A 72,089-nucleotide genomic window follows, 5' to 3' on the forward strand; every position below is an offset into this window, starting at 1 on the left:
CCAAGCATTTAGTACAGTGCTTTACACACAGGAAGTGCCCAATAAATAAATATGAATGAATGAATGAATGGTCAAGCTGCGTAGTTATACCATCAACCCCTCACAGGACCAGACCCAAGGCTCTGAGCCAAAATCACTGAAGTTACACCCGGCTTGGGGAGCTCCCCTTTGGCCAGGAAACACAGGTGAAGGGAAAGGGGATGAAGCAGGTAACTACATATTGAAATTTCCTTTTGTTTTCATCTATGGACATGAAGGGAAATCGTCAAGTTTCAGTGCTTGAAGGTCTTGGCCCATCCCTAACTCTCTGGCCCTGGCATTATGTTTGTGGGATCTAATAATAATAATAATCAATCAATCATATTTATTGAGTGCTTACTGTGTGCAGAGCACTGTACTAAGCGCTTGGGAAGTACAAGTTGGCAACATATAGAGACAGTCCCTACCCAACAGTGGGCTCACAGTCTAAAAGATAATTGTAACAAAAATAATTTTAAAATGCTATTTGTAATTTATATTAATGTCTGCCTCCCCCTCTTGATTGTCAGGTCATTGTGGGCAGGGATTATGTCTGTTATGTTCTTGTGTTCTCCCAAACGCTTAGTACAGTGCTCTGCAAAGAGTAAGCGCTCAAGAAATAGACTGTAAGCTCTTTGTGGGCAGGAAACATGTCTATCAACTGTTATATTGTACTGTCCCAAGTGCGTAGTACAGTACTCTGCACACAGTAACTGCACAATTAATACGATCGATTGTGTGATTAAGAGCTTACTGTGTGCCAAACCCTGGGTCTAGGATCAATAAAAGCGGGCCATTTTGCAAGAGATGAATCCCAGTGGACAACTTGGATATTTGTGTGACTGGAGCAAGGGCGGCCCCCCCGCCAAATTTGGGGCACCTGTGGCGTTTACTAAATTATTTTTGCATGAAAATATAAGAACATCTGTAAAATGAGTAGTTCATTCCCTCCTACTTCGACTGCAAGGAACATTCATTCATTCAATCGTATTTATTGAGCGCTGTGTGCAGAGCACTGTACTAAGCGCTTGGGAAGTACAAGTTGGCAACATATAGAGACGGTCCCTACCCAACAACGGACTCACAGTCTAGCATGGCATAGCGCGGGCCTGGTAATCTGCAGGTCCTGGGTTCTAATCCTGGCTCCGCCACTTGTCTGCTATGTGACCTTGGGCCAGTCACTTCACTCCTCTGTGCCTCAGTTACCTCAACTGTAAAATGGGGATGAAGACTGTGAGCCCCCTGTGGGACAGGGACTGTGTCCAACCTGATTAGCTTATTCAGGCCTGGGAGTCAGAAGGTCATGAGTTCTAATTCTGCCTCCACCACTTATCTGCTGTGTGACCTTGGGAAGTCACTTCACTTTTCTGTGCCTCAGTTATCTCATCTGTAAAATGGGGATTGAGACTGTGAGCCCCACATGAGACAGGGACTGTGACCAAAACGATTTGCTTGTATTCCCACACCCCCAGTGCCTAGCACATAGTAAGCACTTAACAACTACCACAATTATTATTATTCAGTGCTGAGAACAGTGCTTGGTAAGCGCTTAACAAATAAAAATCATTATTATCTACCCAAGTGCTTAGAATAGTGTCTGGCACATACTAAGTGCTTAACAAATACTATTAAAAACATAACACAAAAACTGCAAGCCCCTTTTGGGACGGGGATTGTTTCTGGTCTGATTATTTTGTTATCTACCCCAGTCCTTAGTGCCTTGCTTGACACAAAGTAAGCACTTAACAAAAAACCACTTTTAGTAGTAGTAGTCGCCACAGCGCCGTTAACATTGGCATTCTGAAGCCTCGAGAAACCAAGACATCAATCCATTCGATTGCTGCAGCCGTGTCTTGGTCATGAAGAGACATGTCAGTGCTCGGCAGGCAGTGCCAGGCTGAAATGCCTTTTTGTTTGTGGTGAGTGTGCTGAAACTGGAGAAAGGTAGAGACTGACTTGGTCCATGTAGCGGGATAAAGCAGGGCCTGGCCCCTTTAGCATTCCTGGGTGACAAGACTGCCTCACCCAGACCATATCTGATCAACGAAGGTGAAGGAACCAGTAGACTGTTGCTCTAATTATAATTTTCGGTATTTGTTAACCGCACATACATACATACATAAATACAAGAAAATCAGGTTGGACAGTCCCTGACCCATACGGGGCTCAGAGTCTAAGGAGGAGGGAGAAAAGGTACTGAATTTCCATCGCACGGAGGAGGAAACCGAGGCACAAAGAAGTTAAGACACTGGCCCAAGATCACACAGCAGGCAAGCAGCGGAAGCAGGATTAGAACCCGTGACCTTTTGATTCCCAGGCCCAAGTTCTTTCAACATAAACCATCTCGCCTGCTTTTCTCGCTCTCTCTCTCGCTGAAGAGGAGTGGAGGGCAGGGAGAGGGAGAAGGAGGGAGAGAGAGACCCACCCTGCTCAAAAAAAGAAACCAAGGCCCTGATTTTGCTGTACAACTTCCCAGTCTCATCATCATCATCAATCGTATTTATTGAGCGCTTACTGTGTGCAGAGCACTGTACTAAGCGCTTGGGAAGTACAAGTTAGCAACCCACAGAGACAGTCCCTACCCATTCTCCTTTTCTACATGTGACAAGTGGAATGTGGTCACCAGATAATCAAAGCCTGGGGTCTGTTCCTTGCTTGGCCATGCACTCAGGGTTTACACACAAAAAATGATCCAGATAACTTGTTCCAAAAATCTCTCAACTCAATTTTTCAAGTGTTTCTGGCAGGATGTAGGTTTCTAGCCTAAATCACTGAGCCTCGGTTTTGTGGTTTGTAGGTTTTTTTTAAATTTTTACGGTATTTGTTAAGCACCTACTATGTGCCAGATGCTATTCTCAATGCTGGGCTAGATACAGGCTAATCAGGACAGAGTCCCTGTCCCATATATAGCTCACAGTCTTAAACCCCATTTTAGAGATGAGATAAGAGGCACAGAAATGAAGTGACTTGCCCAAGGTGTCACAGCAGACAAGTGGCAGAGCTAGGATTAGAATCCAGGTCTGTGCTCTAACCACTAAGCCGTACCGCTTCCCAATAACTGCTTCTCCAGTTACATACTAGAGTACGTGAGGATAAAGATGCCACCTGAATTCATTCATTCAATCGTATTTAGCACTTACTGTGTGCACAGCACTGTGCTAAGTGCTTGGGCAGTACAAGTCGGCAACATACAGAGACGGTCCCGAATGCACAGTAGTAAATGATGTCTCTTCCAATTTCCAGAATGGTAATCCATTGTCTACACTGTCACTTCACTTCTCGGTTACACTGAAAAAATCAGGGACTGGAAAACAGATTTCTGCTGCAGTCAGGCAAAAATCACGCATCCCAAACGACATTCTCAGATTCTTGGAACGGCTCGGAGGAAAGGCGCTATCTACTGCAAAGCCGTGGTGTGACTTAACACTCTGTTCGTCGTAGCTGTTTAGAACCTAGATGTCCCTGTTTTAACCCTCCATCTTCCTCTACACCTCTCTCCCCCCTTCCCCCCACTTTATTTCAGGACAAACGGGAGCGGGAAATAACTGGGCCAAGGGACATTACACCGAAGGCGCCGAGCTGGTCGATTCGGTGCTCGATGTCGTCAGAAAGGAGTGCGAACACTGTGACTGCCTGCAAGGCTTTCAGCTCACCCACTCCCTGGGAGGAGGAACGGGGTCCGGGATGGGAACGTTGCTCATCAGCAAAATCCGAGAAGAGTATCCCGACAGAATCATGAACACCTTTAGCGTCATGCCTTCGCCCAAGGTCTCGGACACCGTGGTGGAGCCTTACAACGCCACCCTGTCCGTCCACCAGCTGGTGGAAAACACAGACGAGACTTACTGCATCGATAACGAGGCTCTGTATGACATCTGCTTCCGCACCCTGAAGCTTACCACCCCCACCTACGGCGACCTGAACCACCTGGTGTCGGCCACGATGAGCGGAGTGACGACTTCGCTGAGGTTCCCAGGCCAGCTCAACGCCGACCTGCGCAAGCTGGCCGTCAACATGGTCCCCTTCCCCCGCCTCCACTTCTTCATGCCGGGCTTCGCCCCTTTGACGGCCAGAGGCAGCCAGCAGTACCGGGCCCTCACGGTGCCCGAGCTCACCCAGCAGATGTTCGACGCCAAGAACATGATGGCGGCCTGCGACCCTCGGCACGGACGTTACCTGACCGTGGCCACTGTCTTCCGGGGCCCGATGTCCATGAAGGAGGTGGACGAGCAGATGCTGGCCATCCAGAACAAGAACAGCAGCTACTTCGTCGAGTGGATCCCCAACAACGTCAAGGTGGCCGTCTGCGACATCCCACCCCGGGGCCTTAAGATGGCGTCCACCTTCATCGGCAACAGCACGGCCATCCAAGAGCTTTTCAAGCGCATCTCTGAGCAGTTCTCGGCCATGTTCAGGCGGAAGGCCTTTCTCCACTGGTTCACGGGAGAGGGGATGGACGAGATGGAATTCACAGAGGCAGAGAGCAACATGAATGACCTGGTTTCAGAGTATCAGCAGTACCAAGAAGCTACCGCCAATGACGGAGAGGAAACGTTTGAAGACGACGAGGAAGAGCTCGATGAGTAGAGAAATCCCCTCGGTCCTCCGATTAGATTGAATTAGAGAAATGGCTTACAGTATACAACCCCTCTCTTCCTGGGGCAGTTTGTAAGTACTTTTCTAACCCTGTAGAAGAGTAGCTCACAAGGAAGATAGTTGGAAAGGATTTGCTCTTTTCACCCTATTGTGACTAAGGAAAAAAAAAACACCCTTTGTGGTTGCACAGTGCTGAACACCTAATACCGAACTTTGGAACTAAATCTGTTCGTAATAAAAAGGGAAAATGGTTACTCTTCAGTTGTCTTTGTTATCAAATACTTATTTTAACAGAAGCCGTGGTTACAGAAGAGGAAACGGAACCCTAATGTCTGGGTAAAAACAATCACTGTACCTTAAATCGGTGGGGCATGGATATAATAACGATGGTATTTAAGCGCTTACTACGTGCGCTGTTCTAAGCGCTGGAGGTGATCAGGTTGTCCCACGTGGGGCTCAGTCAATCTCCATTCTATAGATGAGGGAACCGAGGCACAGAGAAGTTAAGTGACTCGCCCAAGGTCACACAGCTGACAAGTGGCAGAGCTGGGATTTGAACCCATGACCTCTGACTCCCAAGCCCGGGCTCTTTCCACTGAGCCAGTAAATGCTTCTAGTAGCTGGAACATCCCAAAACAAGTTGAAAAGGGAGATGAACTTGCCCTACAGCTATTCACTACATTTGGGGGTGATAGCTGATGGTTATTTTACTTAATGTTTTTGCATAATATATACCAGAACGATGGCCAAGGACATTCATGTTGTAGAAAATCTAGTGTAGAGAGCCCTGAAGGTTCCTCCAGCCCCTATGCTTCCTCCTTAATTCCTGTGGGAAATCAAGCACCCATTATTGATTGAATACGACTGAATGAATTATCAACCACTTAGAGCTGTATGTTGGGAAATGAGTAAAGCTGTGTAGGAGTTACTCTTTACCTGACTATAGACAATCTCAGCACTCAATCAGTCTGTGCCAGGCACTGTACTAAGCAGTTGCAAGAAATCTATAATAGAGTTAGACATGATCCCTGCCCTTAAGGAGCTTACAATCTAGTGGAACTTGAGAGTTCCCCAGGTGACCAGAAATTCCCGAGCTAGCTACTGGCCCTGGGCCAGAACACTAAGTGGGGTAATTGCCACTTGTTAATTCTGACAGCAACTCACCAGCCTCACTTTATTAATGGGCAGAGCATCTTTGCATTTTATTCCCAAATGGACAGACTGAAGTACAGGGAGGGAACTAAAATATCAAGGGCCCACCCAACTATATAAGTAAACCAAACAGAAACCAACAAGATAAAATAAGGATGCTCTCTCTAAGTATCTCCATTTTAGGGCAAATTTACTTAATTTGGACCCAATTTACTTAATGGTATTACACGGTTACTGTGTACGGAGCAGTATTTCAAGTTAGTGGGAGAGAATGCACACGCAGGTAGGAACTAGACATGGTTCCGGTGCCTCGGGGAGCATGAGCTAAGAGTGTAAGTGAGGAGAAGGGACTGGGGCCAGGCATCAAGAACGACAAAATGTTAAAACACAACAGGCAAAAACACAAGATAAAAACAAAATTAGGATGCTATGGCTAAGGGAGTGAAGTTGTAGGCTCTGAGTTCAGGGTACAACCACAGCCACCAGCCTTTCTGGAGTCCGTGGAGGCCTCATGCCATGGGTGCATATGGAAACAGTTTTTATCCTTGTCCTGGTGGGCGTAGAACAAGCTGGGAGTGGTGGGAAGGAAGGCAGCAACTACCCCAGTTGCTTTTCTCAGTGGCTCAGCCTTAACTAAAACAGAGGCATTGATGCACCTAACATCACATGTGTGTTAACTTTCAGGATCATGGGACCACTCAGCACGGATAGTCTTAAACATGAGTCAGAAACCCCAAGCCAAAGCTGGAAAGGATATTATTAATTCTGATTCATATCGATGCTCTTTTGTGGAGTTTACTTTGTAGCAAGTAGAAAAATGAGGGCTACTTTCTGACCAACACTCTCCAGGGTCTTGCTCTTAGTGCTTTGCACATAGTAAGCACTTAATAAATGCTATTATTATCATTATTATTTTATTAAAGCTTAATCACCTTTCTCACTAAAATGGCCAATCTCTTACACTGAACATATAACAATGAAAATAATAATAATGATGGTATTTGTTAAGCACTTACTATGTGCCAAGCACTGTTCTAAGCACTAGGGTAGATACAAGGTAATCAAATTATGTTGCCAACTGGCAATTATGTTGCCAGCTTCTACTTCCCAAGCGCTTAGTACAGTGCTCTGCACACAGTAAGCGCTCAATAAATACGACTGAATGAGTGAAAAGTTGTCCCACGTGGGGCTCACAGTCTTAATCCCCTTTTTACAGATGAGGTAACTGAGGCACAGAGAAGTTAAGTGCCTTGCCCAAAGTCACATAGCTGACAAGTAGCAGGGCTGGGATTAGAACCCATGACCTCTGACTCCCAAGCCTGTGCTCTTTCCACTAAGGCACACTGCTTCTCACCTTATTCTAGAGAATTCTTATTCTTATTCTATTCTAGACTCTTATTCTAGACTGTGAGCCCGCTGTTGGGTACGGACTGTCTCTATGTGTTGCCGACTTGTACTTCCCAAGCGCTTAGTACAGTGCTCTGCACACAGTAAGCGCTCAATAAATACGATTGATTGATTATTCCTCAGAGACAGCCCTCACCGACAGACTGCCACATTTTACCATCCCGTCCCTTTTCCTTGAAGAGCATCCTGGGAGACAACAAATAACAACCATGCTAAAAATCTCAGGTGAAGGGAATGCCAGTTAGAAAGCTGGGAAATACAGCACAGCCCTGGGACTCAGAAGATCCTGGGTTCCAATCCTGGTTCTGTCACTTATCTGTTGTGTGACCTTGGGCAAGTCACTTGACTTCTCCATGCCTCAGTTCCCTCATCTGTAAAATGGGAAGTAAGACTGTGAGCCTCATGTGGGACATGGACTGTGTCCAACCTGCTTAGCTTTTATCATCATCATCATCATCATCAATCGTATTTATTGAGCGCTTACTGTGTGCAGAGCACTGTACTAAGCGCTTGGGAAGAACAAGTTGGCAACATATAGAGACAGTCCCTACCAAACAGTGGGCTTTTATCTACCCCACTGCTTAGTACAGTGCCTGGCACACAGTAGGCACATAACAGCATGGCTCAGTGGAAAGAGCGTGGGCTTGGGAGTCAGAGGTCATGGATTCAAATCCCAGCTCTACCACTTTGTCAGCTGTGTGACTTTGGGCAAGGCACTTAACTTCTCTGAGCCTCAGTTCCCTCATCTGTAAAAGGAGGATTAAGACTGTGAGCCCCACGTGGGACAATCTGATCGCCTTTGTATCCTCCCCAGTGCTTAGAACAGTGCTTCGCACATACTAGGCACTTAGTATGATAACAAATGCCATCATTATTATTAAATACCGTTTTAAAAATAATCCCAGAGGTTTGATTTACTACGTTGCCTAGACTGTGCTCCTCCTTATGGTGAAAATGCATACTGCTACACTGTTAATGTCAAGCCAAGGAACGTCAACCAATTCACTTCTAAAAGAACGAACATTTCTAAAATGTTCTATCCATGTCATTAAAAATACCCAGGGTTTGGGATGGTATAATAATAATAATAATAATAATAATAATCATATTTGTTAAGCACTTCCTATGTGCCAAGCACTGTTTTAAGCACGAGGGGGGTGGGGGGGGTGTGTGTACAAGGTAATCAGGTTGTCCCATGGGGGGCTCACAGTCTTAATCCCCATTTTATAGATGAGGTAACAAGCACAGAGAAGTGAAGTGACTTGCCCAAAGTCACATTGCTGACAAATGGCAGAGCTGGGATTAGAACCCATGACCTCTGACTCCCAAGCCCGGGCTCTTTCCACTGAGCCGCGCTGCTTTTCATTTGTTTCAGGTCACTTTTCTTCCTTATTTCTAGGCATGCTGACTGCCCTTTCTGAAAATGACGACAAGGCATAATTTCATTGAAAACTATTAATGATACAATAGACTAAGATCTCTGATGAAGACTGATTAAACAACTGTGAAAGAAATTCAGGGCAAAAAGATCCCAGCAGCTCAGCTCTCTCTCCCTCCTTCTTTTACAGGCCAGCTAATGAATTTGGGACAAACAGGTTTAGACCTGATCAGGCCAAAACTTTGGAATATAACAATAGGAATAAGAGTTTGTTGTTTTCAAGTTGTTTGCCTTCTTTGGGCAGAGCAGATGCTTACAAGAGCTTAGCCTGAAGCTGCTCATGCTGTTTGAACTACTCTAAATCGAAAATGATCCCTGGTCTGAAGAAATGAAAAGACGCCTCTCTGCTACTTAGGTTCTCATGAGTTATTTCAGGTTCTTAGTGGTAAGATCCAAGATTGAAAATCACTTCCAACAAGGGACTAAAGAAACTCCATGTACAGATGTAACCAAAGGTCGCCTAGGAATTGGGCCAGGAGCAACTATATGTTTTATATCATCTCAGTACTGTAAAGCGCACTCAGCAAAAATAATTCCATTTTTTACATTCATCTGAAAGATCATCAGCGAGACAAAATATGCTTTCCACATTTAAATTTTCTAGGGAGCAACTTGTCCTAAAACAAGGAGCAAATCTCTGGGTTCGGAAAAGCAGAGTTTTGGATTTTACTGGTTTTGTCTCAAATAAGCCTTTATTTACATAGTACATTCACATTTTCCGTATCTTACAGCTCCCTGTAGAAAACCATTTGATTAAAACTTAAACAAATGATCTTGGTTTTATTTTTAAAACTAAGGTGATGATCGTTTTCCCCACATCGGGTTTCAAATTCACTTTGTGGCCAACTTGCCTTTGGCAGTTGAGAAGGGAAATTGGAAAAGATCACATGGAAGGGCGGAGAGAGTGAGAAAACTATCCCTGCCAAGCATTGGGAGTTTGTAAATTAATGATACCCTTGCGACACGCTCGGACCTGGGCTCCCCAAATGGAAAGAGAATTGGAGCTTGGCACGGTTCTAGGATGCGGGCTGGACTTCCCATGCAATTCTACCGAGAGCTCTGCCTGATCCCTCTGCAGTCAGTGCAAGTATTCCTCTGGGATCTGCGGATATCATCCTCAGGGTCAGTGACTTCTGAGGCTCTCTCTCAGGTTAGAAATGGCATCTTGCTTCCTCACAATTTCAAGTCCCTTTGGAGAAACAGTGGGTTCAGTCCAATATACGTGCTCCATTTGTATGAAAAAGCAACACTGAAATTCTGTGCAAATTCATTCAACACAAACCCCAAGCTAAAATGGCATCCCTCCTCCGATCTGCCTGGCGATCTTCTCGTCCGTGGGCTCCTCCTTCTCTTTTTCCCGATCTTTGTTCCAGTCTTTAAGGCCTTCTGGGAGAGATGTATCCTCATCCAAACTGCCCGTGCCTTCCACAAACTCCTCGTAGGTCGACTTTTCTGCAAAAGGCCTGGGACCCAGCAGCTCAATCATGTCACTCTTATCCAGAACTTCCTTCTCTAGTAATCGCAGGGCAACCTGAAATCGCAGGGAACACTGGGCATTAAACATAAGTACTCTGGAGCCTTTCCAAAGATCCCACCAAGATACAAGGTAAGCAGCAACAGATGCTTACTTATAGCACAGCACTAGACAGTGCCAATGGGAACCAAAGGACACGTTCAAATCAAAGGACAACTCTATATTCGGTAATATCCATTTATCCTAGGCTTCGCCATCATAAGACTGGACTGAAACTGAGCCCCTACCTAGAATTTCCAAACTTTCAACGTCTGATTTGGGAATTCTTTGGCTTTCCTCCAAAAAGTGCCTTTGCAGAGCACAGTGACCCCAGAAAGAGAGGGCCAGGTGCTTTCTCTACTAACTCAAATTTCCGTTCGCCCTCTGACACACCCATCTTAGTATCTGCTTCAGGTCTGTTGAATTCCCTTTTTCCTTTAAAAGATTAAAGCTATGGGTGGTGTCTATTAAAGCTTTGGGCAAGAGAAAATAAAAATACAAAAATAATTATTATGGTACTTAAGCGCTTACTATGTGCCAAACAGGGTTCTAAGTGCTGGGATAGATACATGCTAACCAGGTTGGACACAGTCTCTGTCCCACGTGGGGCTCGCGGTCTTAATCCCCAGTTTACAGATGAGGGAACTGAGGCCAAGAGAAGTGAAGTGACTTCCCAAGGTCAGGCAGCAGACAAGTGGCGGAACTGGAACCCAGGTCCTTCTGACTCCCATGCCTGTGCTCTATTCATTCAGGCATGCTGCAATATGTACATCCGTAGAGAGGAACACCTAAAGAAGAAGCATTCCAGCATGGAGCCGTACAACACTCATTCCCAACACATCCAGGACTCTGCCTCATAAGTCTCTGCAGACTTATGTGGACAGACAGCCTCCTAGATATGCTCATCAGTTTGTACATATCTGTAATTTTATTTCTTTGTATCGTTCATTCATTCAATCATATTTACTGAGCGCTTACTGTGTGCAGAGCACTGTACCAAGTGCTTGGAGGGTAGAATTTGGCAACAAATTGAAACAATCCCTACCCAACAACGGGCTCACAGTCTAGAAGGGAGAAGACAGACAACAGAACAAAGCAAAACAAGTAGACAGGCATCAACAGCATCAAGGTAAATAAACAGAATTATAGACACATACACATCATTAATAAAATGACTAGAATCATAAATATGTACATACATACACAAGTGCTGTGGGACGGGGAGGGGGGTAGAGCAGAGGGAGGGAGTCGGGGTGATGGGGAGGGGAAGAGGAGCAGAGAAAAGGGGGGGCTCAGTATGGAGAGGCCTCCTGGAGGAGGTGAGCTTTTAATAGGGCTTTGAAGGGGGGAAGTGTGCTTGTTTGGCGGATGTGAGGAGGGAGGGCATTCCAAGCCAGAGGTAGGACGTGGGTCAGGGGTCGACGGTGGGACTGGCAAGAACGAGGCACAGTGAGGAGGTTAGCAGCAGAGGAGCAGAGTGGGCGGGCCGGGCTGTAGAAGGAGAGAAAGGAGGTGAGGTAGGAGGGGGCGAGGTGAAGGAGAGCTTTGAACCTGAGAGTGAGGAGTTTTTGCTTGAGTTTTTGTATCCACGTCTGCCTTCCCCACTCTAGACTGTGAGCTCATTGTGGGGAGGGGGAATGTCACTGTTTACTGTTGTATTGTACTTTCCCAAGCAGTTAGTGCTCTGCACACAGTAAACACTCAAATACGAATGGATGAATGAGTGAATGAATACTGTCTCCCCCATTAAAATGTATGCCCAAGGGTAGAGATCTTTTATCCTTTTTGTAAGTTCTTCAGGCCTCCAGAGCTCAGCACAAGCAGACATTCAAATACTGTTGACTACTATTCTGATCTATTATCACTCAATCGACTGTATTTACTGAGCACTTACTATGTGCAGAGCACTGTACTAAGCCCTTGAGGGAGTGCAATGTAACAGAGCTGGTAGACATGCTTCCTGGCTTACAGTCTAGCAGGATGTTATCCAGATGTAACAGAACAAGACACTTTCCAAGAGACGAAACTAATTTTCCATCTTTGCTTGCAGAACTTTTCATACAAAGAAGCCATGGTTCTCTGTGCATCTCCACTCACCTTTTCCACGTCGGCTTTCTTCTCGGTAAGCAGAGTCATGGTTCTTTCATGAGCCTCGTTAATAAGTAGTCTCACTTCATCATCTATCAGCCTGGCTGTGGCTTCGCTGTATGGTTTCTCCAACACCATTTCCCCTTGCCGAGGGAGATCAAAGGAAATCTGTCCGACTTTTTCATTCATGCCAAACTGAACAATCTGGAAGAGAAGAAACAGGAGGTCAGTGATCTGTCTGCCTGCCGGTTCCAGCTTTTCACTGAATAGCAGCCGGATGCTATTTCACAAACTGCTGCTGGCCAACAGAATTTCCAATCCAGCCCAAGGTCTTTAGTAGCTCACCACACCAAATTAAACACAGGCACGTCACCATTCTTGAAAGACAGAAATCTTTTTAAAGCTACCCAAAGCACTTCGGATGCCAATGATTTCCAACTTCCCATTGGCTTTGCCACCTTTGAACTGACCGAGGCTCATAGGAGCCATGAATCAGCATAGTGACAAATTCAGGAAGGAAGAAACAATGCAGTTGCTAAGACAAACACCCCATATACTTGAGCTACCCGAGTGGGGAAAGGGACTGTGTCTGACCTGATTATCTTGTCTCTCTCCCAGAGCTTCCTTAGTACAGCGCTTATCATTATTATTATTGCTACTGTTGTATTTGTTAAGTGCTTACTATAAGTCAAGAACTGCTCTAAGCACTGGGATAGATACTAGTTAATATCAAGTTGGACTCAGTCCTTGTCCCACAAAGGGCTCACAGTCTAAGTATGAGGGAGAGCAGGGATTGAATCCCCGTTGTGCAGGCGGAGAAGCTGGGGCACAGAGAAGTTAGGTGGCTTGGCCAATGCCACACAGCAGAAACAAGTAGCAGACCTGGGATTAGAAGCCAGGTCCTCTGATTCCCAGGTCTGTGCTCTTTCCACTAGGCCACTCTGCTTGCACACAGTAAACAGTTAAATATAATTATTATTATTAGTATTATTAGCTTTCGACTCCACCTAATGGATGAGAAGATCAAGGAAAAAATCAAGACTAGTACTCCCTTCTTTGGGGCAAAAGTGTGTGCTAATTCTCAAAGTCTACAACTGGATCGCCCTAGTTCTCCATTGTAACACTCAGCTTCTAGGGCAGCTCACAGATCGCAAAGTTCACATACAATAAATACGACCGAATGAATGAAATGTGAGAGGAGGAGAAGCAGAACTTGTATAATACCTACCTGTGCATATGCACTTTGAGTTACCTTCCTCAAGTCATCTTGGGCCCCAGTTGTAATTCTTCCAAAGAAGATTTCTTCTGACACTCGGCCTCCCAAAGTCATACACATCCTATCCAGGAGTTGCTCTTTGGTATAAAGGTATTGTTCTTTGGGCAAATATTGGGCATAGCCTAGGCCTTTGCCACGCGGGATGATGGAAACCTGAAATGTCAGAAACAAAAGGCACACTGGGGAGTTCACTATTTAATCCAAGAATCAGTGCTGGAAGTAAATTGGAGTGGGCTGGAATCCAGCTTTGGTAAAAGAAAACTTCCAGAATGACCATTCCGGAATGAAAACCGTTTCACTGAGGGGGCGGCTCCACCTGCTACTTGGCCCGGGGAGGGGCTACAGGGGTCGGTCCTGCCTCCAAATTCCTACTGTCTCTCATCACCAGCAGTTGGAACTGGGAGCCTGAAGAGATGGAGTCAAGGTGGAGGTGCCCTCCCCTTCCCTCTCCCTTGCCTGTCAAGTGCTACGTGCCAGGCACGGTACTAAACCCTGGGGAAAATACGAGATAATCGGGTTGGACATGCTCCTTGTCCCACACAGGGCTCATAGTCTTAATCCCCATTTTACTGATAGGGTAACTGAGGGAAAGAGAATTGAAGTGACTTTTCCATGGTCACACAAGATAGGTGGCAGAGCCGGGATTAGAACCCAGGTCCACGCGCTTTCTACTAGGTCATGCTGCTTCTCTTCTGGCAAAATGTGGTCCCAGCCTAGGGACCCGTGGGGACGATTTTGTCCCTTCCCAGTGCGTGGGTGTGGGGGGAGAGACATGGGCAGACCCCATGCCTGACTGCCTCCCATTCTCCATGTAACACATTCTTGCCATTGTTGCTCGCTGCCATCCCAGTTAGAAAATGTTTTTACTTTTAGAACTGCTTCGAATGTATTATGATGGCAAACAGCTTTCTAAGTTTTCTCTGTAAATGTGGGAACACAATTTATTTCTTGGTCCTCTGATGCTGTAACAAGCCCCACGGCTGCAGCCAGCATGTTTTTTCGGTCGGCATGGTTCCTTTCCTATTTGCTAATGAGGCCAGGTTCTTCTTTAAGCTTATTCATTTGAACCTACAGTTATCAATGCAGAACAGGTGATTGTGTGAAAATGTTTTAACATCTCTGGGTCCACAGTGAAGAGGCCACATTATTGTGTGGTCTTTTCAAGGTGACGACACCCCAAATCCCCTCCCACTCTTGAGGCTGGCAGATTGGAAACCCCAGAGCCCATGTGAGATTAACTAATGAGAAAACTTCAGCATCTAAGATAGAACCTGACTACATCAATCAATCGTATTTATTGAGCGCTTACTATGTGCAGAGTATTGTACTAAGCGCTTGGGAAGTACAAGTTGGCAACATATAGAGGCAGTCAGTGGGCTCACAGTCTAGAAGGGGGAGACAGAGAACAAAACCAAACATATTAACAAAATAAAATAAATAGAATAGATATGTACAAGTAAAATAAATAAATATATAGAGTAACAAATATGTACAAACATATATACATATATACAGGTGCTGTGGGGAGGGGAAGGAGGTAAGACGGTGGGGGATGGAGAGGGGGACGAGGGGGAGAAGAAGGAGGGGGCTCAGTCTGGGAAGGCCTCCTAGTCTGCCTACATCACCATCAGATCACGTAATGGCAGGATTCAAATATACTATACCTCATTAAAAGAACCCCAATTTTTCCCATAATATCAAGACAAGCACTGACACACTGGATCATATCTATCATAACATGGTTTTGCCAACCCACGACAGACACAATCACATGCATGACTGCTGCAGCCCTTTATTTGTAACACTACAGGCAAGTTGCACAATTCTTCTACAGAGTTAGGGAAAACCTACCCATGGACTCCAAACAGCCAGGGTCCCAAATCCTCTGGGCAATGGCAGCCCAGACCTAGGAGCGTGGCTTTGGACTGAGAGAGAATATTTTACAAGCCTGGTGCTCCGAGAAAGGGCCATCTCAGGCTTCAGGTGACAAGTATCATCATTTGGACAAGGGATCTCTCTTTGAAGTTTGATCTGGTCTGGGAATGCCAAAAGGTCCTGGAGCCACTCTGGTCTGGGCCAGACCTTTTGGAATGTCTCCGATATTGGACCAGATGAGGGCAGGGCTAGGCTTGCTCAGAGGACTCCTGAGTGGCCCTCAAGACTAGGCTAGGCCAGGCTGGAAGTCTCCAGGACACATCACCTCAGTGATGGCCTCTCTGTGCAACTGGTGCCACTGTTGACTATACTGTAGAATGAATAGCCCCTTCTAGTTGCCAACCTCACTGTCCCTCTCTTCTCTGCCTCTGCATTTGGACCCCTTAAGAACTTGTCATTTATCCCACCCCCACAGCACTTAAGTATATATAGTCCTAGTCTCTTTTATTCCTCCCTCAAGGCTGTGAACTTCTCATGGGCAGGGAACGTGTCTGACAACTCTATTGTATTGTTCTTTCCCAAGTGCCTAGAACAGTGCTTAGTGTGCGCTTAATAAAAACTACTGATTGACTCACCAAAGACCATGAAGATTTGCTTTACCGACGAGCTTGGGATGCCAGTGATCTCTTTCCCTCTCTGCAGTCTTGCATAACCTCCACGTTAAGTGTGCCATCACCTCACACTTAACACATCCAAAACAGAACTCCTTATCATGCCACCCAAACCCTGTCCTTCCCAAGACTTTCCCATCACTGAAGGCGGCGCCATCATCCTTCTTGTCTCAAGTCCGTAACGTTAGCATTATCCTTTGCTCCTCTCTCATTCAACCCACATATTCAATCTATCACTAAGTCCTGTCGATCTGACCTTCACAACACTGCTAAAATCCACCCTTTCTTCTCCATCCAAACTGGTACCACGTTAATCCAAGCATTTATCCTATCCCTCCTTGATTACTGTATCAGCTTCCTTGCTGACCTCCCTACCTCCTGCCTCTCCCCACTCCAGTCCATACTTCACTCTGCTGCCTGAATCATTTTTCTACAAAAACGTTCTGTTCATCTTTCCCCACTCTTCAGGAACCTTCTGTGGTTTTCCATTCACCTCCACATCAAGCGGAAACTCCTTACCATTGGCTTTAAAGCACTACCACTTTGCCCCCTCCTACCTCACCTCGCTATTCTGCTACAACAACTCATCCCGCACATTTCATTCCTCTAATGGCAACCTACTCACTGTACCTTGATCCCTTCTACCTCATCACCCCCCCGGCATCCTACCTCTGGGCTGGAACCCCCTCCCTCTTCATATCCAACAGACAATTACACTCCCCCATCTCAAAGCCTTATTGAAGGCACATCTCCTCCAAAAGGCCTCCCCTGACTAAGCCCTCATTTCCTCTTCTCCTACACCCTTCTGCGTTGCCCTGATTTGCTCCCTTTCATCCTGCCCTTGGCCCCACAGCACTGATGCACATATCTGTAATTTATTTATTACATTAATACCTGCCTCCCACTCTAGACTGTAAGCTCATTGGGGATAGGGAATGTGTCTATTATACTGTTATATTGAACTCTCCCATGCCCTTAGTACAGTGCTCTGCACATAGTAAGTGTTCAGTAAACACGATTGATTGGTACAGGAATGGGAAAATTAGGGTTTTCCTAAAGACATTTCAAAGAGCTTCATTCTTGAGCTAGCTACAATCGCAATGCCTAATACTGTCAATTACAAATGAAGGTATTTACTGTCTCATGGTAAATCAGGAAACAACTCCCCACTCAACCTGGGGACCCAGAACTGCAGACATAAGCAAGGTACTATCCTGGTGGCTCTCCCTCTACTATGTGCCAGATATTTTATATATCTACTGTACCCAAATACAAAATGTTGTCCCTTCTTGAGCTGCTATTTTCAGTGTTTCATTTGCAATCTTCACGATGGCTCTATTCAGTTGTTGAAGAGTTCCCACGATAAAAAAGTTCCCCAAAATTGGTCCTTAACGTCCTTAAGTTTTACTGCAACTGAAGTCAGGGCACTTCCCAGTCTTTTTCAGGAAGAATTCCCAATTCTTCCCAGCTGGTCCTTATGTCTTGGATTTGTCTGCCCTACCATCTAAGCTGCTGCTCTCCCCCTCTAGACTGTAAGTTCGTTGTTTACAGTGGGTAGGAAATGTGTCTGTTTATTGTTGTATTGTACTCTCACAAGTGTTTAGTGCAATGCTCCGCACATAATAATTGCTCAATAAATACGACTGAATAAATGAGTGGTTTCCAGGTTCTCTGAATCCTCTTTCTGGGATTACATACTGCAGCAGTTCCAAAGGTTTCTCCTGCTTTCCCCAAAGCTCCAAGCCTCTTCCCTACCTTCCCAGGCCTTTATTTCAACTAGCTGTGCTAAACTTTTCAGAATGAAATTTCTTTTAATCTTCTGTCCAAGTAAGCCAGTGTAATACACGAGAGCCCTTAACATTTGAAAAGTGTTTTTACCTTTAAAAGTGGATCAGCATGTTCCAGATACCAGCCTGCAACTGCATGCCCTGCCTCGTGGTAGGCGACTGTCTTTTTCTCCTCTGGTTGCAGAACCTGAGTTTTCTTTTCCAAACCTTAAAATACAAATAAATAAAAATTAAAGAAACCCCACCAAACAAAACCTTGTTGAGCAAACCTGGCATGAAATAAAAAAAACACCCTGAGCTAAATGACTGGCTTTGTGGGACAATCATGTTATTTATCAAGAGTTGAAACGATACTGAAAAAAACAGAAACAGCAAAGCTACATCGAGGTCAAAATTTTTGAAACACATCTAATTCCTGTCCACAGCATATATAAAAATAACCTGGCACCACACAGAGGGCAATATAAGGCTAGAGTTAAGGAGGATAAGGCAGCATATCTACATTTTCATTTCATATGACATGCATATGGCAGAACTTGAGTGTATTCCCAAAGGGTTGGGGAACAGGAATTTATTTTCATAATTAAAGCGATATCAACCTTTTCCTCCTAGATTGTGGATGAATGAAGCTGAACAGTACAACTGTATGTTTCAGTGTACCTTCAGACCTCACTTTTTTGGAATCCAGGCCAAGTGGCTGCCCTTGTGGTTCCCCCGTAAAATCCCTTTCGAAAGTCTTGGACACTATTTTTTTTATACCCACACTCCTCTGTTCACTTAGGGCAGACAGCCTAGAGGGCTGTGAGTATAAAATCTGAGCCCACACTGACCAACTTTCAGAGACCAAAGTATTACCATAATCATCATGAATATCATTTACTTAGTGCCACTCTGCTGCAGGACACTTGGCCTCTCCTTGGGCAGTGCTCCTCCTTCTTTCCTTTTTTTTATGGTATTTGTTAAGCACTTACTCTGTGCTAGGCACTGTATGAAGCGCTGGGGTAAATACAAGCTAATCAGGTAGGACAGAATCCCTTGTCCCACACAGCGCTGTCTTAATCCCCACTTTACAGATGAGGTAACTGAGGCACAGATGTGAAGTGCCTTGCCCAAGGTCACACAGCAGACAATCAATCAATCATATTTATTGAGCGCTTACTGTGTGCAGAGCACTGTACTAGGCGTTTGGGAAGTACAAGTTGGCAACATATAGAGACCGTCCCTACCCAACAGTGGGCTCACAGTCTAGACAGTCTAGTCAGACAAGTGGCGGAGCCGGAATTAGAACCTGGATCCTTCTGACTCCCAGGGCTGTGGTCTTTTTTCTGCTCCCTTACCTCCGATCACTCGCTCAATTGCCTGCTCGAAGTGTGTCTGACATATGGAGTCTGAAAGGTGCCGGGCGGCAATCAAGGCAGCTTCATTACAGACGTTAGCAATATCAGCTCCTGGAAAATGAAGATGGAGGGTAGATAACGCCTCAGCTCTAAAACATCATCAAAACATTTGGAAAGGGCTAGCGTGGTGCTTGGGACACAGTGAGGACTCAAAAATCAGTGGTATCTGTGCACCTTAATGCCTGAACTTTCAGCTCAAGGATAATGCTATTCATAGGACTGATCCTCCATCCACCCAGGCTGCCCACCTAGGGTGTGTGCCACCCACCTGCTCATTTCCTTGGGACCCATGCAAGATCTTGCACTTGGCTATTTTCCTTCTTCAACTTTCCCCTTTGCTCAGATATGTGCAGGAATGAGTTGGGTTGACAACAGAGATCCATTTTAAAAAATCAGTATTCTCTGAAGGTTCAATAAAACAATCTTCCTCTGGGTGGAGAAATGCGAACACGCCAAGATTTTCCAGTTTCACTCCTTCCTGAACAAAGCCTTCTCTCAACTTCAAGAGTTCAACCTTTACTTTAAAAATGTCTTGGTCACAAAGGGAGATCCAAAGTGGGAAGATGAGTAACCTACAGCCCATGCAATTGGCCCAGTCTGAGAGATGTTTACGAATCATTCACGATTTATGTTTCTACTCACCTGAAAACCCTGGAGTTAGGGAAGCCAGTTTTCTTGCCAATTTCTCTTTATCTAGGTCGATTTCTAGTTTCAGGGGTCTGAGATGAACTTTGAAGATAGATGCTCTTCCCTTAATATCTGGGGGGCCTATACAAAGTTTAGAAAAGACATTTTAGCCTGCAAAGATTACAGACAAAACTCCGCTACACATTTGGCAGCACACGAAGAAAACAATCTTACCGATGTAGATCTGCCTGTCAAAGCGGCCGGGCCTCATCAGTGCAGGATCTAAGATATCAGGCCTATTGGTGCCTGCCAAAATGACTACATTTGTCGTGGTGTTAAAACCTGCAAAAATAGCATAGGTTTACAACCATTATTAAAAACCAGCAGGAAATGAATGCATAATAATAACAATAATAATAATGGTGGCATTTATTAAGTGCTTACTATGTGCAAAGCACTGTTCTAAGCGCTGGAGAGTTTACAAGGTGATCAGGTTGTCCTACGTGGGGCTCACAGTCTTAATCCCCATTTTCCAGATGAGGTAACTGAGGCACAGAGAAGTTAAATGACTTGCCCAAAGTCGCACAGCTGAGTGGCGGAGCTGGGATTTGAACCCATGACCTCTGACTCCAAAGCCCGTGCTCTTTCCACGGAGACACGCTGCTTCTCACATGAGTAACCATGAATGCATGAGTAACCAATCTGACCCAAGATTAGCTTTCTAACCTGCTATCTTGGGAAGTCAAAGTATTTGAGGATAATAAAAAAAGGTTTTTGTAGATGACTTATAATGGCATGAAAAGCATTTCTCCATGAGATGTTATTTTCTAATACATTCCGGATAGCCTGCGCTTCTACAAGTTTCCTTAATGATCAGTCCTTCTTCCTGAACAACAGTGTGATCTAGTGGAAAGAGCACAGGCCTGAGAGGCAGAAGGACCTGAATCTAATCCAGGCTCTGCTACTTGTCTGCTGTGTGACTTTGGACAAGTCCCTTAACTTCTCTATGCCTCAGTTATCTCTTCTGTAAAATAGGGGTTATGACTGTGAGCACCATGTAGAACACGGACTGTGTCCAACTTGATTAGCTTGTACCTACCCCAGTGCTCAGTATAGTCCCTGGCACATAGTAAGCGCTTAACAAATATTATTTTTAAAAACCCACAACACCACGGGGTTTAGCTTTCTGTTATTTCCGCAAATAGGAAGGGTTAGATTGAGGGAATCAATCAATCAATCGTATTTATTGAGCGCTTACTGTGTGCAGAGCACTGTACTAAGCACTTGGGAAGTACAAGTTGGCAACATATAGAGACAGTCCCTACCCAACAGTGGGCTCACAGTCTAAAAGGGGGAGACAGAGAACAAAACCAAACATACTAACAAAATAAAATAAATAGAATAGATATGTACAAATAAAATAAATAAATAGAGTAATAGAGAATCAGGCAAGATGCACTGGAAAGGTAAAAGGAAGAAAGCAGAAAAAATCAAAGAGAGGATCAAGCAGCAGAGGTCAGGGCAACAGATGTCAGGCTAACTACAGCAAGACAGGGGAAAAAATAGGAGTTGGGCAAAGGGGTGATTCAAGAAAAATAGTACAGTTCATCCTGACATTGAAGCAGTGTGGCCTAGTGGAAAGAGCCTAGTTCTAGGAACTGGAGACCTGGGTTCTAATCCTGGCTCTGCCACTTGCCTGCTGTGTGACTCTGGCCATGTCATGACTTTTTTTTTTCCAAATGTTATTTGTTAAACACTATATGCCATACACTGTACTAGGCACTGACGTAGATACAAGCTAATCAGGTCAGACACAGCACATATCCCAGATGGGGCTCACAGAAGTAATCCCCGTTTCACGACCTTCTGTTCTCGATCTACACGCACTCCCTTGGTGACCTCATTCGCTCTCACAGCTTCAACTATCATCTCTACGCTGATGACACCCAGATCTACATCTCTGCCCCTGTTCTCTCCCCCTCTCTCCAGGCTCGCATCTCCTCCTGCCTTCAGGACATCTCCATCTGGATGTCTGCCCATCACCTAAAACTCAACATGTCCAAGACTGAACTCCTTGTCTTCCCTCCCAAACCCTGCCCTCTCCCTGACTTTCCCATCTCTGTTGACGGCACTACTATCCTTCCCATCTCACAAGCCCGCAACCTTGGTGTCTTCCTCGACTCCGCTCTCTCATTCACCCCTCACATCCAAGCCGTCACCAAAACCTGCTGGTCTCAGCTCCACAACATAAGATCCGCCCTTTCGTCTCCATCCATACCGCTACCCTGCTCGTTCAAGCTCTCATCCTATCCTGTCTGGACTACTGCATCAGCCTTCTCTCTGATCTCCCATCCTCGTGTCTCTCCCCACTTCAATCCATACTTCATGCCGCTGCCCGGATTGTCTTTGTCCAGAAACGCTCTGGGCATGTTACTCCCCTTCTCAAAAATCTCCAGTGGCTATCAATCAATCTGCACATCAGGCAGAAACTCCTCACCCTGGGCTTCAAGGCTGTCCATCCCCTCGCCCCCTCCTACCTCACCTCCCTTCTCTCCTTCTCCAGCTCAGCCCGCACCCTCCGCTCCTCCGCTGCTGATCTCCTCACTGTACCTCGTTCTCGCCTGTCCCGCCATCGACCCCCGGCCCACGTCATCCCCCGGGCCTGGAATGCCCTCCCTCTGCCCATCCGCCAAACTAGCTCTCTTCCTCCCTTCAAGGCCCTACTGAGAGCTCACCTCCTCCAGGAGGCCTTCCCAGACTGAGCCCCTTCCTTCCTCTCCCCCTTGGTCCCCTCTCCATCCCCATCTTACCTCCTTCCCTTCCCCACAGCACCTGTATATATGTATATATGTTTGTACATATTTATTACTCTATTTATTTATTTTACTTGTACATATCTATCCTATTTATTTTATTTTGTTAGTATGTTTGGTTTTGTTCTGTCTCCCCCTTTTAGACTGTGAGCCCACTGTTGGGTAGGGACTGTCTCTATATGTTGCCAACTTGTACTTCCCAAGCGCTTAGTACAGTGCTCTGCACAAAGTAAGCGCTCAATAAATACGATTGATTGATTGATTGACCTCTGAGGTAACTGAGGCACAGAGAAGTGACTTGCCCAAGGTCACACAGCAGACAGGAGGTGGAGCCGGGATTAGAATCCACATCCTTCTGAGTCCCAGGCACATGCTCTATCCGTTAGGCCAAGCCGCTTCCCTGAGCCTCAGTTTCCTCAACTGAAAATGAGGATTCAATACCTGTTCTCCCTCCCGCAAAGACGGCAAGCCCCATGAGGGACAGGAACTGTGCGTGGTCTAAATGACCCCCACCTTCAAAGCCCACCTAAAATCACATCTCCTCCAAGAGGTCTTCCCGGACTAAGGCTTCAATTTCACCCTCCCGTGTGCATCACCTCTGCCGTTGGACCTGTATCCCCTAAATATTTGCTATTCACCCTTACCCTCAGCCCCACAGCACCAATGCACATATTCTGTCACTCACTCATTTTCTCTATTGGTAATTTATTTTCATGTCCATCTTCCCCTCTAATCTACTACACATTTTGTGGGTGGGAATGGTACCTACTAACTCAATCAATCAATCAATCAATCAATCAATCGTACTTATTGAGTGCTTACTGCATGCAGAGCACTGTACTAAGCACTTGGGAAGTACAAGTTGCCAACATATAGAGACAGTCCATTCCCAACAGTGGGCTCACAGTCTAGAAGGGGGAGACAGAGAACAAAACCAAACATATTAACAAAATAGAATAGATATGTACAAGTAAAATAAATAAATAAATAGAGTGATAAATACGCACAAATATATATACATATATACAGGTGCTGTGGGGAAGGGAAGGAGGTAAGACGGGGGGATGGAGAGGGGGATGAGGGGGAGAGGAAGGAGGGGGCTCAGTTCTGGGAACTCCACTGTATTAATCAATCAATCAATCATATTTATTGAGCGCTTACTGTGTGCAGAGCACTGTACTAAGCGCTTGGGAAGTACAAGTTGGCAACATATAGAGACAGTCCCTACCCAACAGTGGGCTCACTGTTGAGAAGGGGGAGACAGAGAACAAAACCAAACATATTAACAAAATAAAATAAATAGAATAGATATGTACAAGTAAAGTAAATAAATCAATAGAGTAATAAATATGTACAAACATATATACATATATACAGGTGTTGTGGGGAAGGGAAGGAGGTAAGACGGGGGGATGGAGAGGGGGATGAGGGGGAGAGGAAGGAGGGGGCTCAGGTATGGGAACTCCATTGTATTAATCAATCAATCAATCGTATTTATTGAGCACTTACTGTGTGCAGAGCACTTGGGAAGTACAAGTTGGCAACATATAGAGACAGTCCCTACCCAACAGTGGGCTCACAGTCTAGAAGGGGGAGACAGAGAACAAAACCAAACATATTCACAAAATAAAATAAATACAATAGATATGTACAAGTCAAATAAATAGAGTAATAAATATTTACAAAAATATACATATATACAGGTGCTGTGGGGAAGGGAAGGAGGTAAGATGGGGGGGGGGATGGAGAGGGGGGCGAGTATACTATTACACTCTTCCAAGCATTTAGTATAATGTTCTGCACTTGATAGACACTCAAACACCACTGACTGGTATTTTTCAGTGCTTCGAACAGTGCTTGGCACCTAGGAATTATTATTAGCAATGAGCCTTCAGTATGTAGTCAGTCAATCATATTTACTGAGTGCTTCCAGTGTGCAGAGCACTGTACTAAGCGCTTGGGAGAGTAGGTAGGCATCATTCTGACCTACTCTTATCCACGGCTGATGACGATTTGAAGCCAGATCAGCATACATGAAAAAATGTAATTGTCCGATGAAGCCAAGCGGATAGGCTCAATAGGTTGATCGTGTGCCTTTACCAAACAAACATGAAGAAACGGAACCCTTCTACCACACTGTATATGGAAGGGGCTGTTCCACATACTGGAGTTGGGGGAGGGCAACGGTGGCTACATCAGGTGTAGTGGGAATGAACTTCCTCCCTTCAAGGCCCTACTGAGAGCTCACCTCCTCCAGGATGCCTTCCCAGACTGAGCCCCCTCCTTCCTCTCCCCCTCGTCCCCCTCTCCATCTCTCCCGTCTTACCTCCTTCCCTTCCCCACAGCACCTGTATAGATGTATATATGTTTGTACATATTTATTACTCTATTTCTTTATTTTACTTGTACATATCTATTGTATTTTATTTTGTTAATATGTTTGGTTTTGTTCTCTGTCTCCCCCTTCTAGACTGTGATCCCACTGTTGGGTAGGGACTGTCTCTACATGTTGCCAACTTGGACTTCCCAAGCGCTTAGTACAGTGCTCTGCACACAGTAAGTGCTCAATAAATACGATTGATTGATTGATTGATTGAACAAAGACCTGAAACACCAAGCCTACCAAGATGTGGCACTGGGCAAGGAGGCCCAGATCGTGCCAATCTTCTGTTCAGAGAAGCAGCGTGGCGTAGTGGATAGAGCCCGGGCCTGCGAGTCAAGTTGTCCCATGAGGGGCTCACAGTCTTCATCCCCACTTGACAGATGAGGGAACTGAGGCCCAGAGAAGTGACTTGCCCAAGGTCACACAGCTGACAAGTGGCGGAGCCGGGATTCAAACCCACGGCCTCTGACTCCAAAGCCCGGGCTCTTTCCCCTGAGCCACGCTGCTTCCCAATACTTCCCAAGCGCTTAGTCCAGTGCTGTGCACACAGAAAGCGCTCAATAAATACGACTGAACGAATGAATGAATTTATCTATTTTGATGGTATTGATGCCTGTCTACTTGTTTTGTTTTGTTGTCTGTCTCCCCGCTTCTAGCCTGTGAGCCCGTTGTTGGGTAGGGACCGTCTCTATCTGTTGCTAATTTGTACTTCCCAAGCGCTTAGTCCAGTGCTCTGCACACAGTAAGCGCTCAATAAATACAATTGAACGAATGAATGATTTATCTATTTTGATGGTACTGACGCCTGTCTACTTGTTTTGTTTTGTCGTCCGTCTCCCCACTTCTAGACTGTGAGCCCGCTGTTGGGTAGGGACCGTCTCTATCTGCTGCCAATTTGTACTTCCCAAGCACTTAGTACAGTGCTCTGTACACAGTAAGCGCTCAATAAATACGATTGAATGAATGAATGAGTCAGAAGGTCACGGGTTCTAATCTAGGCTCAGCCACGTGTCTGCTGTGTGACCTTGGGCAAGTCACTTCACTTCTCGGGGCCTCAGTTACCTCATCCGTAAAATGGAGATTGAGACTATGGGCCCCACATGGGACAGGGACTGTGCCCCACCTGGTTTGCTTGCATCCACCCCAGAGCTTAGTCCAGTGCCTGGAACATAGTACGTGCTTAACATATACTATTACAATTATTGCTCTCGCACCCATGCTTCTCCCCATAAAATGATCAGGGTGATAAATGGCATGAACATGTCTGTGCAAAACATAAACTTGTCTCGCAAAGGCAGATTGATACCTAATGTGAATTTTGCTGATATCCAAAATCTCCAAGTGGAAGTCTTTTCCTATATACACAAAAAGGATGTACACTAAATATCTTCCAAAGAGTCACTCATAGCAAAGGATAACGTCTAGGCTCATAACAAAATAAAGGCAAAATTGGCTCTCTTTTAAAAACAGTTTAGTTGAGGATTCAGATTCTTTGCTTTGCACATAGTAAGCGCTTAACAAATACCAATATTATTATTATTTGGACACTGGCTTCAGTGGCAGACAGAACAGTCACGAGTTTTAGCAATTTTTCTGCATCAAGTTAGCAGCTGGCCTCTTTTCCAGTCTCACCCACAGCTTCTAGCTCAGCAGTAAATTATGGAAGGTTAGCAATAGCCTACTAGAAGGGAGAGCTGGATAGATTTCACGGATGGATACAAGATTGATTCAAAGTTATATTAAAAATTACTTGACTCATTTAATCTTTTTATAAGCTGCAGTTTCAAAGAAAAAAAATTATCTGAATCCTTACCATCCATTTCTACAAGCAGTTGGTTGAGTGTGTTCTCCTGTTCACTTTGCCCTCCAAAGTTGCCTCGCCCTCTTTTCCTTCCCACTGCGTCTATTTCATCAATGAAGAGAATGCAAGGGGCATTTTTACGAGCAAGAGAAAATAAGTCTCGGACCTTAACGAGAGAACAGAAAGTATGAGCGAATGAAGATAGCAGAACCATATTACCCTGTCTTGACTTTTTAAAATCAGAACATGGGCAATCAAGTCTAATGACATGCACAGAAGTTTACCGTTCCAGTTCTAAACACTAATAAATGTTTCAAGTTGTACTTTCTCCAAATGCAAAAAAAAAAAAGGAACACTATATTGCAACAACTCTGTTTTATGGCCAGAGATGCAGGAAAAGATTTGCTTTTCTCACTATGTAACCCTATCCTTTTCATTAACAGCAAAAAAGATCACAATTTCATTTTGTATTGACAAAAGAAATACCCGATTTGGGCAGTGGAATTTACTTTAAAGTCCATGGGCAATCAAGTCTAATGACATGCACAGAAGTTTACCGTTCCAGTTTAAAACACTAATAAATGTTTCAAGTTATACTTTCGCCTAATGCAAAAAAAAAAAAAAGGAAGACTATATTGCAACAACTCTGTTTTAATGGCCAGAGATGCTGGAAAAGATTTGCTTTTCTCACTGTGTAACCCTATCCTTTTCATTAACGGCAAAAAAGATCACAATTTCCTTTTGTACTGACACAAGAAATACCCGATTTGAGCACAGTGGAATTTAAAGTCCATGTCAATCAATCAATGGTATTTACTGTGCTGTACTTTATGCAGAGGGCACTGTAATGAGTGCTGGGAGAGTACAATACAAGAGAGTTTGTAGACATTCCCTACCCACAATGAGCTACAATCTAAAGGAGAAACAGACATTAACATAAATCTTAATGTGCTAAGGGGCTAAAAGTGAAGTGAATACCAAATGTCCAAAGGGTAAAGATGTAGGTGCACAGAAGGCCCCAAGAGGAGAGGGAGTCAGGGATAAGAGGGCTTAATTGCGGAAGACTACTATATTTGAATGTTAAAATAACAGAATAAGTCCAATCCTGTACTGAAAGACCTAATAAGCCACAAGTTTGATTATTCTTTAAGGTGTCTTCTTCTGTGAATGAAAAATATTTAGGCATAAGAAGTATAACTTTTTGCAATTTTTGTTCTTAATACAATGGCAAATGCGCACAACAGTCCCTGAATGCCAATTCCATACACTGTAAATGAGGGCTCATGCATTATGACTGAACTGGGCTCAGGCCTGATCTGATACATATGGGCAGGCACCAGTCCATCACCTGGGTTTGAACTTTCATTCTCCTACCAATTTACCTAATTTTGGGGAAGATTTCATAAATGAATATATATACTTCAGTTTCCCTTCTGTCACAGGACAAATACCTTCCCTTAACTGAACTGACCATATAACATAAAAACTGTTATAATTGCTTATATATATATTTGCTTAGAAAGTGGAAAGGCTTAACATTTTCTCTACTAGACATGTCAGCTTTCTATGCTGCATTAGGTCTGAGGACAAATGAAGTGCAATTTTTATAGCCGTTAATTAATCAGTCAATGATATTTCAGGGATTTCTGGGTACAGAACCCTATACTAAATGCTTGGGAGAGTACATTACAATGGAGTTGGTAAACATAATCTGTGTCCCCAAGGAGCTTACGATCATAAGGACTTGTTTCAGGTTTTTAGTTTTTTTTACGTCAAAAGGAATAAAGTCCCTAAAGAGAATAGACACAATTTTTCTTACATCCAAACACCAAACTACAGTTTACCATCATCATCATCAATCGTATTTATTGAGCGCTTACTGTGTGCAGAGCACTGTACTAAGCGCTTGGGAAGTACAAGTTGGCAACATATAGAGACAGTCCCTACCCAACAGTGGGCTCACAGTCTAAAAATCAGTTTACGTGAGGCGTTCTGTACTCTCTTGAAAATTATGATCTAAACAGAAGCATTAATGCTACAAATATGCCTGGGATGTTCCTTTTTATGCTGAATTCCAGCCAACTTTAAGATATTAGCCTAGAAGAGACCCTGTCTCAGGGCTCACAGTCTCCATCCCCATTTTCCAGATGAGGTCACTGAGGCCCAGAGAAGTGAAGCAACTTGCCCAAGGTCCCACAGCCGACAAGCGGCAGAATCAGGATTAGAACCCGAGTCCCTCTGTCTCCCAGGCCCGTGTTCGATCCACTCAGCCATGTTGCTTGTCCGGTTGAGGAAACTGAGGCACGGAGGAGTTAAATGACTTGTCCAGGGCCTCTCCGTGTGGTGTTGGTCCTGAGCTTATTTGGTTTATATGTTTTGTTTTGTTGTCTGTCGCCCCCTTCTAGACCGTGAGCTCGCTGTTGGGTAGGGACTGTCTCTATATGTTGCAAACTTGTACTTCCCAAGCGCTTAGTACAGTGCTCTGCACACAGCAAGTGCTCAATAAATACGATTGATTGAATGAATGAATGAATGAACAACCACTTATTCAACAGACCTTAGAGTTTCATGCCGGTTGGTAATGAGGGAGAAAAGCTGCAGGGGTTTGCTGTAGCATTAGATTATACACTCTTTGAGGGCAGGCACTATCTCAAGTTCACTGCCCTGCACAGTTAGTAGTGACAGTATTTATTAAGTGCTTTCTACATGCAGGGCACTGTAATAAACGTGGCATTTGTTAAACGATATGTGTCGAGCAGCGTTCTAAGCACTGGTGTAGATACATTCTAATCAGATCGGACAAAGTTTCGGTCCAACTTGGGGATCACAGTACGAGGGAGAGGAAGGATCGAATCTCCATTCTTCAGGAAACAGACACAGAGAAGGCAAGTAGCAGAGCCGTGACTAGAACCCAGGTCCTGTGACTCCAGACCTGGGCTCTTTCAGCAAGGCCAGCCGCTTCCCTCTGCTAAGCTCAATAAATGCTACTGCACTCACGCCTCACCTCCTGTTTAAAGCTAGCACCTAAAACTCATGGGACTTCGAGAACAGACTATTTTCAAGTTAAGGAAATCCTCCTGATCTTCAAAATGTCTCTAAACCCACAGACCCTTCAACATCAGAACCGAGCCAAAGACTTACCCTAGCTGGACCCACGCCGACAAACATCTCCAAGAACTCCGAGCCGTTGACTGTAATGAAAGGGACATTAGCCTCTCCCGCGGTAGCTTTAGCCAGTAGTGTTTTTCCAGTGCCCGGGGGGCCGGTCAGGATGGCACCCTTCAAGACGAAAGAGAAATCCAATAAACCTCATACAAAATGAATACCTGCTACGATTAAACGCCTTATAAGTCAAAAGCAAAACAGTTTTTCTCCATTAAACTGAGTAACATCAAAAAATCATTTCAGGCTTGTTATGGGAGAAAAAATAAATAATAAGCCTGCAGGAATGATTGTCACAGAGTGGTCAGAGAAAGAATAGGGAGGTAAACAATACAATGTTAAAGTACTTTGTAACCATCTCTCTAATAATATATTGTCCCTAGAGCATTAGAAAGTTAGTCTTATCTTCCTCATAATTTAGTCTATGAATTCCTCCTTTTCACTTATTTTAACCAAGTGCCTTTCCTTCAGCTTCAGCTTAAATGTCTTGCTTCTAAATACAAACAAAAAAACCCCTCCCAAAAAAACATTTTTTTAATAAATTATTTTAATCTTCCACTTTCTCCTTTTGAAATATTTTACAAGGTTACAATGAGGGAGAAAAAAAATCAGTCTAACTGGCCTCAAGTAGTTTACAATTTAATATCAAGAGTAGGCTTTATTTTTTCGAAATAAACACAGACAAAACTTAAAAGATTTTTAAAATATAGTACTATGGAAAGACTACTTGTGGAAAAAAATTACAGTTGTAATAAATGCTGCAGCAGTCAGTATCCAGGCTCTAAAGGTGCTTGGGCAAAACTGATGGTACAATATAAAATACACCTGTACTCTTGATCATTTTTCCAAAACATGCTATCTAAATAATTACATAATCAATGTGACAAATTTATATAAAGCGTTCTTCACAGTTGACGTCACCAGTGTAAACAATAAATCGTTCAGGGTAAATGAAGACTTAGCCAGAGTTTATGACTGGGACCCAAGTATTTCCCAAATCAGTGTTTATCGTCACAATGATTCCAGCAATGATTTTTGAATCTCCACATAGAAAACATTCTTGAACACCTTACCTTGGGAATTTTCGCTCCCAGATCCTGGTACTGCTTTGGGTTTTTCAGGAAATTAACGAATTCCATTATCTCTAATTTGGCCTCCTCACAGCCGGCTACATCTTTGAACTTCACATCAATTTCATCTCTCAGGACCTTGGCAGTAGTTTCTCCTACACTAAAGAGTCCACCCATTCCCCGGCCTGTTCGACCCATACCAGCAGGTCCTCTTCTTAGTGTGTACAATAAAAAGCCAATTATGAGAACTGTAGGGAACAGGCTCAGCAGGAATGAACTGTGGGAAAACAACATATAATAATATTAATTTTCTGAAAGATTCTCTGCTTGTCTTTGGATTTTAAAACTGCATGAGATGGGCTTTTCTGGCTTTCGGATAGCTGCTCGAGACATGATTTTTACACACTTTATAGGAGAAAAGGAGCTCTTGCATTTTTAATTTAAAGGAATCAAAATGCCATAGGAACTTTGAGTTGCACTACAGCTCCATCTCAAAAGATGGAGAAAGTAAAATCTTCTTTTAAACTGGATGGTGACTACTGCTTACACCACTCCTCAACCCCACATACTTATACACAATGAAATCTAGATTTTGAAACAGCGTTTCTATAAAGGATACTTGGGTTTCAAAAAGATATATTTCAAGATATCCATATAACTTGCATTTCCATTGTCAGTTTTAAAGGAAAAAGTAAGAAATCTGTGAGGAGGCAGGTGGGAGAACTGAAAATTGAAAATCCACAATTTCTCCAGTGCTGGTTAGAGTGCAAGAGTGAAAATTTCCTCTCCCTTACTGTGAAGTCCTAAAGAAACACCTGAATGTTTAGATGAGCCCGACAATGCTGTTCCCAACACAATCAATCAATCAATTGTATTTATTGAGTGCTTACTATGTGCAGAGCACTGTACTAAGCGCTTGGGAAGTACAAATTGGCAACACATAGAGACAGTCCCTACCCAACAGTGGGCTCACAGTCTAAAAGGGGGAGACAGAGAACAGAACCAAACATAACAACAAAATAAAATAAATAGGATAGAAATGTACAAGTAAAATAAATAAGTAGAGTAATAAATATGTACACAAATAAATAAACAATAAATATGTACACAACTACAAAATAAATAAATAAGTAAATAGAGTAATAAATATGTACACAAATAAATAAACAATAAATATGTACACAACTACATTTTGCATTCTCTATTACATCAATTACCAACACCACTTTGTAGAATATGGTTCCCTTTCACGTACGAATTCAAAATGAATACTTCCTATAAATCATTCATCAGCCTTTAGATATCAGTATTTAAGACATCAACTAGGGACTCGGAGGTGAAAGAATGTGAATGCCCACACTACTAGCCACCTCAGAGCAAATTCAGGCAAGTTCATTATATGTTTACAAATGAATGAATATAAAATCCATTGTAGGTGAGACTCTCATTCATTCAATCATATTTACTGAGCGCTGACTGTGTGCAGAGCACTGTACTAAGAGCTTGGGAGAGTACAATATAACAGTAAACAGGCACATTCCCTGCCCACAACGAGCTTACTAGTGCAGCTATACTTAAGGTGACCAGACTTCTTGGCATTTACTTATGTTGTCGAGCCGTTTCTGACCCACAGCGACGCCATGGACACATCTACATGTTTTGTTTTGTTGTCTGTCTCCCCCTTCCAGACTGTGAGCCCATTGTTGGGTAGGGACTGTCTCTATATGTTGCTGATATGTACTTCCCAAGCGCTTAGTATAGTGCTCAGCACACAGTAAGCGCTCAATAAATACGATTGAATGAATGAATGACTCTCTCCCAGAACACCCCTCCTCCACCTGCAATCGTTCTGGTTGTGTATCCAGAGAGTTTTCTTGGTAAAAATATAGAAGTTGTTTGCCACTGCCTCCTTCCACACAGTCAACCTGAGCCTCTGCCCTCGACTCTCTCCCATGCCGCTGCTGCGCAGCACGGGTGAGTTTTGACTTGTAGCAGATTGCCTTCCACTCACTAGCCACTGCCCAAGGTAGGAATGGAATGGGTGGGCCTCTGCTTGACTCTCCCTCCCGTAATCGAGCCTGGAAACTCCAGGCGTGACCCTGAGAGGCGTGGCACTTACTAGAGAAGCAGCGTGGCTCAGTGGAAAGAGCCCGGGCTTTGGAGTCAGAGGTCATGGGTTCAAATCCCGGCTCTGCCAATTGCCAGCTGTGTGACTTTGGGCAAGTAACTTAACTTCTCTGTGCCTCAGTTACCTCATCTGTAAAATGCGGATGAAGACTGTGAGCCCCCCCATGGGACAACCTGATCACCTGGTAACCTTCCCAGCGCTTAGAACAGTGCTTTGCACATAGTAAGCGCTTAATAAATGCTATCATTATCATTATTATTATTATTATCCTTGGGCAAGTCACTTAACTTCTCTGTGCCTCAGTTACCTCATCTGTAAAATGGGGTTTAAGAATGTGAGCCCCCCCATGGGACAGTCTCCCCCTTTTAGACTGTGAGCCCACTGTTGGGTAGGGACTGTCTCTATATGTTGCCAATTTGTACTTCCCAAGCGCTTAGTACAGTGCTCTGCACATAGTAAGTGCTCAATAAATACGATTGATGATGATGATGATGACAATCTGATCACCTTGTAACCTCCCCAGCGCTTAGAACAGTGCTTTGCACATAGTAAGCGCTTAATAAATGCCATTACTATTATTATTATGACCTTAACCCAAAGTCTTATGAGTTGTGAGGACATGTAAATTCCCGTTTTAAAACGGGCGCTAGCAGAGCTGGGAAATTGCAGGTGGAGCTTCTGGCAGGTGGTCTAGGGAAAAGGCAGCAGGGTACTATTTTGAAGATTAAAGGTTAAAGGGAGGTTAAGGACAAGGGAAAAGAGGGAGTTAGAAACTGATCATCCACCAACCCCTCCATCTGCCACTCATCCCAGTGCTCAAAATAAAAAAGTTGCTGTCCAGATATTCCAGCATTCCCTTTTTTTAAGTCAAATTATGGGTATATCCCAGTTAGGGTATTTCCCCACAAAAGTAGGTGGTTTATATTAATTTCAAATAACACAAAAGAGACCAAAAATGCACTATACCAACCTGTATTTGCCAAGGAATGTATTTTACCTGATCATAATCAATTAGAAAAAGAAATGCATAGACAAAAGAACTAGTCATGTGTATAAACTACTAAATCCCCAAACACACCCATTATAGAGTTACAGACTAGGGAAAGTTTCACAGATTTTTTTCCTGCCATGCTACTATCTAGAGAATAGGAAGTGTCTGCAGTGCATAGTTTCTAGCCTCTAAATGGCTAACTCAAATGATTTAAATTGCTTCTTACCCATCACTTTCAGCAATGTAGACCACAGGTAACCGATTCTCTCCTTCAATGCCTAATTCCTGCTGCAAAGTTTCCAGGTTACGTTCGAAGGTATCCACACTACCAATATTAAACCAGACGTATTGCTATAAAAGTGAAAAAAGGGATTATGAATATCACAGAAGAGGAAGGGATCTGTCTGGGTAAGAATAAAAAAATCAAATTGTTCATGAACAGGTATCCTAGTTTTTAGAATTTTTCACCACTGAGGCTTTCGTAGTCTTCAAGCTGCAGGTTGTTCAAAAACAGATAATCACTAAGTAAGAATTGGGCTATAAAATAATTTATTGAGTAGCAACGAAGTACATTAACTTAGAGTACAGCCTAAAGATTAGACAGTCTCTGCCTTCAAGAAATGTTCATAGTACTAAGGCAAATATCCAATTTTGAGAATAAGAGTCTTGGGTCAGACCCATGGCCTATCCAGCCAAGAATTTTACTTCTGAATAGCAAAAAAATGGCTGAGGAACCTTTGTCCTCCTTCCTTGCCATTCACTCTTAGAGTTAAGAGATGAACCATGTAACAGCCCTAACAAGAAGCAGCATGGCCTAGTGGAAAGAGCCCAGGCCTAGGAGTTAGAGGACCTGGGTTCTAATCCCAGATCTACCACTTCTCAGCTGTATGACCTAGACGAGTCACTTAAACTTCTGTGTGCCTCAGTTTCCTCATCTGTAAAATGAGGATTAAGTCCTACTCCCCCTTAGTTAGATTGTGAGTTCCATGTGGGACAGGCGCTGGTTCCATCCTGATAATCTTGTATCTACTTCAGTGCTTAGAATAGTGCTTGGCACATAGCAAGGGCTTAACAAGTTCCCTACAATAAAAGCTTTTCCTTCCAATAATCTACTATGGACTGCTTAAGCCTGAATTTATCCAAGCCTGCCTTGAGCCTGCTGATGTTTTCTGTACATACAACTCCTGGGATAACAAACTCCATGTGCTATACTTATAGAATTACAGCTATAATTCTATTTGTTCTGACACCTGTTTACATGTTTTGTTTTGTTGTCTGTCTCCCCCTTCTAAACTGTGAGCCCACTGTTGGGTAGGGACCATCTCTATATGTTGCCAATTTGTACTTCCCAAGCGCTTAGTACAGTGCTCTGCACACAGTAAGCATTCAATAAATATGACTGAATGAATGAATGTACTTGCCACCAACTGTCAGGGGAAGGGTTTTCCTTACACTGTTTTGAATCTGTCTCTCTCAAGCTTCAGTGGGTGAACTTTATTCATTCATTCATTCAATCGTATTTACTAAGCGCTTACTGTGTGCACAGCACTGTACTAACCGCGTGGGAAGTACAAGTTGGCAACATATAGAGATGGTCCCTATCCAACAACGGGCTCACAGTCTAGAAGGGGGACACAGACAACAAAACAAAACATGTAGACAGGTGTCAAGTCATCAGAATAAATAGAAGTAAAGCTAGATGCACATCACTGACAAAATAAATAGAATAGTAAATATGTACAAGTAAAAGAGAGTAATAAATCTGTACAAACATATATACAGGTGCTGTGGGGAGGGGAAGGAGGTAGGGCAGGGGGGTGGGGAGGGGGAGGGAAAAAGGGGGCTCAGTCTGGGAAGGCCTCCTGGAGGAGGTGAGCTCTCAGTAGGGCTTTGAAGGGAGGAAGAGAGCTGGCTTGGCCGATGTGCAGAGGGAGGGCATTCCAGGCCAGAGAGAGGACGTGGGCCGGGGGTTGATGGCAGGCCAGGCGAGAATGAGGCACAGTGAGGAGGTTAGCGGCAGAGGAATGGAGGGTGTGGGCTGGGCTGGAGAAGGAGAGAAGGGAGGTGAGGTAGGAGGGGGCGAGGGGATGGACAGCCTTGAAGCAGAGACTGAGGAGTTTCTGCTTGATGTGTAGGTTGACTGGTAGCCACTGGAGATTTTTGAGGAGGGGAGTAACATGCCCAGAGCATTTATGCACAAAGATGATCCAGGCAGCAGCGTGAAGTATAGACTGAAGTGGGGAGAGGCAGGAGGGTGGAAGATCAGAGAGGAGGCTGATGCAGTAATCCAGTTGGGATAGGATGAGAGATTGAACCAGCAAGGTAGTGGTTTGGATGGAGAGGAAAGGGCGGATCTTGGAGATGTTGCGGAGGTGAGACCGGCAAGTTTTGGTGACGGATTGGATGTGAGGGGTGAACGAGAGAGCAGAGTCGAGGATGACACCAAGGTTGCAGGCTTGTGAGATGGGAAGGATGGTAGTGCTGTCTACAGTGACAGGAAAGTCAGGGAGAGGGCAGGGTTTGGGAGGGAAGATAAGGAGTAAAGTCTTGGACATATTGAGTTTTAGATGGTGGGCAGACATCCAGATGGAGCTGTCCTGAAGGCAGGAGGAGATCCGAGCCTGAAGGGAGGGAGAGAGAGGAGGGGCAGAGATGTAGATTTGGGTGTCATCAGCGTAGAGATGATAGTTGAAGCCGTAGGAGTGAATGAGTTCACCAAGGGAGTGAGTGTAGATAGAGAACAGAAGGGGACAAAGAACTGACCCTTGAGGAACCCCTACAGTAAGGGGATGGGAGGGGGAGGAGGAGCCTGCAAAGGAGACTGAGAATGAACGGCCAGAGAGATAAGAGGAGAACCAGGAGAGGACGGAGTCTGTGAAGCCAAGGCTGGATAGCATGTTGAGGAGAAAGGGGAGGCCCACAGTGTCAAAGGCAGCTGAGAGGTCGAGGAGGATTAGGATAGAGTAGGAGCCATTGGATTTGGCAAGAAGGAGCTCATTGGTGACCTTTGAGAGGGCAGTTTCGGTGGACCTTTATCCTCTGGTGAATAACAGTTCCATTTTTGCCCTGACAACACCCTCCCTGATTCTGTAGACTTCAATCAAGGCCCCCATTTGTCCTTCAACTTTTCAAAACCTCGATCTATCCTCATTTGGAAGCTTTCTCTTCTCCCTGACCATTTTGGTTGGTGTTTTCTGTACCACCTCCAGATCTATTATGTTTTTTCAAAAGGGGGGGATTCAAATCACAAGCTTTGTTCCAAATATGGAGGTATCAGGGGTTTACATAGTGCCCAAACTACACTGTTTATTTTGTTTTTACACCCATAGATATGAACTAAGAAACTAACAATATGGTTGAATGGAGGGGATGATACAGATTAGATGGTGTCAGTTGGAAAATAGAAGAGATGAATTAGGTAAAAATGCCTGGAGGAGGTAAGGCTTGAAATGCAAATTAAAAGTAGAGACAGTACAATCGAACAACATTGCTTCAACCGTAAATAAACCAACAGTCGATGAGCTGACTGGTTAACATTTCATGAGCTATATACATGTCAAGTACATTAACTAGTCCAAAACATTCTTCATTACCAACAGCAACAGAGGTTTCTGAAAGGTATGTAGAACCTAAAAGCTCTTTAGAAGGGACCAAAAAAAATCTATCTGCGCCCAGGGGAATTACTCAGGGAGGATAACTCATAAAAAGTCAGAAAATGGAAAAACAACATATTTACCAGAACTCATATTTTCAAAATGCTGAAGCTAAACTGTGCAGAGCCAATATTTGTTAATAGACTAAGGCAGGACAAAGGTATCCTCTGATCAACTGTAGGTATAAATCAATTAAAAAAGCTAATTTACCCCATCAACAGGAGTTTTTCCTGGTGTAAAAGAGACTCGGACAAAGCGCTTGTTGACTACTTCTAACCTGTCCACCTGCAAGAAAAAAGGGAATAAGAGATAGAGAGACATATATTAATTTAGAGATTATCCTAATTTATTTTGAATTCATTCATTCATTCTAATCCAAGAATGTTTTTCATTAACTGATTCTCAACAATCACTTCGCTTCTCTGTGCCTCAGTTCCCTCATCTGTAATAGGAGGATTAAGAATGTGAGCCCCATGTGGAACAGAGACAGTGTCCAACCCGATCTGGTTGTCTTCACCCCAGCACTTAGAACAGTGCCTTGCACAGCAGCGTGGCTCAATGGAAAGAGCACACGTTGGGAGTCAGAGGTCATGGGTTCAAATCCCGGCTCCACCAATTGTCAGCTGTGTGACTTTGGGCAAGTCACTTAACCAACCATCTTACCTCCTTCCCTTCCCCACAGCACCTGTATATATGTATATATGTTTGTACATATTTCTTACTCTATTTATTTATTTTACTTGTACATATCTATTCTATTTATTTTATTTTGTTAGTATGTTTGGTTTTGTCTCCCCCTTTTAGACTGTGAGTCCACTGTTGGGTAGGGACTGTCTCTATATGTTGCCAATTTGTACTTCCCAAGCGCTTAGTACAGTGCTCTGCACATAGTAAGCGCTCAATAAATACGATTGATTGCTTGATTGATTGATTGTAACCCCCGAACCCCTACCAAGATACCCTTGTCCAGCATTTCTGGGGAACATGCCATTTAGGGTGCAGCAAAGTGGCTTAGTGGATATAGTATGGGGCTGAGAATCAGAAGGACCCAGGGCAAGTCACTTCACTTCTCCAGGCCTCAGTTACCTCATCTGTAAAATGGGTATTGAGAGTGTGAGCTCCATGTGGGACAGGGACTGTGTCCAACCTGCTTAACTTGTATCTACCCCAGCGCTTAGAACGGCGCCTGGTACACTGTAAGCGCTGAACAAGTACCATAATTATTATTATTTATTACTATTATTATTTAGGGGACTGCTGACTTCATCTGTGGCCAGCCGGCAGCCAGGTCGAAGGTACACAGTTAGAAAAACACACCACTTCCATTTCATTTCCTCCACTACTCCTGAGGGTAACCATTGGGAGAATTAGAGGATCTCAACAGGTAAGTACAACACATCAACTGGTCTTTCACTCTCCAATCCAAATAAATGTCTACCCAAGCTCTAGTAGGAAGTTACGGCAATAAGGCATCAGGAGAGGGCTACAAAATTTGAGTGACACAGATATTACGAATTATTTATTCATATTAACGTTGGTCTTCCCCTCTAGACTGTAAGCTCATTATGGGCAAGGGACACATCTGTTTATTCTGTTGTAGTGTACTCTCCCAAGTGCTTAGTACAGTGCTCTGCACATGGGAGGCCTTCCCAGACTAAGCCTCCTCCTTCCTTTGCCCCTCCTCCCCCTCCCCACCCCCCCCCACCTTACCTCCTTCCCCTCCCCACAGCACCTGTATATGTATATAGGCTTGTACGTATTTATTACTCTATTTATTATTTATTTTATTTGTACATACTTTTTCTATTTATTTTATTTTGTTAATATGTTTGGTTTTGTTCTCTGTCTCCCCCTTCTAGACTGTGACTCCTCAAAAACCTCCAGTGGCTACCAATCAATCTGCGCATCAGGCAGAAACTCCTCACCCTGAGCTTCAAGGCTGTCCATCACCTCGCCCCCTCCTACCTCACCTCCCTTCTCTCCTTCTCCAGCCCAGCCCGCACCCTCCGCCGCTAATCTCCTCACCGTACCTTGTTCTCGCCTGCCCCGCCATCGACCCCCGGCCCACGTCATCCCCGGGGCCTGGAATGCCCTCCCTCTGCCCATCCGCCAAGCTAGCTCTCTTCCTCCCTTCAAGGCCCTGCTGAGAGCTCACCTCCTCCGGGAGGCCTTCCCAGACTGAGCCCCTTCCTTCCGCTCCCCCTCGTCCCCCTCTCCATTCCCCCCATCTTACCTCCTTCCCTTCCCCACAGCACCTGTATATATGTATATATGGTTGTACATATTTATTACTCTATTTATTTATTTATTTTACTTGTACATATCTATCCTATTTATTTTATTTTGTTAGTATGCTTGGTTTTGTTCTCTGTCTCCCCCTTTTAGACTGTGAGCCCACTGTTGGGTAGGGACTGTCTCTATATGTTGCCAATTTGTACTTCCCAAGTGCTTAGTACAGTGCTCTGCACATAGTAAGCGCTCAATAAATACGATTGATGATGATTGATGATGTGAGCCCACTGTTGGGTAGGGACCGTCTCTATATGTTGCCAACTTGTACTTCCCAAGTGCTTAGTACAGTGCTCTGCACACAGTAAGAGCTCAATAAATACGATTTAATGAATGAATGAAGTGCTTAATAAATACCACTGATGGATTGACTGATCCCCAAATAGACTCCTGAAGAGCTAGCCTGTATCCCTCTTACCCTGGAAGTTGCTGTGTGCAGAGGAAGCCGTCAATCAAAGAAATCAGAAACTACCACAAAGAGAGCAACTCTAGCCTTCCTTCCACTTATCCTAGGGGTGGCCATAGCTACGTTCAAAGGAAGGGGAGGAAGGTGTTTGCTCCTTTGACGTCAGACACCCAGTGAAACTGGGGGCTGCCAGAAAGGGAGACTGGTCTGGAGGAGAATGTCAGTAAGCTGCCAAAGAACCTGTCCCATGAGATAAGCACTATGCCAACTATTTGGAGGTACCCATTTCTAGTCCTCATCTGTGCAAAAACCTTTACAAAACTATCAATTGGCTCTTTTTGCATCATGAAGAAAAAGTATTACTACCGTCCCTTTATGACACCCAGTTAATGAATGAAAATGGACCTGGGAGGGTTTCTATGAAAGGAGGCTGAATACAGTAGCACAATAATTTACCATACTTTTCTGAAGGAAAAGTACTTGCTGGATGTAGCAGTTCTTACTTCTTTGATTGATACTACCATTCCAAGGGAATCTTCCTTCACATATTTTTAGACTGTGAGCCCACTGTTGGGTAGGGACTGTCTCTATATGTTGCCAATTTGTACTTCCCAAGCGCTTAGTACAGTGCTCTGAACATAGTAAGCGCTCAATAAGTACGATTGATGATGATATTTGAACTACTGGGTCTTCCCCTTAGTACTCAGGCTACTCACCACTCCTTTGGAGAGGTAGTTATTGACGAAGTCCTTCCAAGTGATCTCTCTCCCCGAGCTCTTGAAGAAAAAGTAGAACACAACAGTAGCCCAAAATAAAGCACTCCCAACAAAGTACAGTCGGAACTCCTTGTCATCCCAAGGAAAATCACCCTGTGAAATACGAAAAAGGAAGGGGGGAAAGCAGATTACTATTAAGAACAAAGTAGCAAGCAAAAATACAAATTGTTATGAATTCTTCAAACCTTTCCTGCGACTTAACAGCCTTATAAAAAAAGAAAAGTAAGAAAAGACTCACTTCCCAGCTAGTCATAAAGGATAATAGAACAAGCTAGAAAACAAACAAAACTGCCACCAATGAAAACTGAACCAACAGAATCAAAACAAACCTTCTGGAACCTGGACCACCAGTGAGAATCTTCTTTCTTTCCACCTCTTTTTCCGCCACCACCTCCACCACTAACTCCTTCATTAGAAGGGCGCTGAGTTTGCGGTGGCTTCGATTCTGTTTATAAACAAAAGCAACCAAAATAGAAAATGGCATTTTACATCCCATTGATCTTATTTATTATTAAATACTGTTCGCAAAACATCTGCTCTGGGTCAACTAAGAACTGGGCTAAAGCAACCTGATACCCACCCCAGCTCCACAACACATATATTTATACTCTACTACTGCCCCTATCCCTAACCTACTTTAATGTCTGTCTCGTACAGACTGTAAGTCTGTTGTGGGCAAGGATAATAATAATAATGGCATTTGTTAAGCACTTACTATGTGCAAAGCACTGTTCTAAGCGCTGGGATCATGTCAATCAACTCTGTTGTAGTTTACTTTCCCATGTGCTTAGCACAGAGTTCTGCACAATAAGTGCTCAATGAATACTACTGATTGATCTCATGACAGTTTATTAGTTATTTTGAGAACTGGCTGAAAAAATATGTTGTCACTTTCGAAGGTGAAGTTTCCTTTCTAACTTTTTCACCATCCGATCCTGCTCCCTGACCAAACAGCCTTTGCCTAATCACCTTAATTCTTCACTCCACTTTAAGACTGCTTGAAAAGTGGCCCTTTGTGCTCTGTATTTTCAGTGCCTTTGAATTTAGGGGGCAAAGCACAACATTTTTTATGGTATTTAAGTGAATACTATTTTTATATCAACCTCCTTGCTGACCTCCCAGCCTCCTGTCTCTCCCCACTCCAGTCCATACTCCATTCTGCTGCCCAAATCATTTTCTTTCAAAAACACTCAGACCATGTTTCCCCAATACTCAAAAAACTCCAGTGGTTGCCCACCCACCACCACATCAGACAAAAACTCCTCACCACTGGCTTTAAAGCACTTAATCACCTTGTCCCCTCCTACCTCACCTTGCTGCTCTCCTGCTACAACCCAGCCTGCACACTTCGTTCCTCTAATGCTAACCTTCTCACTCACCTCGATCTTGTCTATCTCGCCGCCGACCCCTTGCCCACATCCTACCTCTGGCCTGGAATGCCCTCTCTCCTCATATTAGACAGATAATTGCTCTCTCGCATTTCAAAACCTTATTGAAGGCACATCTCCTTAAAGAAGGCTTCCCTGACTGTGCCCTCCTCTCCTCTTCTCCCACTCCCTTCTGCATCGTTCTTACTTGCTCCTTCATTCTTCCTCCCTCTCATTCCCACAGCACACGTGTATATATCTGTACATACAGCTGTAATTTATCTATTTATTTTTATTAATGTCTGTCTCCCCCTCTGGACTGTGAGCTCGTTGTGGGCAGGAATGTGTCTGTTTGTTGTTATATTGTACTCTCCCAAGCGTTTAGTACAGTGCTTTGCAAATAGTAAGCACTCAGTAAATATGACTGACTGACTGAATGAATACTATGTTCCAAGCACTTTTCTAAAGCACTGGAGTAGATATATGCTTATACGGTTGGACACAGTCCACATCCCATTTGGGGCTCAAAGTCTTAAATCCCATTTCACTAATGAGGAAACTGAGGCACTGAGAAGTTAAGAGACTTGCCCAAGGTCACTGAGCATACAGGTGGCAGAGCTGGGATTAGAACCCAGGTCCACAGACTCTGACTCCAACTAGGCCATGCTACTTCCTACAGTTGTTTTCTTCATTTAAATGTATTTCAATTTGTTCTTGGTTAGTCTGCCTCTACGGTTCATTTCTTCTTCAAGATGCTCCTAAAGCAGCAGTTTCATAAGGGAAAGTCTTGAGGATTTTAACAGTAGCATTGTTTTTACTGAGTACCTACTGCATGCAATGCACTATGCTAAGTGCTTGAAAATTACAAGAGAAGCAGAAGACATGTTTCCTGATCACAAGAATAATTATGGTACTTTTTAAAAACTTACTATGTGCCGAGCACTGTTCTAAGCACTAGAGTAGATACAAGTTAATCAGGTTAGGCACAGTCTATTTCACAATGGGGTTCACACCCTTAATCTCCATTTTAAAGATGAGGTATCTGAGGCCCGGAGAAGTGAAATCATCATCAATCGTATTTATTGAGCGCTTACTGTGTGCAGAGCACTGTACTAAGCGCTTGCCCAAGGTCACACAGCAGGTATGTGGTGGAGCTGGAATTAGAACCCAGGTCCTTCTGACTCCTAGGCCTGTGCTCTATCTACTAAGCCACGCTGCTTCGCTTATACTTTAATGGAGAAGACAGAAATACTCGTAAACAGTGGAATCAGAGCAAATAAAATCAAAGGTTCTCAACACAAGTGCTGAGCTCAGACAAAAATAGACCATATAAATATAAGAGCTGGCCAAAAGCTGATAAAATTCAGGGTCTTGATAATTAACTAGTTGAGGAGGGCTCATTGGAGGCTTTGGAATTTTAGGAGGGTGGTGAAGAAGGGAAAGGTTAGGGTTTGACAGCTCTGGGGGCAGGGAAAACAGCGCTCCAGGTCTTGGAGTCAACATGAGCAGGGGTCAAAGATTGGTAATACTAGAGTAGGGTACTGCCAGGAAGCTTGGGAAGAGCAAAGGTTGCAGGCAAGGATTTAACAGGATCAGGAGAGCTCTAGACTGTAAACTCGCTGTGGCCAGAGAACATCTCTACCAACTTGGTTGTGTACTCTCCCAACCACTTACTAGTGTTCTGCACACAGTGGGTACTCCATAAATACCACTGAATGATTGACTGCAGGCTGATAAGCACTAGATAAAGCTAGTAGATAGCCTTGCTTGATGTGGTGGGAAAGGGCAACCAGTGGAGGACTTGGAGAAGAGGTGATAGAGGGGCCGAGGGAGGTTTCTGGAAGACGATCTGAGCAGTAATGTGGAGTGCGGCCTGATGGGAGGAGAGGCTGAAGGTGGGACTTCAATTCAATCCTATTTATTGAGTGCTTACTGTGTGCAGAGCACTGTACTAAGCGCCTGGAAAGTACAAATCTGCAACATATAGAGATGGTCCCTACCCAACAACGGGCTCACAGACTAGAAGGGGGAGACAGACAACAAAACAAAAACAAGTAGACAGGAGTCAATACCATCAGAAGAGAGATAGAATTATAGATATATACACATCATTAATAAAATAGAGTACTAAATATGTACAAATATACACAAGGGAGGGGAAGGGGGTAGGGCAGAGGGAGGGAGTGGGGGCGATGGGGAGGGGAGGAGCTCTCAGTAGGGCTTTGAAGGGAAGAAGAGAACTCGTTTGGTGGACGTGTGGAGGGAGGGCATTCCAGGCCAGGGGAAGGATTTGGGCTGGGGGTCGATGGCAGGACAGGCAAGAACAAGGCACAGTGAGGTGTGAGGTGGTTAGCGGCAGAGGAGCGGAGTGTGCAGGCTGGGCTGTAGAAGGAGCGAAGGGAGGGGAGTAGGAGGGGATGAGGTGATGGAGAGCTCTGAAGCCAGTAGTGAGGAGCTTTTGCTTCATGAGAAGATTGATAGGTAACCACTGGAGATTTTTGAGGAGGGCAGTGACATGCCCAGAGCATTTCTCTACAAAGATAATCTGGGCAGCAGAGTGAAGTGTAGACTGAAGCGGGGAGAGAAAGGAGGATGGGAGATCAGAAAGGAGGCCGCTGCAGTAATCCAGTCGGGATAGGATGAGAGACTGAACCAACAAGGTGGCGGTTTGGATGGGGAGGAAAGGGCGCATCTTGGCGATGTTGTGGAGGTGAGACCAGCAGGTTTTGGTGACGGACTGGATGGGTGAGGTGAATGAGAGCGGAGTCAAGGATGACACCAAGGTTGTGGGCTTGTGAGACAGGAAGGATGGTAGTGCCGTCTACAGTGAGAGGAAAGTCAGGGAGAGGGCAGGGTTTGGGAGGGAAGATAAGGAGCTCAGTCTTGGACATGTTGAGCTTTAAGTGGTGGGCGGACATCCAGGTGATGATGTCCTGAAGGCAGAAGGAGATATAAGCCTGGAGAGAGGGAGAGAGAACAGGGGAGGAGATGTAGATTTGGGTGTCATCTGCGTAGAGATGATAGCTGAAGCCGTGGGAGTCAATGAGTTTGCCAAGGTAGTGAGGATGGGGGAGTGTGGGCATGTATGAAGGCAGTGGGGAAGAGTCCATTGGAGAGTGAGTGGCTGAAGATGGTAGTTAAGAAGAGAAAGGGTGAGAGTTTTTATAAGGTGCGAAGGAATGGGGTCTGATGCACATGTGGAGGGAGTGGCACAAGGTGAGGCAGGCGATCTCTGAAGATACTACTGGGAAGGATGGGTAAGTTAAAAAGGGGGCCAAGAGGAGGGGGGATGGAGGAGGGGAAGTATGTTGCCAACTTGTACTTCCCAAGCGCTTAGTACAGTGCTCTGCACACAGTAAGTGCTCAATAAATACGATTGAATGATTGAATGAATGAGGGGTGATTTTGGGGAGCTCAGACCTAATGGTATTAACTTCCTTAATGAAGTAGATGGCCAGATTGTTGGGGGAGAGGGATGGGGGACGGCAGGGGGCCTGAGGAGGGAGTTGAATGCCCGGAGCAACTGACAAGGGTGATGGGCGTGGGTGTCAATAAGGGAAGAGGAATAGTTTTGCAGGGCAGAGAAGAGGGCAGAGTTATGGCAAGAAAGGACGAACTTAAAGTGGACAAGGTCAGCCTGATGTTTAGATTTCTGCCAGGAGCTCGAGCGTAAGAGTGAAGGAGGCGGACGGTGCAGGTGATGCAGGGCTGTGGGTTAGTGGTGCGAGAGTGACAAAGGGATAGGGGAGTGAATAAGTTGAGTTGAGTAGAGAGGGTGGTGTTGAGAGCACCTACTTGGTCATCAAGAGTGGGTAGAATGGGTATGGAGGCTAGGTGGGATGTGATGCACTGAGAGAGATGGATAGGGTAGAGAGAGCAGACGTCTCTGTGGAGGAATAAACAGTACAGATTTATGGGGCAGAGGAGGCAAGATACAGCTGTTGGAGGCTAAGGAGAGCAGTGGCATTAAGGGCTTCAAGCAAAAATTAAAGGCTTGAAATAGCTGGTGAGGGTTATGGGCAGGGGATTTGATGAGGAAGGAATAGGAGAGTTGCTGAGAAGAGGTTTTGAAAAGAGGGAATAAATTTGAAGTCAGTGAATTTTCCATATACCACAGAAAGCCATATCCTTTTGCCCCAAATGTGTGTACCTTCATTCATTCATTTTTATTGCGCGCTGAGTACTGTACTAAGCGCTTAAGAGAGTGCCATACAACAATAAACAGACACATTCCCTACCCACAATGAATTTATAGTCTAGAGGAGGGGAAGACAGACATTTAATATAAATAAAAAATGACAGACATGTACATAAGTGCTGTGGGGCTGGGAGGGAGGAGGTACAAAGGAAACAAGTCAGGGAGATGCAGAAGGGAATTGGAGAAAAGGAAAAAAGGGCTTGGTCAGGGATGGCCTCTTGGAGGAGATATGCAGATTACCGATTACTGGACAAGAATCACCATTTCCCTTTTACGTGGCCTAGTGGCAAGAGCACAGGCTTGGGAGTCAGAGGACTTGGGTTCTAATCCCGGCTCTGCCACTGGTCTATTGTGTGACCTTGGGCAAGTCACTTAGCTTCTCTGTGCTTCAGTTCCCTCGCCTGTAAAATGGGGATCAAGATTGTGATCCCCACATGGGACGTGTGCCCAGCCCGATTTGCTGTATCCACTCCAGTGCTTAGTACAGTGCCTGGCACATAATAAGCACTTAACAAATACCACAGTTATTATAATTATTATGCCACGCACACCGCTAAGGCCCTTTCTCACATGTATCTAGCGCTGCATCACCTCACAAAGTCCACTGACTGTGAGGGCGGGGAGGGGAGGACTCCTCAGGATATGAGCTTCTGGTTATCAATTCCCTGACTGACAGATTAAAACTGCCTGACAGAGCATAGTTTAGTACCTTTTGTTTCTCCAACGGGTTCTTTGGATTCACTAGCTTTCTTGCCATTTTTTCCATTAGGAAAGTATTTTTCAAATCCTGTCAAGGAAAGGAGAAGAAAAAAATATTTGAAGTTTTGTAGTTTTTGGTACTCTATAAAATGTACACAAAAGAACTAAAAGGTAAAAAGAAGCATCTCCTTTAAGTGAGCTGTAAACTGGGGATGAAAAAATATCTCAAATCACATACCCACAGTTATCTGGGGAGAAAAAAAACATGAACTCAAAATGCAAGGTCATGCAAACAGTAGCACTTTAATTGCTCATCAAAATGTTTAGCTGCGGTGGATTAGTTTTTAACACTGGCAGTTTAAGCAAGGGTGGGAAGACTCACAGACCCGCTGAAGTACGCATCCATTTGACTATACTTGTGTTTACCTTTTGGAGGCCGAGAACAGAGCCTTTGGTAGGCAGCAATTACACTTGTCAAGAGAGAACTTCTATCAGGAGTCACTTGAGGACTGACATGTTGAAAGAACTGAGAAAAGTAAGAGAAATAATCACTAAAGGACCAAGAAGATGTCTCTCGACTGTAAATTCATAATGGGCAGGGAACGTGTCCACTAGTTCTGTTGTACCGTACTCTTCCAGCGCTTAGTATAATGCTGTACACATAGTAAGTGCTCGACAAATACCATTTATTGATTGACACTTGCTAAAATATTTATTCAATCGAATGACTTTTTAAAAACATTGTTCAAGCACAACTCTGGACTGTAAGCTCATTATGGGCAGGGAAAATTTCCACCAATTCTCTTGTGCTGTACTCTCCCAAGCACTTAGTATGGTGTTCTGCTGAACAGAGAGCATTCGATAAATACCACTGATTGATTAGAACCTGCTCAGCACACAGTAAAGCGCTCAATAAATACTACTGATTGATAACTGAATGACTGTTGTCTCATCCTGATTTGCTTGGAGGGTTTATGATGTGAAGTGATGAAATTATCTGTACATTATAACCATAGTCTGTAAACACGGCAGTACACCAAATTCTTAGTTCAGTGAAAGAAAGGCAGAGCTTAGCAACACTGAATCGCTGGCAGTCTTAACCAGACTGGCACCTGAAATAGCTGCAACTTTTGGATTTAATGCAACACATAAACAAGGAGATAATGACTATTCTGTCACAAATCTCACAATCAATGACATTTACTGAGTGCTTATTGCGTGCCCAGCACTGTACCAAGCACTTAGGAGACTACAATAAAATTGGTAGACAATTTCCCTGCCCACAAAGAGTTTACAGTCAAGATGGGGAGACAGACAATAAAATAAATTATGGATACGTACTTAAGTGCTGTGGAGCTGAGGATGGGGTGGATGTCTAGTGCTTAAAGGGTACAGATCTTGGTGCATAGGCCACACAGAGCGAAAAGGAGTAGAACTGAAGGCTTAGTCGAGGAAACCTCCTCACTAACTTCCCTGCCTCATATCTTCTGTGGAAGTATTAGTAATAGCATTTATTAAGAGTACACATGGGAGAATTGGACACAGTCGCTGTCCCCCAGTGGGGGAGGACAATTCCGTCCCCTTTAATATCCCCCTTCTTAAGCCTGTATAAAGGAATTGTCCCACTTGGAAGTACTAATACGGTAAATCATCGATTGTTGAGTCTCATACTCAACTACCAGGATAAAACTCCCCCAGATGGGGTAATGTTTTATTGGTCTGACTGTCAGAGTCATTGGGTTGGAAGGGAACGTCATTTCATCCAGGTCAGCCTTGTCCAACATGGTCTGGCTGGAGGGCCACACTGGATCCAAGGCCTAGAGGAAAAAGCACAGGACTGGGAGTCAGGGGGTGGCCCAGGTTCTGATATGCCACTTGCCTGCTGTGTGACCTTGGGCAAGTAATTTACCTTATCTGTGCCTCAGTTTCTTCACCTGCAAAAAGGGGATTAAATAACTATTTTCCCATCCCCTTACACTGTGAAACCCATGTGGGTCAGGGACTGTTTCTGCTCTGATTATCGATGTCAGTGGTATTTAATGAGCAGTTTGTGGAGAACTGCTTGTGGAGAGTATAATAATTGTGGTATTTGTTAAGCACTTACTGTGCGCCAGGTACTGTATTAAGCACTGGGGTAGATACAAGCAAATACAACAATATTGGTGGACGCATTCCCCGCCCATCTAGAATTTACACTCTAGAGGGATAGACAAACATTAAAATATATTTTGGATATGTCCATATGTGCTTCGGGGCTGAGGGCGGGGTGAATATCAAGTGCTTAAAGGGTATCAATCAACCAATATAATAATTTATTTTTTATGGCATTTGTTAAACATTTACTACGTGCCAGATACTGAACTGAGTCCTGGGGTACATACAAACTATGGTCCGTGTCTTACATAGGCTTCACAATCTTAATCCCCATTTTGCAGATGAGGTAACTGAGGCCCGGAGAAGTGAAGTGATTTGCTCAAGGTCACCCAGCAGACAAGTGGTGGAGTGCTTACTATATGCAGAGCACTGTACTAAGTGCTTGGGAGAATGCAATATAACAGAATTGGAAGACACACTCCCTGCCAACAATGAGTTTACAGTCTAGAGGGGAAGATATACATTTGATATAAATAAATTACTGATATGTATGTAAGTGCTGTGGGGCTGAGGGAGGGGTGAATAAAAGGTGCAAATCCAAGTTCAAGGGCAACTCAGAAGGGAGAGGGAGAAAAGGATATGAGGGCTTAGGGAAGGCCTCTTGGATGATATTAGCAGAACGAATCTGCTAATTCTGTTGTATCGACTCTCCCAAACGCTTAGTATACTGCTCTGTTCACGGTAAGCTCTCAAAAAAAGAAACCCATTGACTAATTGATTTGGGCCTTCAATGAGGTTTTGAAGGTAGGAAGAGTAACTGTCTGTCGGATATGAAGAGGGAGGGCTTTCTAGGCCAGAGGCAGGACGTGGGCAAAGGTAGGCAGAGAGACAGAAGAAATCGAGGAACAGTGAGTAAATTGGCATTAGAGGAGCAAAGCATCTGGGCTGGATTATAGTAGGAAATCAGGGAGGTGAGGTAGGAGGGGGCAAGGGGATTGAGTGCTTTAAAGTCAATGGTAAGGAGTTTCTGTGTGATGCGGAGGTGGATGGGCAACCACTGGAGGTTCTTGAGGAGTGGGGAAAACATGCTGCCTGCCTCCTGTAGACACCACACTTTTTGTGGCAGGGATCACGTCTACCAATTTAAGCAATGGTATATATTGAAGGCCTAGTCTGTGCAAAGCCCTGTACTAAGCACTTGGGAGAGTACAATACAGTAAAATTGGTGGCTATGTTCCTTGCCCACAAGAAGCTTTGAGTCTAGATGCGGAGAGAGACATTAAAATAAACTGTGGCTGCGCACCTAAGTGCTGTCAGGCTGTGGGTGGGGTGAATATCCTTAAAGTCCTTAAAGGGTACAGATCCAAGAGCAAGGGTGATATAGAAGGGAGAGGGAGTAGAGGAAAATGAGGCTTAGTTGGGGAAGGCCTCTTGGAGGAAATGGCATTTTAATCCTCCCCTCCCCATCGCCCCAACTCCCTCCCTCTGCTCTACCCCCCTCCCCACCCCACAGCACTTGTGTAAAAATGTACATATTTATTATTCTATTTATTTTATTAATGATGGGTATATATTTATAATTCTATTTATTTATATTGATGCCATTGATGCCCATCTACTTGTTATGTTTTTCCAAGAGCAAGGGTGATACAGAAGGGAGAGGGAGTAGAGGAAAATGAGGCTTAGTTGGGGAAGGCCTCTTGGAGGAAATGGCATTTTAATCCTCCCCTCCCCATCGTCCCAACTCCCCTCCCTCTGCTCTACCCCCCTTCCCCATCCCATAGCACTTGTGTATAAATGTATTTATTATTCTATTTATTTTATTAATGATGGGTATATATTTATAATTCTATTTATTTATATTGATGCCGTTGATGCCCACCTACTTGTTTTGTTGTCTGTCTCTCCCCTTCTAGACTCTGAGCCCATTGTTGGGTAGGGACTGTCTCTGTTGTGGAATTGTACTTTCCAAGCGCTTGGTACAGTGCTCTGCACACAGAAAGCGTTCAATAAATACGACTGAATGAATGAATTAGGCTTTGAATGTTGGCGGAGTGGTGGTCTGTCCTATATGAAAGCAGAGAAAGTTCCAGGCCAGAGGGAGGATGAAAGCAAGGGGTCAGAGGTGAGACAGACGGGACTGAGGTTGGCATTAGAGGAGTGAAATATGCGGTATGAGCTGAAGTAGTAAATCAGCAACGAAAGATAGGAGAGGGTGACTACAGATCCAAGTGCATGGCTGATGCAGAAGGGAGAGGGAATTGGGAAATGTGGGCTTAGTCAGGGATGGCCTCATGGAGGAGATGTCATTTTAATAAGGCTTCACAGGCATACATCGTTTATGAACTGGGAGGGAGTTCCAAGTCAGAGGGAGGATGTTGGCATGGGGTCAGCGGAAAGCTAGACAAAACTGAGGTAGGGTGAGCGAATCGTGCAGTTCGGGTTGTAGCAGGAAATCAGTGAGATTCAGTGAGTGCTTGAAAGCCAAAGGGACACTGTTTCTGTTTGATGCACAGGTGGATGGGCAACTGTTGACGGTTCAGTGGGGAAACATGGACTGAATGTTTTTGTAGAAAAATGATCTGGGCAGCAGAGTGAAGTATGGACTGAAGTGGGGAAAGACAGGAGGCAGGGAGGTCAGTGAGGAACATGGTGCAGTAATCAAGGCAGGATAGGATAAGTGCTTGGACTAATGCGGTTGCAGTCCGAACAGAGAGGAAAGGGTGGATTTTAACAGTGTTGTGAAGGTAGAACCAACCAAATTTGGTGACAGTTTGAATATGTGGGTTGAATGAGAGAGAGGAGTTGAGGACAATGACAAGGTTATGGGCTTGTGGGGATGGTAGTTCTATCTACAGTGATGGGAAAGTAAGGGGGAGGACAAGGTTTAGGGGAGAAGTTGAGGAGTTGTTTTGGACATGTTAAGTTTGAGGTATCCGCAGGATACCCAAGTAGAGATAGCCTGAAGGCAGGAGAAAATGTGAATGCAGAGAAGGGGAGAGGTCAGGGCTTGAGTGACAGATTTGGGAATCACCCCCAGAGAGGTGGTAGTTGAAACCATGGGATCGAATGAGTTCTTCACGGGAGCGGGTATAAATGGAGAATAGAAGGAGACCCAGAACTGAGCCTTGAAGGACTCCCACAGGTAAAGGGCGGGAGACTGAGAAGGAGCCTGCAAGAGAGACTGAGGTACAGCCAGAGAGATAGGAGAACCCAGAGAGGAGTGCTAGTGAAACCGAGGTTAAATAATGTTTCAAGGAGAAGGGGGAGATCCTCACTGACCTCCCTGCCTCCGGTCAAAGCATTTTTCTGGGCTTATCAATTTTTCACGAGTTCTGTTAAATGAATATTAGGTTTAGAGTAGATATAAGAGAAATTCCTGACACCCAAGAGTACGAAAAACTGGATCACATTACCGATAATAATTATAATTATGGCACTTGTTAAGCACTTACTACGTGCCAGGCTCGGTACTGCACTTGGGTAGGTACAAGATTCATTCATTCATTCAATTGTATTTATTGAGCACTTACTGTGTGCAGAGCACTGTACTAAGTGCTATCAGGTTGGACACAGTCCCTGTCCCACTTAGGACTCAGTCTTAATACTGATCACAAATCTTAAGTACAAAGCAATACCGACTTACTAAATTTTCACCAGCTTGCCCTCTTGAATATAGTGATTCTATAATCAATTGTGTAAAATAAGGCATTCTTTCTCCTTTCCCAGCATAAATGTGTATTACTTGAACAAGTGACTTGTTTCTAAGACCAATTTAGTTTGAATCTTGCCTGGAGGCCCCCAGCTCTCTCCAGCAGAGCACTTGGGCATTCAGAAAATACCAAGGCAACTGGTAGTATTTCTTGAACACTCACTGGGAGTGCTGCACTGTAATAAGCGCTTGGGAAGCACAAAATAGAGAAGTGACATGTTCACTCCCCATAAAGAGCTTAGCTAAAGATTTCGGAATAAGACATGAGAAGAAAATAAGAATCTGGGATTCAGAAAAGGGAAAGGGCACTGGACTGGTAGCCAGGGGGGCAGGTTCTAATCAATCAATGATATTTATCGAATGCTCTTTGTTTTACAGAACTAAGCACTTGGGGGAGTACAGTAGAACAGAATCAGTAGACATGTTCCCTGCCCACAACTAGCTTACAGTCTAGAGGGGAGACAGATAATATAAATAAATTGTGGATAAATACCTAAGTGCTGTGGGGCTGAGGGAGGGTGAATACCGAGTGGCTAAAGGATACAGATCCAAGTGCAGAGATGTCACACAAGGGAGAGGAGTCGGAGAAAAGACTTAATCGGGGAAGGTCTCTTGGAAGAGATGTGACTTTATTAAGGCTTTGAAAGTTAGGAAACGGTTGGGCTGGTGTATATGGATGGGGGAGGGAGGACGCTGGAAAGGGATCGGTAGCGAGATAAACAAGATTGGGCTACAACGAGTTATCCTGGCTCGACCACTGGGCAAGTTATTTATCTTCTGTGTGACTCTCTCTAAAATAGAAATTAAATACCTATTGTACATAAACTGTGAGCTCCATGTGGGGTTGGGATTGGATCTAATGTGATTATCTTGTATCTCCCCAAGTGCTTAGTTCAGTGCTTATTACATAGTATCTGCTTAACAAATATTACAATTTTTATCCAGCTCAGTTACTTTTATGGTATTTGATCATAATTGTAGCATTTGTTAAGCCCTTTCAACTTGCCAAGCACTGTGCCAAACCTGGGGAAGAAAACAGATTAAAGAAAAAAAAAGATACCTACATTGCAGACCACTCCCTTCTCCTTGAAACACTATCTAACCTCTGCGTCACTGACACTGCTCTCTGGGTTCTCCTATCTCTCTGGCTGCACCTCAGTCTCTTGCAATCAATCAATCATATTTATTGAGCGTTTACTGTGTGCAGAGCACTGTACTAAGCGCTTAGGAAGTACAAGTTGGCAACATATAGAGATGGTCCCTACCCAACAGTGGGCTCACAGTCTAGAAGCCTTGCAGGCTCCTTCTCGGTCTCCCACCCTTAACCTGTGGGATTCCTTCAAGGCTCATTTCTGGTCCCCTTCTATTCTCCATTTATACCCCCTCCCGTGTAAAACTCATTCAATCCCATGGTTTCACTCAATGAATGTGGATTTGAGCATTTACTGTAAACAAAGCACTATACTAAGTGCTTAGGGAAGTAGAAAAGTGGTGGAAGACACACTGCCTGAAAAGGAGCCCACATCCACCTCCCTGTTGATGATAATGATAATAGTGCCTTCTAAGCACTTGCTATATGCTAAGCGCTGGGGTAGATACAAGACAATCAGATCAGACAGCCCCTGGCTCACATGGGATGAACAATCTAAGGCAGGGAAAATGGGAATTTAAGAGAAGCATGTGGCCTAGGGGAAAAAGCACAAGCCTGGGAGTCAGAGGACCTGGGTTCCAATTCCAGTTCTCCCACTTGTCTGCTGTGTGACTTTGTACATGTCCCTTCAAACAATAATATATATTGAGTCCTTACTGTGTGTACAGCACTGTACTGTGCTTGGAAAAGTATGAAACAACAGGCTTCTCTGTGCCTTAGTTACCTCTTCATTCACTTAATCATATTTATTGAGCACTTACTGTGTGCAGATCACTATACTAAGCGCTTAGAAAAGTACAATACAACAATAAAACAATAAACAATGATATTCCCTGGCCACAGCAGCTCTTCTGTAAACTGGGGATTGAGACTGTGAGTCCTGGGTGGGACACAGTCTGTGTCCAACCTGATTACCTTGTATCTACCGCAGCACTTTAGTATAGTGCCTGGCACATAATAAGCATTCAACAATATCATTTTAAAAGAACAATTTGCATTTTAGAGACGATGCAAGTGGTCCCCTTCGATGGCTCCTTATTGCTTCCCCCCCTCTGATCTCCACACATTTACACCTCATGTTTTTTGATGGAAAAACACTGGTCAACACAGTCGTCTGGCAGGCTATCGACCTCTTCCCGTGCAACACGGGTTGGTCGGGACCCACATTTTCATTCTGCTAATGTCAGGGATGAATTGTGTGGTGGGGTGAGGGAGGTTAAGGGTGGGATGAGGGAATGAGTAGGGGTCAGGAATGAACTGGCAGGTTGGTGATGGGATGGGGTAATGGGTGAATAGGTATGAACCAGGGTGGGGGGCGTTTGGGGCCTCGACGGCGGTAACTGAAGGCCTGAAAACATTCACTCATTCATTCAATCATATTTATTGAGTGCTTACTGTCTGCAGAGCACTGTACTAAGCGCTTGGAAAGTACAATTCGGCAACAGATAGAAACAATCACTCGAGGGTATCTAGTGAGCGCTTACTGTGTGCAGAGCACTGTACTAGGCACTTGGTTGAGTCCAGAGTTGGTAGACACATTCCCTAGCCAGAACGGGCGGGAATGAAGTGGGAATGACGGATTGGGCAGCGGGGCTGGCGGTAATGGAGGGGTTCCAAATTAACTGGGGCGGGGGGCAGGAATAAATGGCAAAGGTAGTTTCTCTCGGGGGGGAGGGAAGGGAAGAGGGAAGCAGGAAGCCGGGAATGGGGTGGGGGAGCCCCAGGGCTGGACGGTTCATTCATTCATTCAATCATACTTATTAAGTGCTTACTGTGTGCAGGACATTGTACTATGCGCTTGGGAAGCACAAATGGGCAACATATATAGATGGTCCCTACCCAACAACGGGCTCACAGTATAGAAGAGGGAGACAGACAACAAAACACGTAGACAGGTGTCAATACCATCAAAAGAAACAGAATTATAGCTATATACACATCATTAATAAAATTAATAGGGTAATACATATGCACAAATATACACAAGTGCTGTGGGGAGGGGAAGGGGTTCTTGGTCATGGGTTCTAATCCCAGCTATGCCACTTGTCTGCTGTGTGACCCTGGGCAAGTCACGTCTCCGGGCCTCAGTTCTCTCATCTGTAAATTGGGGGTGGAGACTGTGAGCCCCAAGGAGGACAACCTGATCACCTGGTATCTACCCCAGCACCCAGAACAGTGCTTGGCACATAGTAAGCACTTAACAAATATCATCATCATTATTATTATGAAGTCACTTCTCTGGGCCTCATCCAGAAAATGGGGATGGAGACTGTGAGCCCCATGGGGGACAAACTGATTACCTGGTATCTACCCCAGTGCTTAGAACAGCGCTTGGCACATAGTAAGCGCTTAAAAAATACCATCATTATTATTAAGTCACTTCCCTGGGCCTCATCTACAAAATGGTGATAATAATAATAACGATGGCATTTGTTAAGCGCTTACTATGTGCAAGGGACTGTTCTAAGCGATGGAGTACTGTTCTAATAATAATGGCATTTGTTAAGCGCTGGGATGGAGACTGTGAACCCCACGGGGGACAACCTTATGACCTGATATCTCCCCCAGAGCTTAGAACAGTGCTTGGCACATAGTAAGTTCTTAATAAATACCATTGCTATTATTATGAAGTCACTTCTCTGGGCCTCATCTGGAAAATGGGGATGGAGATTGTAAGTCCCACAGCGGACAACCTGATGACCTTATACCTACCCCAGCGCTTAGAACAGTGCTTGGCACATAGTAAGAGCTTAACAAATACCATCACTATTATTATTATTATTAAGTCACTTCCCTGGGCCTCATCTGGAAAATGGGGATAATAATAATGATGGCATTTGTTAAGCGCTTACTATGTACGTGCCAAGCACTGTTTTAAGCGCTGGTATGGAGACTGTGAGCCCCACGGTGGACAACCTGATGACCTTATATCTGTCTCCCCCTTCTAGACTGTGAGCCTGTTGCTGGGTAGGGACCGTCTCTATATGTTGCCAACTTGTACTTCCCAAGCGCTTAATACAGTGCTCTGCACACAGTAAGTGCTCAATAAATATGATTAAATGAATGAATAAATGAATACCCCAGTGCCCAAAACAGTGCTTGGCACATAGTAAGCACTTAACAAATACCATCATTATTATTATTATGAAGTCACTTCTTTGGGCCTCATCTGGAAAATGGGGATGGAGACTATGAGTCCCACGGGGGACAACCTGATGACCTTGAATCTCCCCCAGCGCTTGGCACATAGTAAGCGCTTAACAAGTACCATCATCATTATTATAAGGATTAAGTCACTTCCCTGGGCCTCATCTGGAAAATGGGGATGGAGACTGTGAGTCCCACGGGGGACAACCTGATGACTTTGTATCTCCCCCAGCGCTTGGCACATAGCGCTTAACAAGTACCATCATCATTATTATAAGGATTAAGTCACTTCCCTGGGCCTCATTTGGAAAATGGGGATCATCATCATCATCATCAATCGTATTTATTGAGCGCTTACTGTGTGCAGAGCACTGTACTAAGCGCTTGGGAAGTACAAATTGGCAACATACAGAGACAGTCCCTACCCAACAGTGGGCTCACAGTCTAAAAGGGGGAGACAAAACCAAACATACTACAAAATAAAATAGAATAGATATGTACAAGTAAAATAAATAAATAAATAAATAAATAAATAGAGTAATAAATATGTACAAACATATATACAGGTGCTGTGGGGAAGGGAAGGAGGTAAGATGGGGGGATGGAGAGGAGGATGAGGGGGAGAAGAAGGAAGGGGCTCAGTCTGGGAAGGCCTCCTGGAGGAGGTGAGCTCTCAATAGGGTCTTGAAGGGAGGAGACTGTGAGTCCCACGGGGGACAACCTGATGACCCTGTATCTCCCCCAGTGCTTGGCACATAGTAAGTGCTTAACAAGTACCATCATCATTATTATTACGATTAAGTCACTTCCCTGGGTCTCATCTGGAAAATGGAGATGGTGATTGCGAGCCCCACGAGGGACGTGCGTCCAACCCGATCTTTTAGACTGTGAACCCACTGTTGGGTAGGGACTGTCTCTATATGTTGCCACCTTGTACTTCCCAAGCGCTTAGTACAGTGCTCTGCACACAGTAAGCGCTCAATAAATACGATTGATTGATTGATTGACCCCGGCACTTCATTCATTCATTCAATCGTATTTAGTGAGCGCTTACTGTGTGCACAGCACTGTACTAAGGGCTTGGGAAGTACAAGTTGGCAACATATAGAGACGGTCCCCACCCAACAGCGGGCTCTTAGTACAGCGCCCGGCACGTAGTAGGCGCTTAGCAGGGGGCGTATTTTTACTTTGGAGTCAGAGGTCACGGGTTCAAATCCCGGCTCTGCCAACCGTCAGCTGCGTGACTTTGGGCGAGCCACTTCATCGTCAATCGTATCTACTGCGCGCTTACCATCATCATCATCATCATCAATCGTATTTATTGAGCGCTTACTGTGTGCAGAGCACTGTACTAAGCGCTTGGGAAGTACAAATTGGCAACACACAGAGACAGTCCCAACCCAACAGTGGGCTCACAGTCTACAAGGGGGAGACAGAGCACTGTACTAAGCGCTTGGGAAGTACAAATTGGCAACATATAGAGACAGTCCCTACCCAACAGCGGGCTCACAGTCTCTGGGCCTCAGTTACCTCATCTGTCAAATGGGGGGTGAAGACTGCGAGCCTCCCGTGGGACAACCTGGTGCCCTTGTAACCGCCCCAGCGCTTAGAACAGTGCTTTGCACGTAGTAAGCGCTTAGTAAATGCCATTATTGTTGTTATTATGATTATTTTCCTCGTCAGTGACCTTGGGGCGGGCGGGGATGGGGGCGGGGCCCTGAGGGGAGAGGGGTCCGGGGGGGTTCGGGGGGGGGGTCCCCCGGGACTCACCGATCGAAGGCAGGGCCCCGGGCTGCGGCGGCGCCCGGGCAGCGTGAGGAGGAGGAGGAGCGGCGGGCGGCAGCCCCGGCCCCACGGCAACAGCCACCGGTGCGTCAGGCCCGCCATGGCCGCCATGGCCGCCCTGCCGGGGAGCCGCAAGGCGAGCCTCGCGCACGCGCAGGCGGCCTCCGGCCCTCGCGCTCTCCCTCCCGACCGAGCGCCGCCGCCTCCGGCCTATGCCCTACGTGCTACGTCATCACGTAGCGTGGATTCCCTCCGGCTCGTTGTTCCCCCCCGGCCGGATACACCCAGGACGGGGCCAGGTACGGCCTCTGTGGCCCCGCCCCTTCCCCTCTATGGGCCCTCCCCCATGTGGCTCCGCCCCCTCCCCTCAGTGGTCCCTCCCCTTTTACGGCCCCGCCCCTTCCCCCTCGATGGCCCCGCCCCTCCCCATGTGTCTCCGCCCCACTCCCCCCTCTATGGTCCCTCCCCTGTCCCCCCCTTTATGGCCCCGCCCCTTCCCCTGTGGCCCCGCCCCTTCCTCGCTTTAGGGCCCCACCCCTTCCCCCTCTATGGCACCGCCCGCTTCCCCCGTGGCCCCGCCCCTTTCTCCCTTTAGAGTCCCCGCCTCCTCTGTGGCCCCGCCCCTTCCCCTGTGGCCCCTCCCCTTCCCCTTTATAGCCCCCCTTTCCATGTGGCCCCGCCCCTTTATGGACACGCCCCGTTCGCCGTCTATGGCCCCGCCCCTTTCCCCTCTATGCCCCGCCCCGTTCCCCTTTATGGCCCCGCCCATTCCCATGTGGCTCCTCCCCTTCCCCCTCTATGTCCCCGCCCCTTTCCCTGTGGCCCCGCCCCTTCACCCTCTATGGCCCCTCCCCTTCCCCCCCGTGGCCCATCCCCTTCCCCCTTCCCTTCTTACCTCCTTCCCTTCCCCACAGCACCTGTATATATGTATATATGTTTGTACATATTTATTACTCTATTTATTTTACTTGTGCATATCTATTCTATTTATTTTATCTTGTGAACATGTTTGGTTTTGTTCTCTGTCTCCCCCTTCTAGACTGTGAGCCCACTGTTGGGTAGGGACTGTCTGTCTATGTTGCCAACTTGTACCTCCCAAGCGCTTAGTACAGGGCTCTGCACATAGTAAGCGCTCAATAAATACGATTGACTGATTGATTCCCCCCTCTGTGGCCCCGCCCATTCCCCCTCTGTAGCCCTGCCCCTTTCTCCCTCTATGGCCCCTCCCCTTTCACCTTCTGTGGCCCCACCCCTTTCCCCTCTATGGCCCCGCCCCTTCCCCTCTGCGGCCCCTCCCCCTCTATGGCCCCTCCCCCTCTATGGCCCCGCCCCTTCTTTTCTATGGCCCCTTCTATGGTCCCTCCCCCAATGTAGCCCCGCCCCTCCCCCATGTGGCTCCACCCCTTTCCCTGTAATAATAATAATAATAATAATAATAATAATGATGATGATGATGGCACTTGTTAAGCGCTTACTCTGTGCCAGGCACAGCGCTGGGGGGAGACACAAGGTAAGGAGAGACAAGGGGAAGGAGAGAAGGGAGGTGAGGCAAAAACTCCTCACTCTGGGCTTCAAGGCTGTCCATCCCCTCGCCCCCTCCTAACTCACCTCCCTTCTCTCCTAATCCAGCCCAGCCCGCACCCTCTGCTCCTCTGCCACCGCTAATCTCCTCACCAGGCCTCGTTCTGGCCTGTCCCCCCGTCGCCCCCCGGCCCACATCCTCCCCCTGGCCTGGAATACCCTCCCTCTGCCCATCCGCCAAGCTAGCTCTCATCCTCCCTTCAAAGCCCTACTGAGAGCTCACCTCCTCCAAGAGGCCTTCCCAGACTGAGCCCCTTTTCCCCTCTCCTCCACCCCACCCCCCCGCCCTACCTCCTTCCCCTCTCCACAGCATCTGTATATATGTTTCTACAGATTTATTACTCTATTTATTTTACTTGTACATATTTACTATTCTATTTATTTTGTTAATAACGTGCACCTAGCTTCATTTCTATTTATTCTGATGACTTGACACCTGTCCACGTGTTTTGTTTTGTTGTCTGTCTCCCCCTTCTAGACTGTGAGCCCGTTGTTGGGTAGGGACCGTCTCTATATGTCGCCAACCTCTACTTCCCAAGCGCTTAGTACAGTGCTCTGCACACAGTAGGCGCTCAGTAAATACAATTGAATGAATGAACGAATCAATGGATATTTTTGAGGAGGGGAGTGACATGCCCAGAGTGTTTCTGCCCAAAGATGATCTGGGCAGCATAGTGAAGTATAGACTGAAGTGGGGAGAGACAGGAGGGTGGGAAATCAGAGAGGAGGCCAATGCAGTAATCCAGTCGGGATAGGATGAGCGATTGAACCAGCAAGGTAGCAGTTTGGATGGAGAGGAAAGGGGGATCTTGGCGATGTTGTGGAGGTGAGACTGGCAGGTTTTGTTGACGGATTGGATGTGTGGGGTGAATGAGAGAGCGGAGTCTAGGATGACACCAAGGTTGTGGGCTTGTGAGACGGGAAGGATGGTAGTGCCGTCAACAGTGATGGGAAAGTCAGGGAGAGGGCAGGGTTTGGGAGGGAAGATAAGGAGTTCAGTCTTGGACATACTGAGTTTTAGATGGTGGGCAAACATCCAGATGGAGATGTCCTGAAGGCAGGATTTCATTCAATCATTCATAATAATAATAATAATGATGGTATTTGTTAAGCGCTTACTATGTGCTGAGCACCGTTCTAAGCACTGGGGTAGATAAAAGGTAATCAGGTTGTGCCACGTGGGGCTCACAGTCTTAATCATGGGTTCTAATCCCAGCTTCCCCACATGTCTGCTGTGTGACCTTGGGCAAGTCACTTAACTTCTCTGAACCTCAATTACCTCATCTGTAAAATGGGGATTAAGACTGTGAGCCCTACGTGGGACAACCTGATCACCTTGTACCCCCCCAGCACTTAGAACAGTGCTTTGCACATAGTAAGTGCTTAACAAATGCCATTATTATTATTATTATTATCAATCCCCATTTTACAGATGAGGTAACTGAGGCCCAGAGAAGTGAAGTGACTTGCCTAAGGTCACACAGCTGACAAGTGACTGACCCGGGATTAGAATCCACAACACTTCTTACTTCCCAAGCCAGTGCTCTCGCCACTCGGCCGTCAGTCAATCATTCATTCAATCATTCATTCAATCATATTTACTGAGCACTTACTGTGTGCAGAGCACTATACTAATTGCTTTGGGAGTACAATACACCAATAAAGAAAGACAATCCCTGCCCAAAACAGGCTCACAGTCTCGGGGTGAAGGGGGTAGGGGGGCACATTAATTCATTCAATCATATTTATTGAGCACCTACTGTGTGTAGAGCACTGTACCACTAAGCACTTTGAAAGTACAATACTGCAATAAAGAGAGACAATCCCTGCCCATAATGGGCTCACAGTCTAGGGGGAGGGAGTGTTATCGACAAGTAGGGTGCAAAATAAGTTAACCGGTGTAAATCGGCCACAGGGTTCGAGAACCCAAGGTGGTGACGCAGATAGGAAAAATGACTCGAAGACATGAGTTCAGATGGAGCAGTAAAATTAGTAATAATAATAATAATAATAATAATGGCATTTATTAAGCACAGTAAAGGAGGAAGGTGGCTACCTGCCCATTCACCTCCCGAGAGAGATATAAGTGACAAGCAGCCCTGATCCCATTCCCACTGTGTCTTTTATTGAGTTACAGCGATGCGGAGGTGAGCAATGGGGAACTTCAGGGAACCAATGAGGACCGACCGGATGGTTGTGAATTTTCGTTGGTCTCTGTTATCACAGCCTTGTAAAGACAAGCGTTACTTGTTATAGGCCTTACTCTGGACATATCACTCCCCTCCTCAAAAACCTCCAATGGCTACCGATCAATCTGCGCATCAGGCAGAAACTCCTCACCCTTGGCTTCAAGGCTCTCCATCACCTCGCCCCCTCCTACCTCACCTCCCTTCTCTCCTTCTACTGCCCAGCCCGCACCCTCCGCTCCTCCACCACTAATCTCCTCACTGTACCTCGCTCTCGCCTGTCCCGCCATCGACCCCCGGCCCACGTCATCCCCCGGGCCTGGAATGCCCTCCCTCTGCCCATCCGCCAAGCTAGCTCTCTTCCTCCCTTCAAGGCCCTGCTGAGAGCTCACCTCCTCCAGGAGGCCTTCCCAGATTGAGCCCCTTTTTTCCTCTCCCCCTTGTCCCCCTCTCCATCCCCCCGCCTTACCGCCTTCCCCTCCCCACAGCACCTGTATATATGTATATATGGTTGTACATATTTATTACTCTGTTTATTTATTTATTTATTTATTTATTTTACTTGTACATTTCTATCCTACTTATTTTATTTTGTTGGTATGTTTGGTTCTGTTCTCTGTCTCCCCCTTTTAGACTGTGAGCCCACTATCGGGTAGGGACTGTCTCTATGTGATGCCGATTTGTACTTCCCAAGCGCTTAGTACAGTGCTCTGCACATAGTAAGCGCTCAATAAATACGATTGATTGATTGATTGATTGATTGATTACAACCTTGCCGTACAGACGGGAGTTATTTGCTATCGGCCCTACAACCTTGCACAGACAGGTGTTACTTGTTACTGGCCTTGAAGACAATCTGTATTTCCCAAGCGCTTAGTACAGTGCTCTGCACGCAGCAAGCGCTCAATAAATACAATTGAATGAATGAATGAATTCTGTTGTTGAGCCTTGCAGAAAATACAAAAAGGAGTTGCTCTCGGCCTGCACGAAATGGAGGGTTACTGTCGGTATGCACAAGATGGAGTCAGTCATGCCAAGTCTGCTGGCGGACAACAAGAGACAGGCATCAATATAAATAAATAGAATTAGAGATATATACATATATCCATTAAGTGCTGTGGGGAGGGGGGAGGGGGGGAAGAACAAAGGGAGTAAGTCATGGTGATGAAGAAGGGAGGGGGAGCTGAGGAAAAGTGGGACTTAGTCTGGGAAGGCCTCTTGGAGAAGCTGTGCCTTCAGCAGGGCTTTGAAGGGGGGTAGGGCTTTGAAGGGGGCATAGTAATGGTATTTGTTAAGAGCTTTTATTAATAATAATAATAATAATAATAACAATAACATTGGTATTTGTTAGCTGTTATGAATTTGTAGGCTATGTGCCAAGCACTGGGTGGATACAAGCACATCAGTTTGGATCATCATCATCATCATCATCAATCGTATTTATTGAGCACTTACTATGTGCAGAGCACTGTACTAAGCACTTGGGAAGTACAAATTGGCAACATATAGAGACAGTCCCTACCCAACAGTGGGCTCACAGTCTAAAAGAGGGGAGACAGAGAACAAAACCAAACATACTAACAAAATAAAATAAATAGATATGTACAAGTAAAATAAATAAATAAATAGAGTAATAAATATGTACAAACATATATACATATATGCAGGATATACTGTATATATGCAGGGTATACAGTATACTGGATACTGTCCCTGTCCCACGTAGGGCTCATAGTCTCAATCCCCATTTTCCAATAATAATAATAATAATAATAATAATAATGATGGCATGTATTAAGTGCTTACTATGTGCAAAGCACTGTTCTAAGTGCCGGGGAGGTTACAAGGTGATGAGGTTGTCCCACGGGGGGCTCACAGTCTTTGTCCCCATTTTACCAATGAGGTAACTGAGGCACTAAGAAGTGAAGTGACTCTCCCAAGTTCACACACAGCAGCACACAGGTGGAAGAACTGGGATTAGAACTCATGACCTTCTGACTCCCGGGCTCATGATATACGGCAGAAGTGGGGCTGGCCTCGGGGTGGTGGAGAGGGGGTCGGCTTTCATTCATTCAGTCGTATTTATTGAGCGCTTACCGTATTCACGAATTGGTTTAAATGATATTATTACTGTTTATATAACTCCTCTGATTTTTTTTTTTTGTCAATTTCTAAGAGGCCAAGTGACTTAGAGGACCAAATGCCCTTTCATCTAGAGTTTCCAGGGCAATAGATTGCAGAAGGAAAGAACATATAATGACTCTCTAAAAGAGGTCAAACTTCCCTTCTTTCCCCCTTTCTCTCCCCGTTCCTCTCCCACTTTCTCCTACAAATGTATGGTTCTCCCATGCATCGTTTTAATCGCCACTGGTAAAATAAGTTTAGAAGTTCTTGATCAGCAAGGTGGATTACCTCTGGCATAAAACTGCTAAGGTAAAATGGTAAATTGGGAAGGAGTGAAGCCTAGTGGATAAAGAAGGGACCTGGGAGCCAGAACCTGGGTTCTAGTCCTGGCTCTACCACTTTTCTGCCACTTTTCTACCACTTTTGGGCAAGTCACTTAACTTCTCTGTGCCTCAGTTTCCTCAGTTGCAAAATGGGGATTCTATACCTCTTCTCCCTCCTAAAAAAAAAAAAAAGTTCTGGCCATCTGACCCCTCGTTCATATGCCATCTTCTGAGGGTGAGTAGAATTTTGGATCCAGAAGGCCATGACAGAAGAAAAGATCTGAAGGCAGAAAAAGTAGAAAACTTGTCACACTGATACTGGGAAGGTGTCTGAAGCATATGAAGTTTGTAGTGAAATACAGAGAAACAGGACCTGAAAAGAAATAAGATGAGCAAGTGATGAAGTGAAGAGAGAAAATGGAAGTAGAGATAACTGGCCTAGTGGGTAGAGCACGGGCCTGTTAGTCAGAAGGACCTGGGTTCTAATCCCGGCTTCACCACTTGTCTGCTGTGTGACCTTGAGCAAGTCTCTTAACTTCTCTGGGCCTCAGTTACCGCCTCTGTAAAATGAGGGTTAGGACTGTTAGCTCTACGTGGGACATGGACTGTGTCCTACCAGATTAGCTTGTATCTACCCCAGTGCTTATAACAGTGCTGGACACATAATAAATGCTTAACAAATAACCATCATCATTATTATTATTATTGTTATTATTATTATTACTGGATCCCTATTCAACCCTGAAATATATAGGACTTATCATAATGCTCTGGGCTTCAGTGATCTGCTATGGCTTTTTTTAATATTCTGAGGTTAAACAGGATTCCTGAAATTTGTCTGTTTTGCAATGCTATTAAAAACCTAGGCCTTTGTGTCTTTCTCTAGCGACATTCTGACTCTGAATCCCGAATACCAAACAAACCATCATTTCTAATCTGACAGTTTGTCTCTTTCACATGCAGACGGGCTGAGCGACCCAGCTCAGTGTCATGGGTATGAAGTCCTTACTTAATAATAATAATAATAATGGCATTTGTTAAGCGCTTACTATGTGCAGAGCACTGTTCTAAGCGCTGGGGGGGGGGATACAAGGTGATCAAGTTGTCCCACGTGGGGCTCACAGTCTTAATCCCCATTTTACAGATGAGGTAACTGAGAAGAGACCAGCAGAGTGGCAGAGACAGTCATCAATACTGCACAGCCTAAAAGGTTTTCCTGGACTTTTTTTATGGCATTTATTAAGTCCTTACTATGTGCAAGGCACTGTTCTAAGCGCTGGGAAGGTTACAAGGTGATCAGGTTATCCCACTGGGGGCTCACAGTCTTAATCCCCATTTTACAGATGAGGTAACTGAGGCACAGAGAAGTGAAGTGACTTGCCCAAAGTCACACAGCTGACAATTGGCGGAGCTGGGATTTGAACCCATGACCTTTGACTCCAAAGCCCGGGCTCTTTCCACTGAGCAACGCTGCTTCCAGGGACAGCCACGCTTGGAGAACTATGGCTGTTCTCTGAGGACACACTCAAGGGAATTTTCCTGGAATGCTAATTTCCAGGAGACCGTTATGCCACGTTCTGCAAAAGAAGGGAATAATGAACTGAATTCTGATCCTCAGAATAGCATCTGAGTCTTCGATTTGTAGAAAATGTAAAACCTGTAAACATGAAAACTCCATATTGTCGGACTGAGGTCAGTCTTGCCTTTCACCAGGAGAAAATTCAGGATCTCCCTCAGGGAGCCAGTGGAATCCTGGATTTATAATCACTTAAACCAGTTTTGGTGAATGGCTGTACTAGATCAGGGTGAAGGGAGTTAATTTTACTAAAAAGGTTTAGGTTTTTGTCTCATTCTTTAAAGCCGGCAGATCGCTGTCTGAATTTGGAAAGAAAGAAACTTGAACTGAATCCTAAAGCTCTCTAGGAAAATCCTGGAGAAGCAGCATGGCCTAGAGAAGCAGCATAGCCTCGTGGTTAAAGCACGGGCTTTGGAGTCAGAGACCTAAGTTCTATCCCGGCTCTGCCACTTGTCTGCTGTGTGACCTTGGGCAAGTCATTTAGCTTCTCTGTGCCTCAGTTACCTCATCTCTAATATGGGGATTGAGACTGTGAGCCCCATGTGGAACAGGGACTGAGTCCAACCTGATTAGCCTGCATCTCTCCCAGTGCTTATTACAATGCCTGGAACATAGTAAGCACTTAACAAACACCATAAAAAAAAAAAAGACTTAGGAGAAGCTATCTAAGAGAACAGCTTCGAGGGAGAACAAATGTGTAAACAGGAACATTATAACTGGACTCTTGTGCTGCTCTCCTAAGCCGATTTTTTGATTGTTGTCTTTAAAGAGCAGGTATTCCGGATGTTCTGGCAAATGCTGATTATTCAACAGGGATAAATTCATGGTGCCCCCAATCTAGCTGCCGCAACAAACAAATTCAGAGAAAGGTGTGTGTGTAAGTCAGGGCAGCAATTATGTCTACTAACTCTATTGTACTTTCCGAAGCTCTTTATACAGTGCTCTATGATCAATATTGAGTGCTTAATGTGTGCAGAGCACTGTTCTAAGAGCTTAGGAGAGTACAATCAATAACGTAGGTGGACATGATCATGGCCGACAAGGAGCTTACCGACTACTGCTTACTGGACACAATACGTGCTCAATAAATATTATTAATAATAATAATTGTGGTATTTATTAAGCACTTACTATGTGCCAGACACTGTACTAAGCACTGGAGTGGATACAAGCAAATCAGCTTGGACACAGTCCACGTCCCATTTGGCTCACAGTCTTAATCCCGGTGTTACAGATGAGGGAACTGAGGCCCAGAGAAGTAAAGTGACTTGCCCAAGGTTACAGAACAGACAAGTGGTGGAGCTGGGATTAGAACCCATTCCCAGGCCCTTACTCTACCCACTAAGCCAAGGTGCTTCTCCTATTGATTGATTGTCTCTTAGTATAGCGGTCTTCACATAGTCCAGTGCTTAGAACAGTGCATGGCACATAGTAAGTGCTTAGCAAATACCATAATCATTATAATAAGTGCTTTATAAATAAGATTGATTGATTGGTTGATAAAGCCACAGGAAGGCCATGTAAAGCCCTCTCTTTCCCTCCCCCTGCCCCCCAGACTGTAAACTCATTTTGGGTAGGGAATGTGTCTGTTTCTGCTTGCCAAATCCAACGGCTCCTACTCTATCCTAATCCTCCTCGACCTCTCAGCTGCCTTCGACATTGTGGACCACCCCCTTCTCCTCAACACACTATCCAACCTTGGCTTCACAGACTCCGTCCTCTCCTGGTTCTCCTCTTATCTCTCCGGCCGTTCATTCTCAGTCTCTTTTGCGGGCTCCTCCTCCCCCTCCCATCCCCTTACCGTAGGGGTTCCTCAAGGGTCAGTTCTTGGTCCCCTTCTGTTCTCTATCTACACTCACTTCCTTGGTGAACTGATTTGCTCCCATGGCTTCAACTATCATCTCTACGCTGATGACATCCAAATCTATGTCTCCGCCCCTGCTCTCTCTCCCTCCCTCCAGGCTCGTGTCTCCTCCTGCCTTCAGGACATCTCCATCTGGATGTCTGCCCACCATCTAAAACTCAATATGTCCAAGACTTTACTCCTTATCTTCCCTCCCAAACCCTGCCCTCTCCCTGACTTTCCCATCACCGTTGACGGCACTACCATCCTTCCCGTCTCACAAGCCCGCAACCTTGGTATCATCCTCGACTCCACTCTCTCGTTCACCCCCACATCCAATCCGTTTCCAAAACCAGCCGGTCTCACCTCCGCAACATTGCCAAGATCCGCCCTTTCCTCTCCATCCAAACCGCTACCCTGCTCATTCAATCTCTCATCCTATCCCGACTGGATTACTGCATCAGCCTCCTCTCTGATCTCTCATCCTCCTGTCTCTCCCCACTTCAATCTATACTTCACACCACTGCCTGGATCATCTTTGTGCAGAAACGCTCTGGGCATGTTATACCCTCCTCAAAAATCTCCAGTGGCTACCAATCAACCTACGCATCAGGCAGAAACTCCTCAACCTGGGCTTCAAGGCTCTCCATCACCTCGCTCCCTCCTACCTCACCTCCCTTCTTTCCTTCTACAGCCCAGCCTGCACCCTCCGCTCCTCTGCCGCTAACCTCCTCACTGTGCCTCGTTCTCGCCTGTCCCACCGTCGACCCTCGGCCCACGTCCTCCCCCTGGCCTGGAATGCCCTCCCTCTGCACATCCGCCAAGCTAGCTCTCTTCCTCCCTCCAAAGCCCTACTGAGAGCTCACCTCCTCCAACAGGCCTTCCCAGACTGAGCCCTCTCCTTCCTCTCCCCCTCCTCCGCCTCCCCATCCCCCCCGCCTTACCGCCTTCCCCTCCCCACAGCACCTGTATATATGTATGCATGTTTGTACATATTTATTACTCTATTTATTTATTTATTTTACTTGTACATATTTATTCTATTTATTTTATTTTGTTAATATGTTTTGTTTTGTTGTCTGTCTCCCCCTTCTAGACTGTGAGCCCGCTGTTGGGTAGGGACCGTCTCTATATGTTGCCAACTTGTACTTCACATGCACTTAGTACAGTGCTCTGCACACAGTAAGCGCTCAATAAATATGATTGATTGATTGATTGATTAGTACAGTACTCTGCACACAGTAAGCGCTCAATAAATACGATTGAATGAATGAATGAATGAATCAATCAATCAATCAATCAATCAATCAGTGGCATTTATTGAATGCAGAGCACTACATTAAGCAGCTGAGAGAGGTCAACTCAACAGAGGTGGGAAACAGGTTCCCTGCTCAAGGCTTTGTGCCAATGCCATCAAAAATATCCTTCAGCAGCTGGGAGGGGTGAGCACTATCTCCATTTCACAGATGGGGAACCAGGCAGAGGGAAGTTAAGGGAGCAGCCAAAGTCACTCAGTCTCTTTCCACTAGGCTATTCTGCCTATGGTCTCTCTCTGTTGGCTTATTTTCATGTCCCTCCTTGTGCTTCTGAATCCTTTTCTCTCCTTCGTGGTGGCTCTGAGCTTCCCAGGGCCTCCTTTCCACTTTCCATCATCCCTCATTCCTTCCCCAACCTCACTCTCTACACCACACCTTTCCTTTTTCTCCTCCCTCCTACTGCCCCCCGCATCTTCCTGGGGTTTCCAGCCCTCCTCATTCATTTTTTAAAATCCCCTGGGTCTTAACAGGTTGGGTCAGAGGTCACTGGTGGTGGGGAAGACAGAGCAGTGGAGCCTTTTAGTGGGCAGAGAACTCTACAGATCATCATCAATCGTATTTATTGAGCGCTTACTATGTGCAGAGCACTGTACTAAGCACTTGGGAAGTACAAATTGGCAACATATAGAGACAGTCCCTACCCAACAGTGGGCTCACAGTCTAAAAGACTCTACAGATGGAGTCCAGACACCCTAACAGGGATCGGTTCCTTCTGGAGTGCCTCACCTCCCAATTCATGACTTAGTGGATAGACCACGGGCCTGGCAGTCAGAGGGACGTGGGTGCTAATCCAGGCTCCTCCACTTGTCTGCCCTGGGACCTTGGGCAAGTCACTTCACTTCTCTGGGCCTCAGTTACCTTGTCTGTAAAGTGGGAGTTGAGACGGTGAGCCCCACGTGGGACAGGGACTGTGTCCTACCCGATTTGCTTGTATCCACCCCAGCGTGTAGTACTGTGCTTGGCTCATAGTAAGGGCTTAACAAATGTCATCATTATTATTATTGTTATTATTATTATCCCACTCCTCTCTCTCCCCCACCCCCTGAAGTAGGCTCAGCTTCTGAGAGAGGTGGGATTGGGTAGGGTTGCTCAGGGAGAGCCATTCTCTGTGGGTGACAGAGAGCAAGAAGACCCTCCCTCCCTGTCTCTTCCACCTGCAGCCCTAGAGTTGGACAGGGTGACACCCAAGCTGGCACTGGTGATGAAGGCAGAGCAGAATTCCGGGAACCGTGAGGACAACTACAGCCTTATTCTGATGGGATTTGTTAAGCGCTTACTAAGGGCCAGCCACTGTTTTAAGCGTTGGGGTAGTTACAAAGTTATCAGGTTGGACATAGTCCATGTCTCATGCGGGGCTCGCAGTCTTAGTCCCTATTTTCCAGATGAGGTCGTTGAGGCACAGATAAATTAAGGGACTTGCCCAAGGACGCACAGCAGACAGGTGGCAGAATTAGAATTAGAACCCAGGTCCTGCTGACTCCGAGACCCATGCTCCATCCATTGTCACACTGCTTCTCTTTGTGCCTAATCCGTGGCACATCTCCTCCAAGAGGTCTTCCCCGAATAAGCCCTCATTTTCTCTTTTCCCACTCCCTTCTGTGTCACCCTTGCACTTTGATTTACTCCCTTTATTTACCCCTCCCATAGCCCCACAGCACTTATGTCTACATC

The 72,089-nt window shown here is 45.3% G+C and overlaps 2 protein-coding genes across 2 annotated transcripts in view; one reads left to right on the forward strand and one right to left on the reverse strand.

Moving 5' to 3' along the window:
• The window catches only part of TUBB6 (tubulin beta 6 class V), a 19,176-nt gene extending 14,301 nt beyond the window's left edge, over positions 1–4,875 (forward strand). The window contains exon 5 of the mRNA XM_038746407.1: positions 3,542–4,875. Coding sequence (XP_038602335.1) covers positions 3,542–4,605 — 1,064 coding nt within the window. The 3' untranslated portion in view covers positions 4,606–4,875. The remainder of the gene's footprint in view (positions 1–3,541) is intronic.
• A 4,087-nt stretch (positions 4,876–8,962) lies between these two features.
• AFG3L2 (AFG3 like matrix AAA peptidase subunit 2) lies at positions 8,963–59,649 on the reverse strand. Its single transcript, XM_038746501.1, has 17 exons — positions 59,455–59,649; positions 48,008–48,107; positions 47,592–47,669; positions 41,647–41,762; positions 41,258–41,410; positions 38,057–38,131; positions 34,420–34,544; positions 31,078–31,351; positions 29,984–30,121; positions 26,855–27,008; positions 20,080–20,187; positions 19,861–19,986; positions 19,159–19,269; positions 17,913–18,028; positions 13,441–13,641; positions 12,222–12,416; positions 8,963–10,142 (listed from the first exon to the last, which is right to left on the reverse strand). The coding sequence occupies exons 1-17, from the start codon at positions 59,578–59,580 to the stop codon at positions 9,900–9,902; spliced, it is 2,439 nt and encodes an 812-aa protein (XP_038602429.1). The 5' UTR covers positions 59,581–59,649; the 3' UTR covers positions 8,963–9,899.
• Positions 59,650–72,089: the final 12,440 nt, after the last annotated feature.

The sequence above is a fragment of the Tachyglossus aculeatus genome, chromosome 5, assembly GCF_015852505.1.
Source record: "Tachyglossus aculeatus isolate mTacAcu1 chromosome 5, mTacAcu1.pri, whole genome shotgun sequence".
Classification (NCBI taxonomy): Eukaryota; Metazoa; Chordata; class Mammalia; order Monotremata; family Tachyglossidae; genus Tachyglossus; species Tachyglossus aculeatus.

Coding starts and splice junctions, on each gene's coding strand:
- AFG3L2 (XM_038746501.1), bottom strand. CDS start 59,580: ATGGCGGCCATGGCGGGCCTGACGCACCGGTGGCTGTTGCCGTGGGGC. Junction 47,670..48,007: donor CTGTTCTCGGCCTCCAAAAG/GTAAACACAAGT, acceptor TTTCCTTGACAG/GATTTGAAAAATACTTTCCT. Junction 30,122..31,077: donor TGGGAGCGAAAATTCCCAAG/GTAAGGTGTTCA, acceptor TTCGTCTTGAAG/GGTGCCATCCTGACCGGCCC.